The sequence below is a fragment of the Cervus elaphus genome, chromosome 1 (genome assembly GCF_910594005.1).
Source record: "Cervus elaphus chromosome 1, mCerEla1.1, whole genome shotgun sequence".
Classification (NCBI taxonomy): Eukaryota; Metazoa; Chordata; class Mammalia; order Artiodactyla; family Cervidae; genus Cervus; species Cervus elaphus.
In genome coordinates, this window is record NC_057815.1 from 91,339,190 (window position 1) to 91,399,424 (window position 60,235).

At 38.7% G+C, this 60,235-nt stretch overlaps 5 protein-coding genes and 1 pseudogene across 5 annotated transcripts; all 6 read right to left on the bottom strand.

Moving 5' to 3' along the window:
• Positions 1–3,549: 3,549 nt before the first annotated feature.
• LOC122673076 (olfactory receptor 8U9-like) lies at positions 3,550–4,488 on the bottom strand. Its single transcript, XM_043870691.1, has one exon. It carries the CDS (start codon positions 4,486–4,488, stop codon positions 3,550–3,552), a length of 939 nt encoding a protein of 312 aa, XP_043726626.1.
• A 15,781-nt stretch (positions 4,489–20,269) lies between these two features.
• Positions 20,270–21,657, bottom strand: LOC122673196 (olfactory receptor 5W2-like). Its single transcript, XM_043870756.1, has one exon. The coding sequence runs from the start codon at positions 21,655–21,657 to the stop codon at positions 20,719–20,721; it is 939 nt and encodes a 312-aa protein (XP_043726691.1). The 3' UTR covers positions 20,270–20,718.
• Positions 21,658–25,120: 3,463 nt separating this feature from the next.
• LOC122673248 (olfactory receptor-like protein OLF2) lies at positions 25,121–25,957 on the bottom strand. The gene has a single exon (XM_043870887.1). The coding sequence runs from the start codon at positions 25,955–25,957 to the stop codon at positions 25,121–25,123; it is 837 nt and encodes a 278-aa protein (XP_043726822.1).
• A 5,401-nt stretch (positions 25,958–31,358) lies between these two features.
• Positions 31,359–35,055, bottom strand: LOC122673314 (olfactory receptor 5W2-like). Its single transcript, XM_043871008.1, has 2 exons — positions 35,043–35,055; positions 31,359–32,296 (listed from the first exon to the last, which is right to left on the bottom strand). Exons 1-2 carry the CDS (start codon positions 35,053–35,055, stop codon positions 31,359–31,361), a joined length of 951 nt encoding a protein of 316 aa, XP_043726943.1.
• Positions 35,056–42,935: 7,880 nt separating this feature from the next.
• On the bottom strand, positions 42,936–43,871 carry LOC122673487 (olfactory receptor 5W2-like). Its single transcript, XM_043871361.1, has one exon. The coding sequence runs from the start codon at positions 43,863–43,865 to the stop codon at positions 42,936–42,938; it is 930 nt and encodes a 309-aa protein (XP_043727296.1). The 5' UTR covers positions 43,866–43,871.
• A 6,175-nt stretch (positions 43,872–50,046) lies between these two features.
• LOC122673358 lies at positions 50,047–51,124 on the bottom strand (annotated as a pseudogene).
• Positions 51,125–60,235: the final 9,111 nt, after the last annotated feature.

Consider the following 60,235-nt stretch of genomic DNA (forward strand, 5'->3'; position numbering starts at 1 on the left):
CGGCGGCAGCGCCTGCTGGCTCTCAGTCTTGGGAGCCCTCATTCACATTTGGAGGCCGGAAAACATGGATGGCTGTGACATCTCTTGTTTATTGGTATGACAGCAGACATTTCATTTCACTGCATGTAGGTGGAAAGTCAGTGATGAATGACATTGACTCCAATATGTGGTAAATGTGCATCATGTTCAAGTGGAATTTTGGCCATCCAAGGCCAGAATTGACCTGAGCATCTTAACTCAATAAAAACATTTACTCTTTGTATGCATGCCAGCTGGTGTTCTGGGTACAAAACAGAGAAAGGGAGGATAAATTGAATCCATATGAAGAATTTGGCAAACAGAGAATAGTGAATGAAAGACAATAGGGAAAAAAAATAATAAATTGAGTGGAGATTGAAAAGTTCATGGCATGATATCAAAGGATTGAAATGAGACGTAGAGTAATGCTGCCTCTGTGTGTGTGTGTGTGTGTGTTGTGTGTGCTTCCTTGGTGGTTCAGTGATGAAGAATCCACTTGCCAATACAGGAGCTGCAGGAGACAGGGGTTCAATCCTTGTGTTGGGAAGATCCTCTGGAGGAGGAAATGGCAACCCACTCCAGGAATCTTGCTTGGAGAATCCCATGGACAGAGGAGCCTGATGGGCTGCAGTCCATGGGGTCACGAAGAATCAGACACAACTGAGTGACTGAGTGCACACACACAGTAAAATGAAGCACAATAAAATCATAAGAGAATGAGAAATTCATACGAATTTCTACAATTTGAAAATAAGAGAGTGGCCATATTATTTATGCTAAGCCACTTAAAAGAAATACAGAAGAACCTTTCTGTGTTTGCTTCTCAGGCGAGTTCGAGGAGCAGTTGGTGTACGTCCACTACTCCCAGATGGGTAGAAGGGAGAGCCTCTTATGGTAGAAGGTACACTAGTTACAAATCCAGCCCTGGTTCCACCCATGGCAGTGGGAACTACACTACACAAAGAGCTCTGTCTGCACAGGTCAGTGGTGACATGGGCCCTGGCAAATGTGGGCTTTCCATGGGGAAGGAGGAGATGGCAGCCTAAGGGTGGTGAGAACCAAACGCTGTGTCTTAAACAGCAGAAATGGTGTTAGGAATGCAAGTGTGTGCTTAATTAATTGTTTTTCCTGCATTGGCAGGGAGATTCTTTACCTTCTTAGTCACTAGTGTGTATATATATATACACACACACACACATATATATATACACATATATATACCCGTATATATATATGGGCTTAGCAGGAAACATTGCTTTAATCCCTGGGTCAGAAAGATCCCCTGAAGAAGGAAATGGCAGCCCACTCCAGTATCCTTGCCTGGGAAATCCCATGGACAGAGACGCATGTCTATAGTCCATGGGGTCACAAGGTCACAAAAGGGTCACACATGACTTAGTGATTAAATAACAACAAACACAGATAAAAAAATGATATGAATCACTTTGTTGTAGACATGAAACTAATACAGCATTGTAAATCAACTATATTTTAATTTAAAAAATTTCCAAGAACCTGAAATTGTATTTTATTTTTCCAGCTGGATTAATTGCTAATTGGATACCAGGAGAACAGAATGTTACAATTTTGTTCAGAATATCATTCCAATTCATAGTGATATAGAGAGACTGCATAAGTTATTGCCCGTGGCATCTTAATATAACTACTACTTCATTCCCCACCGCCTGCATCACCCCACCCATCCCCATCACAAGGGACCTACGTTTTCTTAATAACTCTTCCTTGACAATTTAAATTATATCAACAGGGCATTCAGCTTCTTTCTTTCTTTCTTTTTTTAAATTTTGACTAGTGTAATGCTGTGAACCCACAGGGGAGATGAAGTTGTCCACTGAAAAAAATGCACAAACTAAACGTTGAGAGTCGTATTTTATTTGGCAGACATTCTGAGGACTTCAGGCCTGGAACACAGCATCTCGGATAGTGCTAAGAAACTGTTCTGAAGAGGCAAGTTCTGAAGAGGCAAGGGGGAGCCAGGATAGATAGAAGTTTTTGAGGTAAACATCAGATAATCAGAATACCAAAAGATTATTGTTAATAAAAGAAAACCAGATAAACAAAAGAATTTAGCACTTTTTTCTGTGTATGGGAAGATACAACAGTTTGGGCTCACTGGAATTATTCCTTTGATATGCACCTTAGCTATCCTGAGACTCCCCTGGGCTGCAAGGAGATCCAACCAGTCCATCCTAAAGGAAATCAGTCCTGGGTGTTCATTGGAAGGACTGATGCTGAAGCTGAAACTCCAATACTTTGGGCACCTGATGTGAAGAACTGACTCATTGGAAAAGACCCTGGTGCTGGGAAAGATTGAAGGTGGGAGGAGAAAGGGACGACAGAGGATGAGATGATTGGATGGCATCACTGACTCAATGGACATGAGTTTGAGTAGGTTCTGGGAGTTTGTGATGGACAGGGAGGCTGGTGTGCTGCAGTCATGGGGTTGAAAGGAGTCGGATATGACTGAGTGACTGAACTGAACTGAACTTAGCTATCTGGGGCCAGCCTATCTTGAGAAAGCCTATTCTGTGCTTTCTCATCCTGAGTCCCCTCAGGGCTCACTGACTAGGCAGCTTCATGATTGCAACCTCCTTGCTTTACTGATGTGGCAGGCAATAGTTTTCGTTAACAAAGTCCTCTCCAGTGACTTCTGGAAAATCAGGGGAGGTTTGATGATAATAACTGAAGCAGAATGAAGAGAAACTGAGCATATTTTTACATCAAATAATTCCTGTCTCAGAATCTCATTTTTGCCTAAGTCAAAAGAAAACAAATGCAGATGGATTTTACCTAAAGAGAACACACTAGGATGAAATTAAGGAAATGATTTTTTTTTTTATTTAATGAATTTACAAAGGTTCAATTTTCTATTAGTTTTTCAGGCTAATTCATTCATCTATTCAATAAGTGTTTGTGAATTGCATCCTGAGGCTAAGCATTTTAAATGAGTAGACAACAGTGAATTAGACAGGAAAGACCAAAATTTTATGGAATATTTAGTCTAGGGAGAGAGATTTCTCATTCCATCTTTCTTATAAATTATTTGCTTCTAAGTTTTATGATGGAGCTTTGTTAGGGTGATGCAAATACATGAAAAGGATATAAACAAACCAATTTGACCCACTAACACTCCATCTGGCTCAGCATGTTTATTAAGTCTGTTGATAAATAAATAGGAGCCTGTAGGAAGGTAAGTTGAATTAACATGGGTGGGGGTTGCTCTGTGCATGGCATCTTACTGAGGCTTCTTCAAGAAAACAAAAAAACTGTGTGGGGAAAAAAAAAAAAAAAACACCTCTCTACAAAACAGCAAACTGATCCTATTACTATACTACTCTTCCTTAGTTTGGAGAGTTTAGTGAAATGGCTGTTCCCTAAACTGATTTAGGTGAAAATACAAGTAGTGGAAAATATTCAGAAGCTGTGTTAGTAAGCCTACAAGAATCGATGTCAAGTTTCCTGAGCTTCATCTCTCAGAATCTTTACATACGTTAGGATGAAAGTACTGTATCACCCAGAACATAATTTAGTACTGATTGCTTTTTTTAGGGCACCTTTTACATCTTGATTCCTTAAGCTGTAGATCAGTGGGTTTAACATGGGGATGGCAACTGTGTAAAAGACAGAGGCCATTTTGTCTGTGTCCATGGAGTAACTGGAGCTGGGTCTGAAATACATGAACAGGAGCGTGCCATGAAATACAGCCACAGCGGTTAAGTGGGAGGCACAGGTAGAGAAGGCTTTGCGTCTCCCCTCAGCTGAGTTCATTCTAAGGATGGTTGTTAGGATGTAACTGTAGGAAAGGAGGACGGTGATAATGCTGGTCCCCACAACACAGCCAATAAAAGTGAACATCACAATCTCATTGATGGATGTATCCGAGGAGGAGAGGGCTAGTAAGGGTGGGTTGTCACAGAAAAAGTGATTGATGATATTGGAATTACAGAATGACAACCGAAATGTACAACAGGTGTGGATTGCTGAATCTACCAAGCCTACGATATAAGCAATAGCCACAAGCTGGGTACAGATTCCCCTGGACATGGCAATTGTATAAAGAAGTGGATTGCGAATGGCTACATAACGGTCATAAGCCATGACAGCCAACATGAGACATTCCACATCTGCAAAGGCTCCAAAAAAATACAACTGGGTGGCACATACATTGTATGGAATCCTTTTTTGCTCAGATAAGAAATCAGCCAGCATCTTGGGAGAGATAGTAGAAGAATAGCAGATGTCACAGAAGGACAGATTGCTCAGGAAATAATACATGGGTGTGTGCAGTCTGGGGTCCACCTTGATCAGCAGGATCATCCCGACATTGGCAACCACAGTCACACCGTAAACCAGCAGGAAGAGCAGGAAGAGCCCCTGCTGCACATCTTGTCTACCAGAAAGTCCTAAGAATATGAAGTCAGTAAACACAGTGCAGTTCTCAGCAGTCATCTCTCACACATGAAATCTCCTGGTTATGAAAAAGGAAATATAAGTGGAGGGTTAATATCATCTTACTGTCTTAATTGCTAAATTGCTATTTGTTTCTATATTTCAGTAATTAGAAGAGAGAAATAATGCTAAGATGCCTTGAAGTTAAACTGATCCTTTGGGAAATATTTCCAATTGAATATAACTGATAAAATGATAATAATAATGATACATTTGGAAACCATTGTAGTATTTGTAGCACAAATTCATCTATGCTAAATCAGGCTATTTCCATATCAATTTGTGTAGCATTTATGATGATTTTTGCTACTTTAATCAAATATTAAGAAATTTATGTCCTCAGATTGAAGGTAAGATTCTCACAATTAGACAACCCATGTCTTCTGACAAGATCTCTGTTTTGTTTCAATGATGTACGAATGTTGTCATATCCTGTAATAGAGAAATATAGTTAACGAATGATGTAGATAATGAATATATTGCTTTGTAATTTCTTCATCTTCCATGAGTGTGAAGCAGGAAGAGATATGGCAAGTTTCTGAGCACAACAAGAACTCATTTCACCATTAAACTCTCAGGTTGGTTCAACTTTAGTGTATGAGAGAGAGTCTGTGAAGACCCACTGGAGCAGAAAGGTGATAGCTTTTGGATAAGAGGGTGGGAGGGTGCTTATGCACGAACTGTTAGAGTGGAGAGGCAGTCATATTCCAGGGCAACATCCCCCCTTCTGAGAGCTGCTGTTACACAGGGGAGATGATGGAGAACATCTGGGACCCAGTCGTAGAGAAGCTGGTAGCACAGATGACAGAGAGGCGAGAAAGGTGGTGAGGTTTACCGTGTGGATCCTTCTGCCCTTGTCTACTCTTCACAGCATGATATGTTCAATGCAAGATCAGTTACGTAAGACACATGATACAAATACTCATATGTTCATAGTCCCAGAGACAATCATGCGTGAACTGTGTCCCCATCCCAGACTCTAAAAATTTTGATAGCTTCATTCTTTAATGTGATCCATATTTCTCTTGAATATCTCTGAGACCAGTCATCCTTGATTTAGGAGTCGCTTGTCTTGAAACCGATTGTGTGATATACAAGGTCATACCTGTCCCCTTACATTCTGTGAGAATTTAAGAAAAGCAGAATTGAGCGTAGGGCTTCCCAGGTGGCTCAGTGACAAAGAATCTGCCTGCCACTGCAGGAGATGCAGAAGACGTGAGTTTGATCCCCGGGTCAAGTAGATCCCCTGGAGGAGAAAATGGCAACCCGCTCCAGTATTCTTTCCTGGGAAATCCCATGGACAGAGGAGCCTGGCAGTCTATAGCCCATGGGGTCGCTAAAGAGTTGAACTATGTATATTTATCTGTGTATATATGAAGAACTGACACTTTCAAATTGTGGTGCTGGAGAAGACTCTTAAGAGTCCCTTGGGCTGCAATGAAATCAACCCAGTTAATCCTAAAGGAACTCAACCCTGGATATTCACTGGAAGTGCTGAAGTTGAAGCTCCAACACTTTGGCCACCTGATGTAAAGGGCCAGCTCATTGGAAAGAATACAACTCATTGGAAAAGACCCTGATGCTGGGAATTATTTAGGAAAAAAGAGAAAGGTACCACAGAGGATGAAATGGTTAGATAGCATCATCAACACAATTTGGTGCAAATGAATTTGAGCAAACTCAAGGAGAGAATGAAGGGCTGGGAAGCCTGGTGTGCTACAGTCTGTGGGGTTGCAGAGTCAGACATGACTGAGCAACTGAGCAACAATAACAAATATATTGGTTTAAAATTAACAGATTGAAAAAATTAAGTAAGATGAAATTTTGTGTTTATTTCATATATTCCTTTGTTTATATAACATGCTTTCTTTCAAAAAAGGATTAAAAACCTAAGGAAATTTCAAATATGTATCAGAGAAACAAGAAAGATATCAGTACCTGTCCCAGAACTCCTGACTTGCTTGTTGCATGCAGTTCCATCTGCAGGAAGATTCAGCCTATCTCCTGCCTGACCTAGATTATATAACCATCTCTGTGTCTGGTCCCTCGGTGGTGAATCCTTGGTCTCTCAGGAATAATTAACAGACATCATGACGTAGTATATCATCTGGTGCTTCATTCTAGTAAGTTGATTGAGAATGGAATACAGACTGTAGGTAAATGATACTAATCAACAAGCCTTCGTAATTTCCAGTTCATGAATCCCTATACCTGTACTTTCTTTTTATTAGATAAATGACAAAACAAATGAAAAAACATTCACCCTTACATAATAACACAGACACACAGACAGCCCATTAAATGCATTAACGGAGTAAAGATTTTGAAAAAACAGCAAAAATCTGAACATATCTACAGTACCTATAGATAACTAAACTTTATTTTCTATGTACTTGACTTTTAATATTTAAACAAAATTGATGTTGCAATTAATTATATAATAAATTATGCATATATATATAAAACCACTTAGTGTATACTCAATTATTAACCAAAAATCTGTGATGTGAGAAAATTAAATACATACACTTTAGCATCTTTTTGCATTTTCATATTGTGTCAGTTCAGTTCAGTTGCTCAGTCGTATCCGACTCTTTGTGTCCCCATGAACTGCAGCATGCCAGGCCTCCCTGTCCATTACCAACTCCCAGAGTCCACCCAAACCCATGTACATTGAGTCGGTGATGCCATCCAACCATCTCATCCTCTGTTGTCCCCTTCTCCTCCTGCCCTCAATCTTTCCCAGCATCAGGGTCTTTTCAAAAGAGCCAGTTCTTCACATCAGGTGGCCAAAGTATTGGAGTTTCAGCTTCAACATCAGTCCTTCCAATGAACACCCAGGACTGATCTCCTTTAGGATGGACTGGTTGGGTCTCCTTGCAGCCCATGAGACTCTCAAGAGTCTTCTCCAACACCACAGTTCAAAAGGATCAGTTCTTCGGCTCATACTGTGCTGATCACAACAAACTATGGAAAATTCTTAAAGAGGTGGGAATACCAGATCTCATTACCTGCCTCTTGAGAAACCTGCATGCAGGTCAAGAAGCAACAGGTAGAACCAGACATGGAAAAACAGACGAGTTCAAAATTGGGAAAGGGGTAACATCTAGGCTATATACTGTCACTCTGTTTATTTAACTAACAGAGATAGTACATCATGTGAAATGTTTGGCTCTATGAAGCACAAGCTGGAATCTAGATTGCCAGGAGAAATATCAATAACCTCAGAATGCAGATGACACCACCCTTATGTCAGAAAGTGAAGAGGAACTAAAGAGTCTCTTGATGAAGATGAAAGTGAAGTGTGAAAAAGCTGGCTTACAACTCAACATTCAAAGAAACTAAGATTATGGCATACAGTCCCATTATTTTATGGCAAATAGATGGAGAAACAATGGAAACAGAGATTTTATTTTCTAGGGCTTCAAAATCACTGCAGATTATGACTGCAGCTATGAAATTAAAAAACACTCTCCTTGGGAGAAAAGTTATGACAAACCTACATAGCATGTTAAAAAGCAGAGACATCAGTTTGCTGGTAAAGATCCATATAGTAACAGCTGTGGTTTTTCCAGTAGTTTTATGTGGATGTGGGAGTTGGACCATAAAGAAAGCTGAGCATCAAGGAACTGAAGCTTTCAGACTGTGCTGGAGAAAACTCTTGAGAGTTCCTTGGACAGCAAGGAGATCAACCAGTCAATCTTAATGGAAATCAATTGTGAATATTCATGGGAAAGACTGATGCTGAAGCTGAAACTCCAATACTTTGGCCACCTGATGTGAAGAGTCAACTCATTTGAAAAGATTCTGATGCTTGGGAAGATTGAAGGCAGATGGAGAAGGGGACGACAGAGGATGAGATGGTTGGATGTGATCACCGACTCAGTGGACATGAGTTTGAGCAATCTCCAGGAGATAGTGAGGAATGGGGAAGACTGTCATGCTGCAGTCCATGGGGTCACAAAGAGTTGGACATGACTTAGCAACTGAACAACAACAACATAATTTATCAAAGCCAGATAATTTATTTCTTAAATAAATTATATGTGGGAACTTCCCTGGTGGTCCAGTGGTTAAGACTCTGCACTTCTAACACAGAGGTTGAGGGTTCCAGTTGGTGCCCTGGATGTGGGTTAAGATCCCATATGCCACATGGCAGTATGTAGGATGCCTGCCGTGTGGCATGCCAAAAAGTAAATAAATAAAAGTAAAATCCTAAAAATAAATAAATAAATTCTATAAATGATGTTTAGGAGCAAAGAGTGTTAAAATGACCTAAACCTTGCAATTTTTGCTTTTTCACCATGCTCATTTTATATTATCTAATTTTCACTGCATGTTTTTATAGATTTGACATATTATCACATATGTCCTGGTCTAATAACCTCATAATATGGAACAGAAATTGAAGCCCAGAGGGAATAATATTCTGAAATTCTGTAGTCATTGTTTATTTGCTTCCATAGAAATAGCTCAAAAATAGATTCCTGAATACAGCACAATGAAACAAATTTGTCTTAAAATATAACTCTAAGTAGTCTCTCAGATGTTATGGCTTGTTTATGTTAAAGTGACACTTGAAAACTCAGAAAACAATGACATACAGCTCCTAGATTTCTGAGAGGACTGATGGATCATACAAGTCCCATTTCTAAACCAAGGAGGGATCCAACAGTGACCGATAGCAGAGCAGACAACTAGGAAGCTTTGTCACCCTGGGAGGGCATCTGTTTTAGTTACATCACATGGACACGAACATGATCAATGTTGGGGTGAAGAGAAAGTGATGGGGGGGACTACTTTGTCGTAGTTTTGGAAAGGAACAGGAAGTAAAGAAAGTGGTGTCTCTTGACATTGTACAACTTGACAGTTTCGAGGAGGTGATCTCTGCATTATCCATCTATTGTAATGTTTTATCACACGTGTGGGTCATCGCTGTATACTTTTGAGCACAGGTTGCTATTTGTTCCTTAGACACATGTAGTTGATAAATATTCTCCCCAAATGTACTATAATCATATATATTAGCTCTACACCTTCAGTCTTTTTTTTTTTTTTTGACACCTCCAGTCTTAATGCAGTTAGTTTAATAGCCACAGATGTGTAAATGCAAAATATGAGGAAACAAGAAAAGATGTGCAAGACATGTACCAGTTTATGCATTCCAGTCATTCAGTAAGTTTCATATTCTTAATCTTAACTTGTAATAAATACAAAACAAATGATTTTCAGTTATTTTTCTTTATGTCTTCATATTGTTAACTGTTATAGTATTCCCCCATGGTGTCTATAAGGCTAGAATATTCTTCAGACAAAATTCAACTAAATTAATAATTTTCAGAAAAGAGATTTCTGTTACAATTATTAATGCCTTTTCTTAATGTATTTTTTTTTTTATGTGATGACCTCAATATGAAAATACCAAATGTACTTTTGTGGCAGATATTGGCAAGAAAAATCTCAAAAACCCTATGTAATTGCTAAAAGTATTTCAGCATGTTTGTACAGGAAAATGATATATTTGTTGTCATTAAGAATTTATTTCCATTCTTTATTTCTCTGTTGTGTATTTGGAGGGAGTGAAGTTAACCATCATCACCATAATCTGATTTCTTTCCAGACATATTTTTCTCAGATGCTTCTCTTTCTCTAAGAATACCACATTTCCTCAGGGTACACTCTGTTTAGACAGAACCCCATCTTATCTTCATAAAGCTGACTGCCCATCCAGGCCATGATGACTAAATCTTCCTAAATCTCTAACATGGATAGCAGTATGCTACTGACAGTTGAATAACCTAAATTGCTTCCCCAAAGATTTGGGCGTTAATAGAGAATACCTTTTTGAATCATGAGGGCACAGAGGGAGAGACTGAAGGTAGAATGCAAAATGCAAGACTTTGGAGACAAACATTTGAGATAAAAAATCTGCATCCAAACTGTTGGGGTCCCTTAATGGACTGGAACCTGGTGGTAAGGAGTCAACAATAAGAAAGTAAAAGAGAGAAAGAGGCTGATAGTCCCTGGTTTACGCAGAGGACCAATAAAGCCTTTGACACAGGACTTGCATCACTCACGAAGGCACCAGGCGCTCTCTCGAGGGGGTCTTAGAAGCCCGGGCAGGAAAATGAGCACGACGGGTCTCCACGCTCCAGAGAATCAGCCAGAAAAAGAGAGAGAGAGAAAGAGAGAAAGAGAGAAAAGACACGGGGACTTAAGCTCTGATGGGGCAAAGGTGCTTTAATGATTTTCCTATGAGTATATATAGGCTGTGGTGCAAGAAACTTCTTTTGGGAGTGATAGAGATCAGAAAACCAAACGTACAGCAACCATTACCAAGGGAACAAGGGGTAATGTTAGTCACAAGGTCAGGACACAATCCATATCTCAAGAAAGGGGAGCAAGACTAAGCAGTTTTGTCCTAAAGAGAATGTTTACTGAAGGAGACCCAAGCCTGCCTCACACAATGACCTCAGTCCCTGGGAGCAGCGTGCTGTTCCACTTGAAGAGGGACGAAGGACTCATGAGAGACAGCATGTAGGAATCCTCCCGTCAAACACTCCCTGACACTAAACAAACTTCCTTGCTGCCAATAATGCCCCTAAACATAATACTGAATAGGTAACTTTCTACTTAAAAGGTAAAAATAAAATTTAGATTTAGTAAATATTCATATGGTTTTTGGTAAGTATGTCAATTCACACCTCCACTATGACTTTTCAGTGTGAATCATCTGGGTTTTCCACATCTTGTGCTAGCTGCTCTGTCATGTCCAACTCTTTTCGATTCTAAGGATTGTAGCCCACCAGGATCCTCCGTCCATGGAATTTTCCAGGTAAGGATACTGGAGTGGGGTGCCATTCCCTTCTCCAGGGCATCTTCCTTACCCAGGGAATGAACCTGGGTCTGTTGCAGACAGATTCTTCACCATCTGAGTCACCAGGGAAGCCTTTCCACATCTTAAACAACACTTATTGTTGTCTGCCTTTTCAATCCTGTCCATTGTGTAGAATATCTGATTCTCTGATGACTCAAAAAGCTGGAAATCAACTTATATGAATATCCCTTTTAACAAAATGTCTCTTAAAGTAAAAATTCAGCATAAGTCAGTTAACTGGGCTTGATTGATGGGATTGGGCCTCCTGTAACCCACTGGACTGGAGATGCAATTTTTTACTTCCACTGGCAAATATATATATATATAATATATATTTATAAATAAATATATATATTTCCCCATCCCTCTGTTATACTTTTTTAATCATTGCAAATAGAAATCATTGATAGAGGCATATCAACATAGATACAGCTTGTGGTAGCTGGAATGTTCAATAATGGTTATTGCATTCATAATTCTCTTTTGACCAGTAAAAAATGAGGCCCATGGAGGAAGTGATTTGTAGAAGGTCACAGTTACTGTAAGTTGAGTGTTCATAGAGACACAATGTTGTTGAAACTGCTTCTCCAGTTCCTAGTTTATTTCTAGAGAGGTTTTCAAGCTAAGTTAAATTTGCCGCTTCTGAAGAAAGAGCCACATACTTATCAAATCAATGAGAGCTATTACCGTTTTGATTCAACAAACTCTGCTAACTACCTTTTCGCCAGTATGAGCTCATGGTTTCTATCATTCTGTATATGACCTAACTACCATCACTGGTTATGCTTATTTGTGGGGATACAGATTGTAGAGTAGAAACAAGGAACTGTAAGAAAAGAATTGACCTAAGTTACAATCTTAGCTGAGTGCTGAAGAATTGATGCTTTTGAACTGTGGGGTTGGAGAAGACTCTTGAGAGTTCCTTGGACAGCAAGGAGATCCAACCAGCCCATCCTGAAAGAAATCTGTCCTGAATATTCATTGGAAGGACTGATGCTGAAGCTGAAACTCCAATACTTTGGCCACCTGATGCGAAGAGCTGACTCTTTTGAAGAGACCCTGATGCTGGGAAAGATTGATGGCAGGAAGAGAAGGGGACAACAGAGGATGAGATGGTTGGATGGCATCACTGACTCAATGGACATGAGTTTGGGTAAACTCCAAGAGCTGGTGATGGACAGGGAGGCCTGGCATACTGCAGTCCATGGGGTCGCAAAGAGTCAGACACGACTGAGCGACTGAACTGAACTGAACTGAACTGAAGTTACAATCTCATTACACATGGTTACTGAAGGAGGCCATGCAATGAGAGTCAGAGATGGTAAATGAAGCCTAAAATTGTTGGGATGATACGTGGATGAGACACTGACAAATGACTCAGAGAGGAAATAAGACTGGAAAACATAAATAAAGTATTAAACTCAAAGTTGAGGTTGAGTAGTAAGGGAGAGGGTGAACTAGCGAGAGAGAGGAATGCCTTCAGTAGTGAAAATGTATGCTGCATTATAAATTGCATCAAAATTTCATTTACTGCAGTGGAAACTATCTGTAACAATAGTTTTTTCAGAGGAAGGGATAAGTTAGAAGGTTAGAATCAACATAAACACATTACTATGTATAAAATAGGTAATCAACAAGGTCATACTCAATAGTATAGGGAACTCAGTACTCTGTAATAACTTATATGGGATAGTAATCTGAAAAAGAATAGATACATGGATTTGTATTACAAATCACTTTGCTGTACAACTGAAACTAAGACAAATTATTGATCAACTCTAACCCAATATAAAATATAAATTAAAAAGTAGAATTTTTCCAATACAGATCAATGTGAAGGTAGGGTATGGGAAATGCTGGCTTTCGGTGGGGAAGAATGGAATGGTAGCCTGAAGGTGATGAGAGTCAAATGTTTTGTCCTAAATATGGAACAGGAAATGTCCTGAGTGCATGAGTTCATCACAAAAGATAGATATTGTTTCCTTTGCAGCTAAATGTGCCATTTCAACCATGGCCCTGGGGACAGGACCACAGAATTACATAAGAAAAGTACTCTGGGATTAATTAGACAAATCACTTCTTGGCAAGGTGCAACCAGGGAATTGCATCATTAGGGTGGTTTCAGGCATTTGGACTGATTTGGGAATGGTGTGTCCAACACAGACCACTGTGAAGTAACCTCTGCCCAGCTCAGACAATGAATGAATGCAGGGTCTGGAAAAACCAGTCCTAAGGGCAAAGAACTGCAAACATGATATGATGATGGGATGTGTAGTGAAATCTGAAACACTGGATGACCTGCCTCTGACGTGAATAAAGGTGGATCCTGAAGATGCCACTCGTGACCTGGTGCTGTGAATGATACCATCTCTTTTCAGGGCTCATCCCTGAGGGACTTAATAAGCTTTACATGATTTTGCAACCTTGTGTAAAGCAGATAGCGAGTGGCAGCCTGCTACACAGCACGGGAATCTCAACGTGGTACCTGCGGTGACCTAGAGGGATGCGTTGCGGGAGCGGAGGGTGAGCGGGAGGGGGCATATGCACACGCATGGGTGATTTGTTTCACTGCACAGGAGAACTAGCGCAACATTGTAAAGCAATTGAACCCCACTTAAAAAAAATCCAGATTGAATACTCACCTCTCTCACATCTTGATCATTATGTTAAAATAAAAATAAACAGAAGCAAATGCAAAAATTCCTGTTTTCCTTATCATCTGTAAAGGCATTAATTCAGTGTCACTAGATGAAAAGTTAAAGGAAAAAGTAAAGTCTATTTTCCTTAAACGTATAGTGGGTAGATGGTAAAGAATCCACTTGCAGTGAAGGAGACTATGGTTCAATCCCTGGTCAGAAATATCCCTTGAAGAAGGAAATCCAGTGTTTTTGCCTGGAGAATTACATAGACAGAAGAACCTGGTGGGCAACAGTCCACGGGCTCACCAAGAGTGAGACACTACTGAGTGACTAAGCATTTCAGCACCTTATATGTAATTGATGGCCAGAGAATCCAATTTTGCATAACACAAATAAGTTTATTTTTAATATGTATGAATATCTTTACTAGGTCTCTAAGAAAGTACATTGAATGTGGAAAGGGTTTGGACAATAATTAAGAGGTACTGATTTATAAAATATCCTGAGAAAAAAATCAATTATTTGAGGTTATAAAAAAAAATAGGTGGGTCATGGACACAGCGAGGGAATTTAAAAAAAAAAAAAAAAAACTGCTTCTGCTTCACTGGCTGTGCTAAAGTCTTTGACTGTGTGGATCATGAAAAACTGTGGAAAAAACTGAAAGTGATAGTATTTTGCCGAAAGTTTTCACTTCCATCTCAGGTTCAAAGGATTTGTTAACAAAGTAAGCCACTCAATATATACAAATAAATAATGCAGATATTTATTAGAGAATTATCTAGCTTACTCTCAAGACACTAACATTAAAAGAAAAGAGAAATAGAAAGAGCAGAGAATACATCACCAAACTGGGTTTTGACCAACATCCAGACTTAAACAGAGCCAGGAAGTCCCATGTCACAGCACGTCTGGAGTCCCAAATGGGAAAAGGTCCCAGGCAGCACATCCGCCCTGCTCTGTGGGTGAGACATCAAAGACTGACCTTCTGGTTCCGATTTATAATCCCCGGAGACTCAAACGGATATATTCATCAAATTGGGACCAAATTGCAAGCCTGGTTTCAAGATAATGCTGTTGGTTTTGCCATGGAAAACTTGGAATGTGGTGAAGCCTGGGGCTTGGTTGGTCAGATCCCCTCCAGGGGCTCAACTGTCTCAGGATCCCTCCCACATCTTATCTCTGTGCTGCAAGTCCTGCACTCAGCAGTCACTCCCCGTCACTCCCCGTCAGGGCCGTGTCCAGGTGGGTCAGAGCAAAGTCAGAGGTCTGCTCTGCTTTGTCTCTGAAGCCTAGACAAGACTATTTTATTTATTTTCTTTAACAGATGGGCGGACCAGATTACTTCACCTGTCTCCTGAGAAAACTGCATGGGAGTCAAGAAGCAACAGTTAGAATCAGACATAGAACCAAAGACTGGTTCAAAATTGGGAAAGGGGTATGACAAGACTGTATATTGTTATCTTGCTTATTTAACTTATATGCAGAATACATCATAAGAAATGCTGGGCTGGATGAATCACAAGCTGGAATCAAAATTTCCAGGAGAAATATCAACAACCTTAGAAGTGCAGATGATACCACTCTGATGGCAGAAAGTTAAGAGTAACTAAAGAGCTTCTTGATGAAGGTGAAAGAGGAGAGTGAAAGCTGGCTTCTAGCTCAACAATCAAAACACTAAGATAATGGCATCTGGTCCCAACATATCATGGCAAATTTGGTGTTCACTCACTAAGTCATGTCTAACTCTTTGCAGCCCCATAGACCGCAGCACACCAGGCTTCCCTGTCCTTCGTCATCTCCCAGAGTTTTATCAAACTCATGTCTATTAAGTCAATCAGGAAGCAACAGTTACAACTGGACATGGAACAACAGACTAGTTCCAGATAGGAAAAGGAGTATGTCAAGGCTGTATATTGTCACCTTGCTTATTTAACTTACATGCAGAGTACATCATGAGAAGCTTGCTGGGCTGGAGGAAGCACAAGCTGGAATCAAAACTGCTGGGAGAAATATCAATAACCTCAGATATGCAGATGACACCACCTTTAGGACAGAAAGTGAAGAAGAACTAAAGAGCCTCTTGATGAAAGTGAAAGAGGAGAGTGAAAAAGTTGGCTTAAAGCTCAACATTCAGAAAACTAAGATCATGGCATTCAGTCCCATCACTTCATGGAAAATAGATGGGGAAACAGTGGAAACAGTGGCTGACTTTATTTTTCTGCACTCCAAAATCACTGCGGATGGTAATTGTAGCTATGAAATTAAAAGACGCTTACTCCTTGGAAGGAAAGTTATGACCAACCTAGATAGCATATTAAAAGGCGGAGACATTACTTTACCAGCAAAGGTCCGTCTAGTCAAGGCTATGGTTTTTCATGTACGGATATCATAATTGGACTATAAAGAAAGCTGAGCACCAAAGAATTGATGGTTTTGAACTGTGGTGTTGGAGAAGACTCTTGAGAGTCCCTTGGACTGCAAGGAGATCCAACCAGTCCATCCTAAAGGAGATCAGTCCTGAGTGTTCATTGGAAGGAATGATGTTGAAGTTGAAACTCTAATACTTTGGCCACCTGATGTGAGGAGCTGACTCATTGGAAAGGACCCTGATGCTGGGAAAGATTGAGGGCAGGAGGAGAAGGGGACAACAGAGGATGAGATGGTTGGATGGCATCAGCGACTCAATGGACGTGGGTTGGGGTGGACTCTGGGAGTTGGTGATGGACAGGAACCTGGCGTGCTGTGGTTCATGGGGTCGCAAAGAGTCGGACACGACTGAGTGACTGAACTGAATTTAACTGAATGCCATCAGACCATCTCAATCTCTGCTGTACCCTTTTCCTCCTGCCTTAAGTTGTTCCCAAATTCAAGGTCTTTTCCAACAATTTGACTCTTTGGATCAGTTAACCCACGTATTGGAGCTTCAGCTTCAGTATCAGTCTTTCCAATGAATATTCAGGACTGATTTCTTTTAGGATTCACTGGTTTGATCTCCTTGCTGTCCAAGGGACTCTCAAGAGTCTTCTCCAGCACCACCATCGATTCTTTGGACTCAGTCTTCTTTATGTACAATTCTTACATCTGTACATGATGACTGGAAAAACCATATTTTGACTATACAAACCTTTGTTGGCAAAGTGATGTCTCTGCTTTTTAATACTCTAAGCTTGTTGTAGCTTTTCTTCTTTTAATTTCATGGTTGCAGTCACCATCCTCAGTGGTTTTGGGACCCAATAAAATAAAGTCTATCAGTTTCCATTTTTCCCCCATCTATTTGCCATGAAGTGATGGGACCAGATGCCATGATCTTAGTTTTCTGAATGTTGAGTTTTCAACAGTTTTTTTTTCACTTTCTTCTACACCTTCATCAAGAAGCTCTTTAGTTCCTCTTCACTTTCTGCCATTAGAGTGATATCATCTGCATATTCGAGGTTGTTGATATTTCTGCCAACAATCTTGATTTCAGCTTATGATTCATCCAGCCCGGCATTTCACATGAGGTACTCTGCATGTAAGTTAAATAAGTGGCATGACAATATATAGCCTTGACGTACTCCTTTCCCAATTTTCAACCAATCAGTTGTTCTATGTCTGGTTCTAACTATTGCTGTTTGACCTGCATATAGGTTTCTCAGGAAGCAGGTAAGGTGGTCTGCTATTTCCATTTCTTTAAGAATTTTCCACAGTTTTTTGTGATCCACACAGTCAAAGGCTTTAGTGTAGTCATTTAAGCAGATGTTTTTCTGAAATTATCTTGCTTTTCCTGTGATGCAACAGAAGTTGGCAATTTAATTTCTGGTTCCTCTGCATTTTCTAAATCCAGCTTTTACATCTGGACACTCTATTCATGTACTGTTGAAACCTAGGAGAAGTATTTTTAGCATCACCTTGCTAGTATGTGAAATAAATGCAGTTGTGTGGCAGTTTGACCATTCCTTGCCATTGCCCTTCTTTTGGATTGGAATGTAAACTGACCTTCTTGGCAAATAGAAGCAGATAAAGTGGAAATAATTACAGATTTTATTTTCCTGGGCTCCAAAATCACTGGGGACAGTGACTGCTGCCATGAAATTAAGAGATGCTTGTTCTTTGGAAAGAAAGGGATGACAAACCTGGACAGATTATTAAAAAGCAGAGACATCACTTTGCTGACAAAGACCTGTGTAGTCAAAGCTATGGTTTTTCCAGTTGTCATGTATGGATGTGAGAGTTGGACCATAAAGAAGGCTTAAGTGGTGAAGAACTGATGCTTTTGAACTGTCGTGTTGGAGAAGACTCTTGTGACTCCCTTGGACTGCAAGGAGATCAAACCAGTCAATACTAAAGGAAATCAACTCTGAATATTCATTGGAAGGACTGATGCTGAAGCTGAGGCTCCAAAACTTTGCCCACTTGATACAAAGAACTGACTCATTGGAAAAGACCCCGGTGCTGGGAAAGACTGTAAGCAGGAGGAGAAGGGGACACAGAGGATGAGATGGTTAGACAGAGCCATTCCCAAAATGGACATGAATTTAGGCAAACTCTGAGAGATAGTGGAGGACAGATGAGCTTGGCATGCTATAGTTCTTGGGGTCCCAGAGAGTCAGACACGAAAGCCACTGAGCAACATGGACAACAAGTAAAACATGCTTCTCCCTCTTTAGACTTTGTGTAATAAGTCACTGCTGACAAATAACTTGCTGACATTTTCATTTTAATATGTTGTTTCAAGCTTATGATATATGAGGTACATAACATACAACACATCATGTACACCGAAGGGATATATAATGTTAGGGAAGAGGATCTAAGGGGCCAACCTTGTAGATTCCATTACTGTGTTTTCAGACTTTGAAAAGTGTGTTTACAGGATTCTTTCTTGACAGCAACATAAACAATCCTGATGGCTTGACATAGTGCTATGTTTTTTTTTGTTTTTTAATAAATGGATAAATAAGCAGTTAACTTAAATAAATTACTGGAATAAATACTAGAATTACCTAACATTCAGCTCTTTATGATGACTACTACTAAAATTCTGTTTAGAATAAAGTTCCAGTACATGTCGCAGATACACAGAGAGCCAATATCAATCACCGCAAATTTAATACAATTCTAAACATTACCTTGTGTTTGTTTCTTATTTTCCTGTATACCAATACTTAAGATGATAACTTTCTCTTTCATTTAAAAGATAGCAATTGGGCTGGTTTTTTTTTTTTTTAATATTAACTGAGATAATAGCTAATAATGCAAAGGACACGGGTTTAATCCCTCAGTCAGGAAGATCCTCTGGAGAAGAAAATGGCAACCCACTTCAATATTCTTGCCTGGGAAATCCCATGGACAGAGGAGCCTGGCAGGCTACAATAGGGTCAGACACGACTTTGTGACTAAAAATAGTGACAGCAAAAGGCTAATGCTAGGAGCACCTCAAGAAGTGGAGTTGTCTTTTCCAATGACCTTTAAAGAAGATCCAGGTTCTTCATCCCCCAGCTTCCAATCATGAGTTTCTGTACCTCTGTGAAGAGCACCATGTCTGGTCTCTGCAATATTGGCAAGATAGAACCTCCGCAGGACGATCACCAGCCTCTGCAGTGCAGTAGCAATCTAGTGCATATGATTCTAAATCTACTTAGTGGTATTATTGGGCAGAATTATAAGGAACAGACTATTCAAGAAGATCTGCCAATCCCTGTGATCCCTGTCTCTTACTCATTCAACTGAGGCTGGAGACATGAAACAGAGATATATTTATTTTACAGTGAATATGCGTGTGTGCTAAGCAGCTTCAGTTGTGCCTGACTCAACAACCCCATGGACTAAAGCCCACCAGGCTTGACTGTCCATCGGATTCTCCAGGCAAGAATACTGAAGTGGGTTGCCATACCCTCCTCCAGGGGATCTTCCCAACCCAAGGATCAAGCCCGCGTCTCTATTCCTCCTGCACTGGCAGGCAGGTTCTTTACCACCTGCGAGGCACAGTAAATATACTAGAATAAAGTGAAATAAAGGGAGGGGTTCTTGCTAGTGTATTTGGTAAATTTACAAGGACTCCTCTGCTTGATATTGCAAGGGGCCCTCGCTCATTTAATCAATAAGTGTTTTTGAATGGCATTCTGAAGCCCAGCAACATAAATATCAAAGTAGATAATGGGTGAACGAGAAAGGAAAGGAACTTGCGTTTATCGAGGTTTGAGATACAACACATGATTTTACATTTATTCTTACTTTTTATGAATTTATTTATATATGAAAGTATTTATTCACTACCTTTACAATTTTACATACTATGATGACAGAGTTATAGGGTGATACAAGTACATAAAACATGAACAAAAAAACTATTTGACCTACTAATATTCCCTTATTGCTTAGCAACTTTATTAAACCTGTTGTTTAAAAAATGTACTGGAATCATAGGATGGTAAGTTGAATTGACACAGGTGGAGGGATTGCTCGGTGAATGCTATCTCACAGGAGGCTTACCCAAGGAAAGAGGTATAAAAAGACCCTCTCTGAAAAACAGCAAAGTGACCATATTGCTCCCCTTTCTTAGTCTGAAGACAAATTAAGATAACTGATGACTACTTTCAACACTCAGTTTAGGCACAGAGGTAAGTAATTGGGAATATCCAGAAGACTGTAATGATGAGACCACAAGCATCTATCAGTACCTGAGCTTCCGCTCTCAGAATCTTTACATGTGTAGTTTCGGTTGAAAACACTGTATCACTCAGAACACAATTTAGTACTGATTACTTTTTCTATGGCAACTTTCACATCCTTATTTCTTAAACTGTAAATCAGTGGGTTTAGCATGGGGATGACAACTGTGTAGAAGACAGAGGCTATTTTGTCTGTGTCCATGGAGTAACTCGAGCTGGGTCTGAAATACATGAACAGGAGCGTGCCGTGAAATATAGCCACAGCAGTTAAATGGGAGGCACAGGTAGAGAAAGCTTTGCGTCGCCCCTCGGCTGAGTTCATCCTAAGGATGGTTGCTAAGATGTAGGTGTAGGAGAGGAGGACAGTGATAATGCTGGTCCCCACAACACAGCTACTGGATATGAACAGCATTATCTCATTGATGGATGTATCTGAGGACGAGAGGGCTAGCAAGGCTGGGAAGTCACAGAAAAAGTGATTGATGACATTAGAACTGCAAAATGATAATCGAAATGTACAACAGGTGTGGATTGCTGAATCTACCAAACCTTCCACATAGACAACAGATATTAGCTGGTTACAGAGTTTTCTGGACATGGAAACTGTATACAGAAGTGGATTACAAATGGCTACATAACGGTCATAAGCCATGACAGCCAACATGAGACATTCCACATCTGCAAAAGTCCCCCAGAAATACATCTGCATGGCACACAAGTCAAGTGGAATCCTTTTATGCTCAGAGAGGAGATCAGCCAGCATCTTGGGAGAGACAGCAGAGGAGTAGCAGACATCACAGAAGGACAGATTGCTCAGGAAATGATACATGGGTGTGTGCAGTCTGGGGTCCACCTTGATCAGCAGGATCATCCCGACATTGGCAATCACAGTCACACCATAAACCAGCAGGAAGAGCAGGAAGAGGCCCTGCTGCACGTGCTTGTCATCTGAAAGTCCTCGGAATGTGAAGTCAGGAGCCACACTGCAGTTCTCAGCAGTCATCACTCAGGTATGTTGGGAAATTCCTGGCTGTGAAAGAGGAAATGGAAATGGAGGGTCAATATATCAATTTACTATCTTTATAGATAAACTCCTGGTCCTTTTGTAGATTTCAGTAATCAAGAAAAGAGACAGGCCTTCCTAGGACTGCATGAGGCCAACAGACTCTTGAGAAATATTCTCCAATTTTATATAAATGAAAAAATAATGTTGACAACAATACATTTACAAAGCACTGTACAGTTTTACAGTGCCCTTGCAACCGAAATAAATCAGACTGTTTCCAGTCCAACTTGTGTAGTATTTATGGCCATGTTTGTGGCTTTCCTGATGGCTGAGATGTAAAGAATTTGCCTGCAATGCAGGCGACCTGGGTTTGATCCCTGGGTCGGGAAGATATCCTGGAGAGGGGAATGGCTATCCAGTATTCTTGCCTGGAGAATTTCATGAACAGAGGATCCTGGTGGGCTCTACAGTCCATGGGGTCACAGAGTCAGGCACGACAGGGTGACTAACACTTTGCTGCTTCTGTCTAATACTAACAAAATGATGTGCTCTGAGCGAAGCAAGGGTCTAACAATTAGGTGGTTCACATAACTTGTCTTCTGACAAGATTGCTGGGTGTTTTGGTTTGTTTTGTTTTTCAATGATGTAGAAATGTTGCTCAGAGAAGGCGCTGGCACCCCACTCCAGTCCTCTCGCCTGGAAAATCCCGTGGACAGAGGAGCCTGGTAGTCTGCAGTCCATGGGGTCGCTAGGAGTCCGACGCGACTTCACTTTCACTTTTCACTTTCATGCATTGGAGAAGGAAATGGCGACCCACTCCAGTGTTCTTGCCTGGAGAATCCCAGGGACGGGGGAGCCTGGTGGGCTGCCGTCTCTGGGGTCGCACAGAGTCGGACACGACTGAAGTGACTTAGCAGCAGCAGAAATGTTATATCCTGTGTTACAGAAGAGTAGTAAGTAAGAAGCACAGGTGAAAAAAAAAAAAAAAAAACAAAAAAAAAAACCAAACAAAAAAAAGAAGCACAGGTGATGAATATATTGCTTTATTATTCCCCCTTTGGAGAGGGCAGGACTATAGCCAATTTCTGAATATAAGAAGTCTTCACTTCCCCATTAACCTCTCAAGTCCCTCCAACCTCAGCATAGGAGGGATAGGTGGTTCATGATTCAGGACCTGCTGGGACAAAGAGGTTGGTGATTTTTGGAAAAGAGGGTGCAAGTGTCTCTATGAACTAAATGCTGAAATGCTGACCATTCTTCTGTTTGGAAGTTGCAGTTATACCAGGGAGATAATGAAGAGCATTTGAGGTCCAGTGGCAGAGATGCTGGTAGCAAGGGTCATAGAGGCGAGAAAGAAGGCTTGGTTTGCTGCATGAGTCCTTTCTGCCCTAACCTACCCTCTTCCACACTTTGTATTCTGCCATAACGGTTTTGTAAGACACATAACATAAATACTGTCATGGTCAGACTTCTGTAACCTCAGAGACGTTCACATCTGAGCTGTGGCCCCACTCCAATTCCCTAAAAATTTTAATATTGTTTAATTATTTTATTTGAGCCACGTTTCTCTTCAGTATCACTGAGTTCTGCCTTTCTTTGGTTTAAGAATTATTTGTCTTTGGAAGGACAATGGAATCTTATGTCCCACTGTTATATTTTACCCAAACCATTTATGTGATATATAATGTCATCAGTTAGTCAGTTCAGTCACTCAGGTGGGTCTGACTCTTTGTGACCCCACGGACTGCAGCACTCCAGGCCTCCCTGTCCATCACCACTCCCAGAGCTTGCTCAAACTCATGTCCACTGAGTCAGAGATGTCATCCAACCATCTCATCCTCTGTCATTCCCTTCTCCTCCACTTGTCCTCATATTTTCTAGGAGAATTTAAAAAACAGGAGTTGAATGTAGATGAGGGATAGAGAAGAGCATTGGAACAGTGGTCTAGTAACCACTATGCAGGTTTTAACTCATATATCTGCTTAGAAAGACATAATTAAGCAAAAATACTTTCCTTTAAAGCTTAAAGCATTTATAGAAATATAATAGGCATGTTATATATAATGCATAATATAACAGGTAAATTTTTAAAATAGTAAAAAACATCTGACCATTTCCATAATGCATGTTTGCTCCTTTTTTATTCCCTGTTTACATGTACTTAAAATAAACAAGTTGTACAACTAACTAAAATAAAAGTGTGTGTACAATTTCATATGTTCCTTTGTTTATATAAAATACCTTCTTTCAAAAAAGCATTAAAAAATAAGGAAATCTCAAATATAAATCAAAGAAACAGCAGAGATACCAGTACCTCTCCCAGAACTCCTGACTTGTTCGTTGCGTGCAGTTCTGTCTGCAGGAGGGTTCCGCATTGCCTCCTGCCTGACCCAGATTATATAATCATCTCTGAGTCTTGTCCCTGGGTGGTGAACCCTTAGTCTCTCAGGAATAAGTAACAGATATGATGTAATTTGTCATCTGATATTTCATACAAGTGAGCTGATTGCACATGGAACATAGACCTTTAGAGTAGTATGTATTTGGTCCCCCTCTACCTTAATGCCCCATATTGTACTTATTCAGAAACAGTGAACGCCTCTGATCTGCAAGCACTCCTAATTTCCAGTTCACCAATCCTTACATAGCCACTTTGTTTTCATTCAATACATTAGAAAACAAATGCACACCCATTCATCCTCACACACTTACACAGAAACACAACCACCAACACTCTCCATTAAACACATTCATGAAACAAAGATTTTGTAAAAACATCAAAAAATCTCAACATATGTACATTCCGTAAGGATAACTAGATGCTTCCTACACTATTTCACTTTTAGTTTTTAAATAAAAATGATGTTAGGATTATGTGTGTGTACAGGGAAGCCTGACATGCTTAAATGCATGGGGTTGCAAAGAGTTGGACACAGTGACTGAATAACAGCAAGGCTTTTTATATTATGTCATAACTACAGTCTGTTAGAAATAGTTTTAATAATTATTTAATTGACATTGGTCACTTCCATTATATGGCAAGATTCATTAGTATAAAAGCAGATGGAGTCACCATGAAAGAAAGCCCACATACAGTGCAACAGCAACTTAGAAAACACTAATTTTCAGAAAATTAATAAAAAAAAATTAACACATATAAGTACTGAAGAAACACAAATTTGACAAATGAAGAGTCTGAGAATGTTCCACAAATAAGGAGTATTAAACAGAAGTTTAAGATATAAAATGAAACTTGTGGCATTTAGGAAATTATACATATTGCTAGGATTGGAAGATAGGATAAATACAAACGGAATCACACAACATTAGTCAAACCAATTTTGATTTTCATAAATTATTGTGTATACGGGCAAATTTTCAATGGAACCATTTTTTTATTTTTACATTTCATCAGAGCCTCTTTCACATCTTTGATATGTAGGCTATAAATCAGAGGATTTCACATGGGAATCACAAGGGTATAAAACAAGGAGGTCATTTTGTCTTTGTCTAGAGAGTAGGAAGTATTTGACCTGAAATACATGAAGAGCAGGGTTCCCTGGAAAATTGCCACAGCAGTTAGGTGGGAGGTGCAGGTGGAGAAAGCCTTGAACCTCCCTTCAGCAGAGTGGATCTTTATCACTGCTAGGATGATGTAACAGTAAGACACAAAGAGACCTGAAAGTGTAATCAGTTCAATGAATCCCAAAGTGAGAAATATGACTAACTCACTGACCGGTGTATCTGAGCAAGATAGCAAGAGGAGAGGAGGGACGTCACAGAAGAAATGGTTAATTTCATTTGACCCACAGAAGCATAAGTGGAAGGTTAATATTCTATTTATCAAAGCATCTATGATTTCCACCATGTAAACCCCAGCCATCAGCAGCGAGCACACCTTGCCAGACATCTTGACTGTATAAAGGAAGGGGTTGCTAATAGCCATGTACCGATCACAGGCCATGACTGCCAACAGTAGCCACTCAGAACCTGCCAAGGTACAGAAGATCAGGAATCGCAGAGTACAGCCATAGAAGGAGATTGATTTGTTCTTGATGAGGAAGCCTGCCAGCATCCTGGGTCCAATGGCTGTGGAATAGCAGAGGTCACTGAAGGAGAGGTGGCTGAGGAAAAAGTACATGGGTGTGTGCAGCTGGGGGTCTGTTCTAACTAAAACAATCACACTGAGATTTGCAACAAGAATAATGAGATAAACAACCAGAAACGTGGTAAATAGAGTCACTTTGATTACAGGGCTACTACTAATTCCCAAGAGAAGGAGTGCAATTTTCCCCATCCATTCTTCTTTATTCTTCTTGTAAAAATGCTCCAGAAATGACTGAGACAATGACAGATCCATGTTTTCACTCTTTTTGAGACAAAGTATTATCTGTAAACTAGATATAATTCATTTCAGTACATTTTATTATGAGAAAATAGCCCATACAAATTTCCTCACTATTTGATTTCAAAAGGTTAAGTGTGGGATAGGAGTTTTGAGAAAGTCTGACTCTAAATTTGGATGTCATCTATGAGGTATGTGACTAGTTGGAACCTTCACTGCTTTATCTCAGCAATCAGTTCTTTACTGAAAGCTCATTGCATGTCAAACATAATATGAAAGTAACACTTGAAGACAAGGTTGGAGTATTCAACCTTATATTTTAAAGATACCTATCCAACTAAGAATACAAGTCATTACACTTCTTGAGTACTTAAGAATCATAATGTGTTTATTTGTTCATTTGCTTGTTCAATCGCTAAGACGTGTCTGGCTCTTTCAACTCAATGTTGAAGGCTACCAGGCTCCTCTATCCACAGGATTCACCAGGCAAGGACACTGGAGCGGGTTGCCATTTCCTTCTCCAGGGCGTCTCCCCAAATCAGGGATCGAACCCCCATCTCCTGAACTGCAGAAGGCTTCCTTACCCCTGAGGCACCTGGGGAGCCCAGTTCACTTATAATTGTGTATTAAATAATGGCAGAATTAACTATCTCTGATTTTGAAAGAATGAACAATATGGTATTACTGTCTCTGCTCTACTTTTTAATGTAAATATTGAGCATTAGATATATTTTAGTGAAATTTTCTCCAGAAATATTTTGCTGCTTTGCCACATTATTATTACTTACGTGCAGGAGCAGTCTGGTCCCAAAGGACAGGTCTCTTGACCAGATAAAGAAAAATTCTAGAAACAAGCAGAAGCAAGACATTTTAGCTAATGCATTTTCATCCCTTTAGATTTTAACCTGGCTTGTTCATTCAAAACAGATGGGACAAAAGTAACAAACATATTTGATATGAAGTGAATTCGCTCAGTTGTGTCTGATGCTCTGTGACCCCATGGACTATAGCCTACCAGGCTTTTCAGCCTATGGAATTTTTCAGGCAAGAGTAGTGGAGTGGATTGCCATTTCCTTCTCCAAGGGATCTTCCTGACCCAGGGATCGAGCCCAGGTCTCCCGCAATGCAGGCAGATGCTTTACCATCTGAGCCACTTCTGAGATAAGCTTCTGAGCTAAGCTTCTGTTTGTGTGTATGTTTATATGTATGTGCATGTGTGTACTTGTGTGTCTCTGCTTTTTAATATGCTGTCTAGGTTGGTCATAAGTTTTCTTTCCAAGGAGTAAGCATCTTTCAAATGGCTGCAGTCACCATCTGCAGTGATTTTGGAGCCCCTACACCCCGAAAAGTCTGCTACTGTTTCCACTGTTTCCCCATCTATTTTCCATGAAGTGAAGGGACTGGATGGGCCATGATTTTACTTTTCTTGTTGAGCTTTAAGCCAACTTTTTCACTGTCCTCTTTCACTTTCATCAAGATGCTCTTTAGCTCTTCTCCCCTTTCTGCCATAAGGGTGGTATCATCTGCATACCTGAGGTTATTCATATTGATAAATACTGAAATGATAAATATTGGTAAATGGCCCATAACACATTTCTAAAGAGAGAGATATCCAGGGAGGTGAAAAGTTGCTGCTTCTGTCTTTAACACAGAACTTTGTGTTTATTGAATTGTTGAACATTCATATCACTATTTTTTTAATAAATATAGTTATACAGCCAATGACCCGTATGTATCTCTCTATTTTCGACACTGGACATATGCTCAAATCTACCATTTGATTGTTATGTCATATTTTTTTTTTTTTAATTTATTTGTGGCTGTGTTGGGTCTCAGCTGCAGCGCTCTGGCTTCTCTCTAGTCGTGGACGTGACACATTAGCTGCTCTGCAGCATGTGGGATCTTCGTTCCCAGACCAGGCATCGAACCCACATCCCCCGAATTGGAAGGTGGATTCTTAACCACTGGACCACCAGGGACATCCCTGTTATGCCATATTTGTACTTAAGTATTTCAGTGGCAGAGCTTCTCTGATGTCTCAGAAGATAAATAATCCACCTGCAGGGAAGGAGACATGGGTTTGATCCCTGGGTCTTCAAGATCTCCTGGAGGAGGAAATGGCATGTCACTCCAGTATTGTTGCCTAGAGAATTCCATGGATAGAGGGGCCTGGCAGGCTCCATGGGGCCACAAAGAGTCAAACACGACTGAGCAACTAGGTGCACACACACGTTTCAGGGGCAGGGATGACGGGATCAAGTTACAGGAACGTGATTGCAGTAGTAGTCCACTGTTGGGGTTCCCAGGGGCGCAGTGGTGAAGAATATGCCTGTCAGTGCAGGGGACACAAGAGACACAGGTTCAGCCCCTCGGTGGGGAAGATCCCCTGGAGGAGGAAATGGCAACCCACTCCAGTATTCTTACCAGGAGAGGTCCATGAGCAGACGAGCCTGGCAGGATATAGTTCATGGTGTCACAAGAGTTGGACACAACTGAGTGACTGAGTACACAAACACACATTAGCCTTCTACACACTGTCATTGATAACAATGCAGTTGTATGATGACATCTTTTAATCAGTCATTGGTGGCTATATGAGACGGAGGTGAGGTAAGAAGGGGAGTATAGTGATGAGGACTGAAGCAGACAGGGTAGAACACACCAAAGTCTTTAGTGCAGACTTCTTATTTTGCAAAATCTCAAGATAGAGGAGTTATTATACATTCTTGTCTTTTTTTTTTTTTTTTTAGTTATTGATTCCTAAAGTAATTTTCCCATAATTCAACACTCAGAAAACTAAGATCATGGCATCTGGTCCCATCACTTCATGGCAAATAGATGGGGAAATAGTGGAAACAGTGGCTGACTATATTTGTTTGGGCTCCAAAATCACTGCAGATGGTGATTGCAAACATGAAGTTGAAAGACGCTTACTCCTTGGAAGGAAACGTTAGGGCCAATCTAGACAGCATATTAAAAAGTAGAGACATTACTTTACCAACAAAAGTCCATCTAGTCAAGGCTATGGTTTTTCCAGTGGTCATGTATGGATGTGAGAGTTGGACTATAAAGAAAGCTGAGTGCCAAAGAGTTGATTCTTTTGAACTGTGGTGTTGGAGAAGACTCTTGAGAGTCCCTTGGACTGCAAGGAGATCCAACCAGTCCATCCTAAAGGAGATCAGTCCTGGGTGTTCATTGGAAGGACTGATTTTGAAGCTGAAACTCCAATACTTTGGCCACCTGATGTGAAGAGCTGACTCATTTGAAAAGACCCTGACGCTGGGAAACATTGAAGGCAGGAGGAGAAGGGGACGACAGAGGATGAGGTGGTTGGATGGCATCACTGACTTGATGGACACAGGTTTGGGTGGACTCTGGGAGTTGGTGATGGACAGGGAGGCCTGGCGTGCTGCGATTCATGGGGTTGCAGAGAGTTGGACATGACTGAGTGACTGAACCTAACTGAAATATTAAAAAAAGAAAAAACTAAGTCAGTGGCATCCAGTCCCATTACTGCAAGGTGAATAGAAGGGGAAAATGTGGAAGCAGTGACAGATTTCCTCTTCTTGGGCTCCAAATCACTGTGGATGGTGACTGCAGCCACGATTGCAGAAGACAACTGCATCTTGGCAGGAAAGCATTGACAAACCTAGACAGTGTATTGAAAAGCAGAGATATTACTCTGCCAACAAAGGTCCATATACTCAAGGATATGATCTACCCAGTGGTCACACATGGTTGTGGGAGCTGGACTGTAAAGAAGGCAGAGTGACAAAGAATTGAAGCCCTGGAACTGTGGTGCTGGAGAAGACTCCTGAAGGTCCCTTGGACAGCAAGGATACCAAGCCTGTCAATCTTAAGTGAGATCAACCCTGAATACTCACTATAGAAGGACTGATGCCGAAGCTGAAGCTCCAATATTTTGGTCATCTGATGCGGACAGATGACTCATTGGAAAAGTCCCTGATGTTGGGAAAAATTGAGAGCAGAAGGAAAAGAGGGCATCAGAGGATGAGATGACTGGATGGCATCACTGATGCCATGAATGTGAACTTGTGCAAACTCTGGGAGATGGTGAGGGACAGGGAGGCCTGGTGTGCTACAGACCATGGGGCTGCAAAGAGTCGGACACGACTGAGCAACTGAACAACAACAATAATGACAGCATGATGATGCACGATACTAATGTCCTGTCCTTTGGTCTTTATAATGATACTAATGTCCTGTCCATTGATCCTTATAGCCTTCTTTCCTTCCTTTTATCCAAGCTTTATTCAGTTAAAATTGACAAATAGTACATATAAGGTATTGAAAATGAAGCTCTGATTTATTATGAAATGGTCACCACGGTATGGTTAATAAATGATTCATTAATTTATACAGTTAACATTTTGAGTGTGTGTATAATGAGGACCATTAAGATCTACTCTCTTGGCAAATTTCAAGTTTATAACGTAGAATCAGTACCTAGAGTTGTCATATACATTGGATCTCCAGAACTTATTCACTGAATAACAGTAAGTTTGGTCATTATTACTGATTTTGCCCACTTTTGAGACCCTGGAAAAAGCGACCAATCTACTCTCTAATTCTATGAGTTTGAACTTTTAAGATTCAACATATATCTGAAACTCTACAATATTTACCTTTATCTGTCTGCCTATTTTAGTCAGCATAATGCATTTATGGTTCTTCCATATGTGGTAAACAAAGCTTCTTGAATTCTAAAAGACACAGTCTTGTCCCTCTCAAGACCCATCTAATTGTCAGATCCTCTGCCCACTATCATTTTATCTCTCCAGTAGAATAATTATTAGATCTAAGACTGAATATATCGATCAAAAGATACACTAGTTTTAGATTTCATCTTGGATTTAAAATCCTCATTTTTTCTTTCATAATGATTTTGAGATTTCTTGTAAGTTATATAGCTATTTAATCAATTAATGCTTTTTATTGGCATTAGCTTATATTCATTAGTATAGAAAGTACAGTGTATGCCATAGAACATAAAGAGACTCAAAAATTTCTCAGGAAATACAATAATTCTTAAGGAAGCTGAAATATTATTCAAACAAAAGAATAAGTCAGCAAAATTTGACAAAAGTAGAAAATTCTGGAAAGTTTTCATCAAAGGGAAAGTGCCATATGCAAATTCTTGATACATGAAGTATGCAATATTTCAGAACTAAAATATTTCTAAAACTTAGACTTAATAACAACAAATTCTCATCTGAACTATTTAAGACAACTTTGTTTCTCTTGCATCACACAGTATAAGTTTATAAAAACAAAAACCACAATATGTGTGTACTTGTGACCATAAGAGTGTGTGAAATATAAACCTTTAAAATCATATGTAAAGTTTTAGTTTTTCCAGGGCCTGTTTCACATCCTTGTTCCTTAGGCTGTAAATCAGAGGGTTTAACATGGGAATCACGAGGGTGTAAAACAACGAGGACATTTTGTCTTCATCTAGAGAGTAGGATGAACTCGGCCTGAAATACATGAAAAATACAGTTCCCTGGAAAATTGCCACAGCAGTTAGGTGGGAGGCGCAGGTGGAGAAAGCTTTGAACCTCCCTTCAGCAGAGTGGATCTTCAAGACTGATAGGATGATATAACAATAAGAGACAAGGACTCCTGAAATGGAGGTCAGTTCAACACAGCCAAAAAAAATGAATAATGCCAATTCATTGACCCGTGTATCAGAGCAGGAAAGGGAGAGAAGTGGAGGTAAGTCACAAAAAAAGTGGTTAATCACATTTGACCCACAGAAACACAAGCGGAATGCTAATGCCGTGTGTATCAAAGTATCTGTCATTCCCAGCAGGTAAACCCCCACCATGAGCAGGGAGCACAGCCTGCTGGACATGCTGACCGCATAGAGCAAGGGGCTGCTGACGGCCTTGTACCGGTCATAGGCCATCACTGCCAGCAGGAGACACTCACAGTCTATAAAGCTAGAGAAGACCAAAAATTGCAGCGCACAGCCATAGAAGGAGATTGATCTCTTTTTGGCTAAAAGGTCCAACAGCATCTTGGGGCCAATAGCTGTGGAATAGCAGAGGTCACAGAAGGAGAGGTGGCTGAGGAAAAAGTACATGGGTGTGTGAAGCTGGGGATCCATCCTAATTAAAATAATCATTCCAAGATTTGCCAAAAGGTTAATGAGATAGATAATAAAAAACATAATAAATAAGATCATCTTAACTTCAGGCTTATCCGTAATTCCCCACAATATGAACTCAGTTAAGGATGAGCAATTTCCTCTTTTCATTGTTCTGTCTTCTTGTCTAAACTTTTGAGGAAATGAACAAGAAAATGATACACGTAAGGGAACCACCTCGGGGCATTCACAAAATATCTGCAGGGAAGAAGACAATTATTTCTGCAATAGTCTTTTTAAAATATGTTCAGCCTGGTGTTTTTAACATCAGTGTTTTTTGCACACTATTTTGAAGATGTGATGAGATATCAATTCATCCAAATATCCTTCTTGATACAAGGAAGGTAGCGCTCAGAGAAACTGAAGAGCTCATGACAGCAACCAGTCAATCCTAAAGGAAGCCGGCCCTGCTTATTCATTGGAAGGACCGACTGATGCTGAAGCTGAAGCTCCAATACTTTGGCCACCTGTTGCAAAGAACCAACTCGTTAGAAAAGATCCTATTGCTGGGAAAGATGGAAGGCAAAAGAAGAGGCAGCAGAAGATGCGATGGTTAGATCGCATCACCAACTCAGCTGACATAGATTTGAACAAACTCTAAGAGACAGTGAAGGACAAGGAAGCCGAGTGCTGCAGTCCATGGGGGTCACAAAGAGTCAGATGTGACTTAGTGATGGCACAACAACAACATAGACAGTAACAGACCTCAGAAATTACGTCTGGATTTACACAGAAGTTTCTCAACTGCCTAGCTCGGATATTTTTATTATTATCAGAGTGATAGCAATACCTCTTTAAAGAATGCCCGTTGATCAAGTCATTTTCTGAGTGTGTGCCGGCATGCGTGCCCTGACGCTAAACTCTGTTTGACTCGTTGCGTCCTCATGGACTGCAGCCCTCCAGGCTCCCTGTCCACGGATTTTCCAGGCAAGATTCTCATCCCATGGGGAAGGAAGCCTGGTGAGCTGCAGTTCATGAGGTCGCAACGAGTGAGACAGGACTTAGCGACAGAGCAAACACTCAGAAAATGACTAAGTCAGTGGGCATTCTTTAAGGAGGGATTGCTATCTACCTGATAATAATAAAAATATCCAAGATAGATAGCTGAGAAACTTCTATTTCTAGATGTTGTTCCTAACTTAACTACTGCCATAAGCTCTTTAATTTCTCTGAGCACTGTACCTTTGTATTGAGAAGGATATTTAGATGAATTGACATCTCGTTACATTGCCAAGGCAGTGTGGAAAAAAACACTGATGCTAGAGACAGCAGGCTGAAAGCATATGGATAACCATTTACTATGCTGGACAAGTTCCTTGGATACAAACATTTATTTTCATCATCATATGGCACATAAAACATAATTTAAAATATTAATTATTAGTTTTACAATCTATTAGTACACCATACACTGATAACAATGAAAATAATTGTTATTGATCCTAGTCTTTAGTGAGACATGAAATAAGTAACATTGAAACCTTTCTCTAAAAATCCATCACTGCTTTGCCACATGACTTATTATCTATTTATAGAGTTTCTGCTGCCAAAGGAGGAGTCTCTTGAACAAAGAAAAATGCTAAACTGAAGTGTAAACCACAGAATCTAACACCTACTATTGCATCTCTTTGGATTTTAATGGACTTTTGTATTATAAGAGTGGAAATAGGTTTAGGGACAATAAATGCCTCTGTGACACATAGGTTTCTCTGTCTAGTATGTATGCATTATGCGTCTGTCATACATTCACATGCAGATTACATGTCTCCGATGTATATGAGAACAGTGCGTGTGTAAGGAATTCTTTCTTTTGACCTTAGTAGCTATGGGGCTTCACATGAAGATGAATGTGCACATTTTAATTTTTAAATTCACTCGTTCATTATATTTTAAATAAAAGAGAACAAATCCATCAAGCCCCCTTTAAATTCACCTATATGCTACTCTGATTATAAAAGGAGTAATATCTTTCCTATAAACCAGAATCAAAATAAATTAATTTAATAGTTATATTATGGATATTAACAAGCACAGAATCTGCCAGCTCTGAGAGGAAAATATTGTTCCTGATCATTAAATTACAGAATGTATTCAACTGAGTAAACAGGTATAAAATGTTTTATTTATAAATTGATTTTCCTCCAAATGGGAATGTTTTTGTCCTATGCTCTTTAAATCAGGACCTCAAAACTTACCTGAGATGAGCTGGTCTTAGGTAGCTGAGCAGTAAGCAGATAGCATTTTATTTTACCGGGTACTTTGGGACTTTAATCCCTGGGCCACTGCCTCTGGGTATTGGTGTTGTACAAACATGTCATTAATTATATTTCTGCTTCTGCATATTGGCTCATGATTTCAGGGACAAATTTAACACAGGATGACCTTGTATACATCAATATTGTTACTAAATTAATCTAGCAAAAGGGGGGCTTCCCTCATAGCTCAGTTTGGTAAAGAATCTGCCTGCAATACAGGAGACCTGGGTTTGATTCCTGGGTTGGGAAGATCTCTGGAGAAGGAAATGGCAACCCACTCCAGTACTCTTGTCTGGAAAATCCCGTGGACAGAGGAGGCTGGCAAGCTACAGTCCAAGGGGTCCCAGGGGTTGTAAACGACTTAGTGACTAAACCACCACCACCAAGGATGAAGCAATGTGAGCTAATATAAAGAGAAATGTTTCCATAATATATGAAGAAAATATTTAAAATATTTAGAAACCTTGTATATATGACAAAGAACTTGTATCCAAAATATATGAACTTTAATCAATAGTAAAAAAATAAAAAACAAACAAAAAAAGTGAGCAAAAAAAAAAAAAAAACTTGAACAAATACTCAACAAGATAACAAATAAGCAAGAGGTTAATGCTTAAGAATTTCATTCTTATGTGAATCAGTAGGTATTAAGGCAATGGCAATAAAGCCACAATAAGATAAGATGACCTAAATGTTAATGGACTGAAATTAAATACTGATCATAACTAATTTTCTGTTTCATCTGAATTCTCATTTGTGAAATACACAGGATTTCTTATCGGTTTGGGTGTTTTCTCAGTTCTTTTCAATTTTTTTGTTTGTTTTTCTACTTTTTTCCTTATAAATCTGAGAAATTATTTATGCTAAAAATCCATAAATGTAGTACATATATAATTTTGTAAAAGTGATTCTTAATGTCAATTTTTAAAAATGCCTTTGTATATGTCATTGTCATTCTTGCCTATGAGGAGCTCAACACTAAAATGTCACCTGTAACCTGTGGAGATATCATTGAGGCAAATCTCAAACCACAATATAATTGCTAATAATTTTCCACTAAAATTAAGAAGGGCTCCCAGGTGGCTCAGTGGTAAAGAATGCAACTACCAATGCAAGAGACTCAGGAGACATATGTTCGATCCCTGGGTCAGGAAGACCCCCAGAGGAAGAAATGGCACCTCACTCCAGTATTCTTGCCTGGAAAATTCCATGGACAGAGGAGCCTGGCAGGTTACAATCCAGGGGTTGCAAAGAGTGGGACATGACTGAGCATGCACACACACACATACACACACACAAAATCAAGAAACTGTTTCAAAAATGTTTTTCTATCATTATTTACTTCTCTGTTACACGTATGGTGTATGTGCAGTTGTTCTCAATCCCCTAATTCTACTCCTATCTAAATTAATTTTTCCCTCAGGTACATCCCTGTCTTCAGGGATGCAAAAATCCCTTGGGTTATATTTTGTTCAGCCAGAAGCAAGTGTTAATTTTTTAACAGGCCTGCTCCTCAAAAACATGTGGACTAACATTCTTTCTATCTTCCCCCATATAACAATTTAAACCCCAATTTGGGTAGCTACATTATTAATTGCAAGGTGGGTAACCTAAAATAGTTCCCAATGGGATTGGTGCTTCATTAAAAATGGAGATTTTAAGTAATCAAAAAGCTTCTTAAGGAGAAAATGTATGCTTCAGATACAAATGAGGGGAAAAATGGTCATTATTTAGGTTTTTCCTGGTGCCTCTGCTGACATGAAAACAATTTTATGTCAGCAAACACTACCCAAAGATGACCTTTTTCAGAATATAATGGTCAGTTCCTCCAACCTTGAGTAGAATGACAGAGAGCTCACTGCATGGTCCAGTTCAAAGTCCAGGAGTGCTCCCTGCTGCTGAGAGAGTGACCGGGAGGGTCAGGGGGTGGACGAATGCAGTGCTGTCCTACAAGCAAGGCAGCGCTTTCAGTGATAGGGAGATGGAGGATGTCCTGAGATGCTCTGGTGATTACGCTGCACCTCAGTTTCATTGTTGTAGCCGCGCGTTCCGGAAACAAACTCACTCAGAAGGACAATGCAGATCGTGGAGGGCAGTTTATTACACCGGCCGGCCCAAGGCAGAGTCTGCTCCTAGCCAAGGACCCTGACCAGCACTTGTGAAAATCTTTTGTACCCCATGTGTACGTGTCCAAACCCACCAGCCCAAATTCCTTGAGACTTACATAAACTAAGGAAGGGTAAATACAATCCCGATAACCCCATCATTCATGTGCCATGTGCTCAGACAGTTAAACAATTAGCCAATAATCAATAAGCCCAAGGTTACACTCTGATAGGTACAGAAAAATGTATGGCTTGTCTGGAGGAAGGGGTGATTAGTGTATGTGTTCTCTTAGGCACGGAGTAACCTGGATACGATCTTCAAGGTTCCCCTGTCCGGGGTGGGGGTGTCTTATCCTTCTGTTGTCATTTCCATAGACATTAAACTCAGAGTTCAGAGTCCATTGGAGAGGTGGCCGAGCATGATCAGCATGGACAGGCCTAAGATGGAGTCCAGGCCCTATGAATTCCTTCTTCATCATAAATCTATATGAACAATCATTTTATATAAGAAAATTTTAGACTTAAAAATAAATTTTTTTTACAATCTCATAGAGAAAAAAAATAAAGAGGATGATTTTAAAGTATAATATACATACAGAAAAATTTCTATCTAAAAATGTAGACTGCAAAAAAATCTTTCAAAAATAGAAAGATTCTTGCACCCAGAACCAAATAAAAAAAAAACAAAACAAAAAAATTACTAGAGTCTCAGAAACTGTCCCTACATCCATCAGAAATTGATTTTCCATATGATATGAGAGTTTGCTTATTTTTAAGTTACATAGTAGTGAGATCATACAGATTTTACACTTTTATGTCTGACATTTTTCACTCAAGATTGTGTTTGTGAAGTTTTCCCATGCTCTTGTATGAAGTTATTCTTTCTCATTGCTGTGTACTTTTCTAGCATACAAACTTATCATAAACTCATTTGTCTAATCTAAAGCAGGAGTCAGTAAACTTGACCTGTTAAGTTTTACTGGAGCTGTGACACACCATTTATTCATGTATTATGGATGGCTGCGTTCGTGATAGAGGACAAAACAGTTTAGATGTACCAAGATTTTATGGTCTGCAAACCCTAAAATATACACTATTAAATACTTTCAGAAAAGTATGTCAAGTCTTGATCTAATGTGTTAAAAGAAATGAGTTGCTTTTGGTATTACGCTACTGTAATTAATACAACATTTCTATACATGTTTTTTGGGTGCAAATTCACTCTGTACTCTTGGACATACTTCTAGGAATAATATTTTTGGTCCTAGGACATTTATGTGTCCAGCTATAGGAGATTCAGACACAGAATTTTACCAAGTGCAGTGTCAAATCTCAATCTACTGTCAAGGCATAAAAACCGGTTGTTTCACATCCTCAACAGTAGCAGATGCTTGTTTACTATTTGGTATGTAAACAAGTACTTTTGCCATTTGGTAAATGTCAACACAACTGTTAACATTTTATTTCACTTCCGTTTACTTCAGCACTAATAAAGTTGGATATCTATCCACTTCTATAAGTGAAAGTTTGCAGTCTCGAGCCATGAGCTACTCCAGGATTCGTGACCTCCAGAGGAGAGGGTTTTGATCTGGAGTCAGAGAGGAGGCTTGATCACTTGAAGTTTTTGTGTCATAAAGTTTTATTAATGTATAAAGGGATGGAGGAAGCTCTGACATAGACTCCATAAGGGGGCAGAAAGAGTGCCCCACTTGCTAGCTTTTAGCAAGGAGTTATATATCTGTTAAAGAATCACCTCAAAACTGAGAGAGTTGCATCAGCCCCCTCTCCCACAACATGCATTTTGAGACAGCACGGGATGCAAGGTGAGTCATCCCCAACTGTAAAACAATTGACATGAACCCTAAAGAAAGGCAGATTTCCAAACAAATACATAGCTTCATTAACATAGCTTGAAAGAACATTTCCATGACTAAGACAGACGGATATGTTGAGCCATTATCAGTTCAAGGTTTGAGAAAAGTTAAGCCCAGGCTGAACCAGGGGTCTTCCTGACAACACAGAATTTAAAACAAACCTTCTTTTAATTTTGTATAGAGAAGGAACAGACAAAACAAACAAACAAAAAGTGTCTGCCACTTGTAGTTTATTTCCTCTACTTGGGGATCCCTAGCCTTCCTGCCTGTTACCCTCTCATAAGGAGTCCATGAGATGTTGAATTTGGATAACAGCTCTTTTTAAAAGTTTTTGGCCTGCTAAAACTCACACTGTCTTCATGGCTTCATGTAACTGACAATTCAGGTCGTGTCCAACTCTTTGCAACCCCATGTACCATACAGTCCATGGAATTCTCCAGGCAGAATACTGGAGTGGGTAGCCATTCCCTTCTCCAGGGAATCTTCTCAACCCAGGGATCAAACCCACGTCTCCCTCATTGAAGGCAGGTTCTTTATCAACTGAGACACAAGGGAAGCCCTAAAATACTGGAGTGGGTAGCCTATCTCTTCTCCAGGTGATCTTCCTGACCCGGGAATTGAACTGGGGCCTCCTGAACTGCAAGCGGATTCTTTACCAACTGAGATACCCACCTATATGTTCAGATCAGTTCTTTGACTGAATGTAAAGTGACTCTTTTTTCTTTTTTTCATATTCTTTCCATTGATATAGATGGATTTATGCTACAGTAAAGCCATAGTTTATAGAGGCAGATCATATCACCTGAAAAGAGCCTTAGAGGTAATGTAGCTTAAATCCCTCTTCTACACAGGGTGATCTGAGGGATAGAAAGCAAGAATGAGGTATTCAGAGTGGTGTTCCTGCCTGGTTCATAGCATGGTTCTAACTAAAGAGAAAGACATCCAGGGTGGTTAAAGATTTCTGCCTCTAGCTTTAACCCAGATCCTCCTACTTACTGGTGTGTTGAACGTTACTGCTTTTCTACCTGTAACAAGTATACCTGTACAGCCAGTAACAAGTATGAGTGTGTCTGTCCTCTGCATTAGACATTTACCAAATCTAACATTTCTTTGCCATGTTTCAGTTCAGTCCAGTCTCTCAGTCGTGTCTGACTCTTTGTGACCCCATGGACTGCAGCACGCTAGACTTCCCTGTCCATCCTCAACTCCCAGAGTTTGCTCAAACTCATGCCATTGAGTTGGTGATTGCCATGTTTATGCTAAAGAATTTCAGTGGCAAGGATGAAGAAAGAGGTCAAGATATAGGAATTTGACTGTAATATTAAAATATTACATATGTCATTGATAAATTGCATTTGCATAATATTTTCCATGAGTCATTGGTGCATGTATAAGGATAATGTGATGTGAAGACATTAAAATGGTAAAGAATGAAGAATACTGAAATTTACAGGCTAGAATAAAGTTTTTGATAAATTGTTCCCATTTTTTCACAGATTACTGTCAAGAAAGAAGAAACATTTTGCCCAAATTCCTATTTGAGTTAGAAATTATCTAAAAAAAGAAAATTTCCATAATTTCTCATTAATTTCTTCAATTTGAGGAAAGCAAGCCTACAATTAACTGAATCAATCAGTTCTATTTTAGGAATTCCATTTAATGGGCTAAAAATTTTCTTTTATTCACATATTCCTCACTAGATACAATGAAATGGGCTAGTATTCATGTTGAATTAGTCTTTAGATGCTGACATAAAACTGATCATATATATGAAGATGGATTAATTAGATCCATGTTTATTAATCTCTGAATTAATGGTAGTCCACTGACACCCTATTTTAACTATATTTCTGACTATATTTGCTGCCATTTTGCTGCTCATAAGCAACAAGTCAAAAGAAGTCTGAGTGAATTGATAAAGTATGCCAGGAGCACACATATTTAAGTCTTTCATATTATGCAAGAATTATCCTAATTTTTTCACTATGATAATTTTTCTTAACATGGCATAGTGCTTTACAAATACCATCCTGAACAACAGAGGAATTATGTAGGCTTTATTTTTCCATTCTGAAATATTGTCACATAAGAACATTTTACAATGGCAGCAAGAAAATTGAAGACCATCAGAGGTTTTTAATTTTATAATTGCAAAGGATAATATGTCTCTTTCAGTACATTATGGTATTTTAAATACATGGTCACATCCTAGTTTTCTTAACAAACTAATTTAGTGCTTTAGCCTTCAGGAAACCAGATCAAAAGCAGATGAAATAGTCGACTAGCAAGAACTTAGAGCTTATTCTTTCTAGTGAAATTAATAGGCATGTCTTATTACTCATGGGAAATAGATGGGGAAACAGTGGAAATAGTGTCAGATTTTATTTTGGGGGGCTCCAAAATCACTGCAGATGGTGATTGCAACCATGAAATTAAAAGATGTTTACTCCTTGGAAGTAAAGATATGACCAACCTAGATAGCATATTAAAAAGCAGAGACATTTCTTTGCCAACAAAGGTCCATCTAGTCAAGGCTATGGTTTTGCCAGTGGTCATGTATGGATGTGAGAGTTGGACTGTGAAGAAAGCTGAGTGCCAAAAAATTGGTGCTTTTGAACTGTGGCATTGGAGAAGACTCTTGAGAGTCTCTTGGACTGCAAGGAGTTCCAACCAGTCCATCCTAAAGGAAATCAGTCCTGAATATTCATTGGAAGGACTGATATTGAAGCTGAAACTCCAATACTTTGGCCAACTCATGTGAAGAGTTGACTCATTGGAAAGGACCCTGATGCTGGGAGGGATTGGGGGCAGGAGGAGAAGTGGGTGACAGAGGATGAGATGGCTGGATTGCATCACCGACTCGATGGACATGAGTTTGAGTAAACTCAGGGAGCTGGTGATGGACAGGGAGGCCTGGTGTGCTGTGATTCATGGGGTTGCAAAGAGTTGGACACGACTGAGCGACTGAACTGAACTGAACTTATAGTATATTATCTTAATGTTCAAAGCCATTTTATGGACCGTCCAAACAAACATGTGTATATGTGTTCAATATGTTAACTATATTCTGATATACATTTGTAAGCTACTTATCAAACCCTCGTTTAATTTTGTACTACTGACTTATAATTAGCAGTGAAAAAGTGTTGTCTTCTATTTTTAGTTTATTATATATTTGTTTATTTGATCTTCCAGACAACATGTAGTGCTTTGTTTATATAATGCAATGCTCAAAAGCAAAGAATTCTGATAAACAGGGTTATATAAAGTAATCTTTTAAATAGGTGGTTTTTTGTGAACAACAAAGAGACAAAGAGGTGTATTTAACCAGAGCTAAGAGTAAGGAAAATGGGAAGGAAATTGGTGTGCAGAGAGTCACAGAAGACTCTACAGCTGATCATGAAGCACAAGTATGTACTTTACTGTGATTCTGTCCACTGTCCCTCAACTTCTTTTACTCTTTTTTTTAAACTGTATTGAGATAAAATTGACAACATGCTTATGCTATAGGGCATGAAGATTTAATATATGTGTACATTGTGAAATAATTACTACAATAAAGTTAGTTAACACATTCATCAATTTACATAGCTATCATTTTGAGTGTGCATACCATGAAAACCTTTAAGAACTACTCTCTCAGCAAATGTCAGTCTTACAATACACAATTTTAACTAGAGTCACAGTGCACATTAGACCCCCCAGAACTTATTCATTGAGTAACAGAAAGTTTGTAAACTTTAATCAACAGCACCCATTGCTCCCACTGTTCAGCCTGTAGCAATATCCAATCTATTCTCTAGTTCTATGTGACTGACCAGTTGGATTCTACATGTTTGTGAGACCTGTACAGTACTTGTCTTCCTCTGTATGAATTATTTCACTTAGCATATGCTCCTCATGGTTCTTCCATGTTGCAGCCAATATGACTTCTTCTAACAGGCATGGACTTGTACACTTCAAGATCTGAGTAACTGTCAGATCCTCTGCCTGCTATTTTTTCATTTCCCAAATTGAATCCTTTTCTGATTTGACTGAATATCCAAAGATGCCTTTTCTTTAGACTGGTTTTAGATATTTTTACTTTTGAATAATAGACCACTATGTGTTATCTCATGATGAATTTCAGGCTTATTATGAATTACTTGACTATTTAGTTAATACATTATTAATACTAGCTTATATTTAACTGTATTTAAACTACAAGATGTATTGTAGTACATAAAGAACTGAAAAGCTCAAAGATCAATTAACAAAATGCACTATATATCTTAGTGTAATTTAAATAGTGCTTGACTAAAAACTGAACAAAATTAATATATTGAAAAAGTCAGAAAAATTTTTCCCAGAAACTGATGCCATATACAAATTCAGGAAATATAAAGAAGCATGACAGGTGGGGGAAATAGCAATATACTTCAAATAGAAATTATGTTTCTCATGTAACCTACCATTTAATTTTAATAAATCAACAATCACCATATATGTATGGATGTGTATGTGTGCACATACACAAAATATAAATTTTTAAAACCACTTATTCTTCAATTTTTTCAGGGTTTGTTTCACATCCTTATTCCTTAGGCTGTAAATCAGAGGGTTTAACATGGGAATCACAAGGGTGTAAAACAAAGAGGTCATTTTGTCTTCATCTAGAGAGTAGGAAGAACTTGACCTGAAATACATGAAGAGCATTGTTCCCTGGAAAATTGCCACAGAGGTTAGGTGAGAGATGCAGGTAGAGAAAGCTTTGATTCCCCCTTTGGCAGAGTGGATCTTCAAGACTGATAGGATAATATAACAATAAGAGACAAGAACTCCTGAAATTGTACTCAGTTCAATGAAGCCAAAAGCAGTAAATATCAGTAACTCATTGACCTGTGTATCTGAGCAAGATAGCAATAGAAGAGGAGCAACATCACAAAAAAAGTGATTAATCTCATTTGACCCACAGAAACACAAGCGGAAGGCTAATGTCATGTGTATCAAAGTCTCTGCTACGCTCACCAGGTAAACCCCCGCCATGAGCAGGGAGCACAGCCTGCTGGACATGCTGACCGCATAGAGCAAGGGGCTGCTGACGGCCTTGTACCGGTCATAGGCCATCACTGCCAGCAGGAGACACTCACAGTCTATAAAGGTATAGAGCACCAGTAATTGCAGGGCACAGCCATAGAAGGGAATCGATCTGTTCTTAGCAAATATGTCCACGAGCATCTTGGGGCCGACGGCTGTGGAAATGCTGAGGTCACAGAAGGAGAGGTGGCTGAGGAAGAAGTACATGGGTGTGTGCAGCTGGGGATCCGTCCGAATCAGGGTTATCATTCCGAGATTTGCCAGAAGAGTAACGAGATAAACAAGGAGAAACACGGTAAATAGAATCACTTTGTTCTCAGTGTTATCCGTAATTCCCAAGAAAATGAATTCGGTTAAGGAGGAGCAATTCCCCGTGTCCATTCTTCTTTGTTCTTGTGTAAACTTTTGGAGAAAATGATCAAGAAAATGATACTTGTATGTGTAACACTTTTCGGCATCTACAAAATGTCACAAGATAGAATATCTTCTCTGTAAGTGTCTTTTTATACTTAGAAAATTATTCAGTCATGCACCCACTCTTTAAAGAGGCATGACTATTCTGCAATAATAAAAAAGTACCTGAGAAAGACCTTTGAGAAACTGGATGTAAATCTACATGTCATTTAGGAGGTTTTTTACTTTCTGTAAGCTCTTCTCTGAGTGTTAGTTTCTTCATCCCAGGGAATAGATTTAGAGAAATTTAACTCTTTACCTCCTGAGAAAAACCCAGAAGAGACACCAGTGTTAGAGAGACCAAACTGTAAGACATAGGACTGAGCATCTATGATGGCTGAAAATAGTCACTTAGGTACAAAAAACAATAACAATTTTTATGTTTCTCAAAAAAGAATGATTGGTTTCAGAGAATTTGACTTAGTTCGAGAAACAGTGAGTATATCAATGACTAGTAATAAAAAATAATTATATTCCTGGTTTTAGTTTATGTTGTGTTCAGTATTTGCTTAGACATGAATTAAGTATTATTGACCTGATTTTCTAGAAATGTATTCTTGCTTCCCTACAATGCTAATTACCTCTTTGTGGAGTGGCAGTTGTCAAAGGGTGACTCTCTTAACAAGTGGAAAAAAGAGCTAAAAGGAAGTGAAAACAACAGAATTTATTGTATGATTCACATCATTTTAGATTTTAAATGGCCTGTTAGTTACTAAAGTGGAAATAAGATGAGGGACAATAATGTTTCTAAAATGCATAGACTTTCCTCTTTGTTATATGTGTGTATGTGTATACATTTTACTGTTTATAAGAATAGAATAGAAGCAATGAACTTTTTTTCCCCTCAGACCTAAGTAAACATGGCATGTGGTTCACAAAGAGATGAATTTGTACATTTTTTATTTTTATTGCAGTACCTACTCTATTTTAATAAAGCAAAAGATGCTTTAAATTCATGTATACATTTTTCCAATGATAAAAAGAGTAAATATTTCCTGTGAAGAAACAGCAAAATAAAATAAATAAACAGTTGCATTATGGATATTAACCAGTTCAGATTCTTGTGATTCTGAGATTGAAATATGCCTAGTTATTGATTTCAGATTTTAATGAAGAGGCAGGCACAATATGGTTCATTTACAATTTTTTTTTCCCTCAAAATGTTAAGTATTTTCTTCTATATTCTTTGAGTTAGGAACTGGAAACCCACCTGAGATGACCAGGTCTTAGCTAGCTGAACAAAAAGCAGATGGCCTCTTATTTTACCAGGTACGTCGGGACTTAAATCCCTGTGCCACTGCCCCCTGCTTTGATCTGACGCAAACATTTCATTAATTATGTTTCTGCTTCTGTGTTTTCTCCTGAGAATTCAGAAGCCACTTAGCACAGGCTGAATTTTCATGCTTCACTAATGTCATCAAATTGATCTACGGTAAAAAGAAAACTGCAATTTTTTTTTTTTTTTTTTGTATGATGTGCTTCACAGTTACCCTGAAATGGTTTCATCCTTCTTTAGGTAAAGAGTAAACCTACTGAAACTCAAAAAGATCCTCCCTCCATTATTTCCGTTTTGTTAGATTTGTTCATAGTGTTTTAGAGTCTCTTCACATTTCATTTAAGGATATTACCACACTTGGTTCATGTTTTCTTTTTTACTGAAATGCAATGTGTACATCATAGAATTCACCCTTCTAATGTATACAGTTCTTTGTTTTTACTATATTTGTAAGGTTCTTAGGTTATCACCAGTCTTTACTGCCACAACATTTTCATCATTACAATAAGAAATCCATATTTATTAGCTGTCACTTTCCCTTCCTTCCTCCCTGAGCCCCGGCAACTACTAATTTACTTTCTGATTCTTTGCTTTCCAATTCTTGGCCTCCTTTTAAACAGAATTATGCAACATGCTTTTTTGTTTGTTTGTTTGCTTGCTTGTTTTTCTTTTCTTTTCTTTTTTTTTTGTTATTCTTTTCATCAGCCTTCTTGTCTTCATTGAAATATTTTCAAGGTTCATCTATATTGCATATTTATATTTCTTTGAATTTTTGCCATACTTCATCTGTTTTGACAAACAACATTAGCAGAAATATTGTAAGTCACTCTGGGTCTTGTCTTGAAGACGACAATATGTGAAAGCCATGAATTACTATTACAACTAGCCATCTGATTAAACAGTGTGGCACATTCTGAGATTACATGAACTGAAAGGGGAGAATTTGGGTTCATCTTTCTAGACATTCTCATCAAGTGTCAATAATTAAAGAACTTGAAACCTAGCCAATCTTTCCACTGAATATTTCATGCAACCTCAGTAAACACTAGAAAGAACAAAATAAGGAGTCAGTGGTCATTCTCTTAAGCAATTTAGTTTTGAAATACAGCTTAGGTAGGAAGAGATAACTAGAACAGTGTGCAAAAATAAATCAGAGAAACAAGCTTCTGAAGATATATAAATGCATGTATATTCAAGGGTTTCCCAGGTGGCTCAGTAGAAAAAAATCTGACAGAAGATGTGAGTTTGATCCCTGGGTCCAGAAGAGCCCCTGGAGTAGAAAATGGCAACCCACTCCAGTATTCTCACCTGGGAACTTTGGGCAGAGGAGCCTGGGAGGCTACCATCCATGGGGTCACAAAGAGTCAGACATGACTGAGCACACATGGTCAGTGGTCATTCTCAAGTTATCTAGTTTTGAAATGCAGTTTATGTAGAAAGAGATAAGTGGAGCAGTGTGCAAAAATAAATCAGAGAAGCAAGCTTTTGAATATATATATAAATACATGCATATTCAAAGACTAAGGAAAAATGTTTGAAAACTATATATATATCTGACAAAGAACATGTAGCCAAAGTATATGAAGAGTCCACACAGACAGTAAGAAAACAAACAATCTAATAAAAATTGAACAAAGAATTTCAACAAATTAAGTCTCATCAAGAAGATGTACACAAAGAAACCCACTTCAGACCTAGAGACACATACAGACTGAAAACTAGGGAATGTAAGAAGATATTACATGCAAATGAAAATCAAAAGAAAGCTGGAAAAGCAATACTTTTATCAGATAAGATAGACTTTAAAATAAAGAATGTTAAAAGAGACAAGGAAAGACACTATACAATGACCACGGGATCAATCCATGAAGAAGACATAACAATTGTAAATATATATGCACTCAACACAGGAACACTTCAATATATAAGGCAAATGCTAATATCTATAAAAGGGGAAATTAGCAGTAACACAATAATAGTGGGGAACTTTAGCACTCAAATTACACCAATGGACGGGTCACCCAGGCAGAAAATTAATAAGTAAACCTATTCTTAAATGACACAATAGACCAGATAGATTTGATATTTGAGGGACATTCCATCTGAAAGAAGCAGAATACACATTCATCTCAAGTAAACATGGAACATTTTCCACAATAGATCATATCATGGATCACAAACCAAGACTTGGTAAATTTTTAAAAATTGAAATAATAACAAGCATCTGTTTCCAATGACAATATGAGAAATCCATTACAAGATAAAGCTGTAAAAAACACAAACATATGGAGGCTAAACTATATGTGACTAAACAACCAATATCACTGAAGAAAACAAAGAGGAAATCAAAAATACCTAGAGACAAATGACAACAAAAACACGAGGACCAAAACCTAAGGTGCTCAGTAAAAGCAGCTCTAAGAAGGAAGCTTATGACAGCACAGTCTTACCCCAGGAAACAGGAAAAATCACAAATCAACAACCTTACATTACACGTAAAGCAACTAGAGAAAGAATAAACAAAACCCAAAGTTAATAGAAAGAACCAAAACATAAAGATCAGAGCATAAATAAATGAAAAATATAAAGAAAATAATAGCAAAGGTCAGTGAAACTAAAAGCCGGCTCTTTAAGAATATGAAGTTGATGAACGTTCAGTCAGACTCACCAAGAAAAGCAAAGAGAAGACTCAAGTCAATAAAATTAGAAATGGAAGATGAGAAGTAACAACTGACATTACAGATATCTTCCATCAGTCATCAGTGATGTGTAAGAGGGATGTGCTATGGAAAGAAGGAAAGTTAGTGATGAAATTAAAAGTGATGAAATTAAGACACTTGCTCCTTGGAAGAAAAGTTATGACCAACTAAGCAGCATATTAAAAAGCAGAGACACTACTTTGCTGACAAAGCTCTGTCTAGTCAAAGCTATGGTTTTTCCAGCGGTCATGTATGGATGTCAGAATTGGACCATAAAGAAAGCTGAGCACTGAAGAATTGATGCTTTTGAACGATGGTGTTGGAGAAGACTTGAGAGCCCCTTGGACTGCAAGGAGATCCAACCAGTCCATCCTGAAGGAGATCAGTCCTGAATATTCATTGGAAGGACTGATGTTGAAGCTGAAACTCCAATACTTTGGCCACCTGATGCTAAGAACTGACTCATTGGAGAAGACCCTGATGCTGGGAAAGATGGAAGACAGGAGGGGAAGGGGGTGACAGAAGATGAGATGGTTGGATGGCATCATAGACTCGATGGACATGAGTTTGGGTAAACTCTGGGAGTTGGTGATGGACAGGGAGGCCTGGCGTGCTGCAGGCTATGGGGTCTCAAAGAGTCAGACATGACTGAGCGACTGAACTGAACTGAAGTGAATCATAAGCTGTGGAAATAGTTTTCCCTACTCTGATTTTACCATTATTTCAAATAATGATGACATGGTCATATTCTTTGTAAGCCAAATTCCAAATAAAATCTGCAAAGTCTGCATGTTCAACAATGCTTTTTAATGTTAAAATCGTATAGAAGTAGCAACAAACTGGATGACAAAATAAAACATTTTTTAAAATAGTAGATATTTGTGCAAAACAATGCTCTTAATTATGAAATCCACACCTACAGAAGCATGCAATTCTTTTCTTTAAAATAAGACCTCTTTTAGTACTCTCCCTTTGACACCATTATTATATTAAATTCTTGCAAAGTACTAATGAGATGTGTCTGTAGTCACAGCTGATTATATTCACAGAAGTTCATATATCAGGTGAAGGTGTGTTGAATACATACATAGCAGAGGAAAGCACCCTTTAAACATCGAAGTGCTCAATCATAACACACATTAAAATATTAAAACTTGCACTTCTGAACAACATTTCCTACCACAAAAGAGCTTCTGCACCAGCTGAAAAGTCACTAAAGAGGTACAATCTACCACCACCAAACACTGTGAAACATGAATGTGTATTTTCTCCTTTAGAATTGTATTCAAGCCTGTGCGATAAAACACAGTTTTTTAAAAAAATTTCACACAGCAATACTTCTGGTGGGATGGTGTAGCTAGCCATGTGCTTTTAAGTAAGCTTCATACTCATTTTAATTTTGTTTTTTAAAAGAATGAAAGGAAAAAATAATAGCTAAATGACTTGCTTTACGTCTGGTAGAGAAGATTGAAAACCAGTGATCCAACTTCTGGGATAGCAGTGTTCCACAATTTTGTAAAACCTTCTTTAGTAAGTAATACACATATATGTAATCTAAAAAAAAATGATACTGATGAACCTTTGCAGGAAAGGAATGGAGACACAGATGTAGGGAATGGACTTACACAGTGGCGGTGGGAGAGAGTGAGATGAATGGAACAGTAGCATCAACATATTTACACGATCAGGAGTGAGATGGTGGGAAGTTGCTGTGTAGCGCAGGGAGCCCAGTCTCAGGTGATGACCTGGAGGGATGGTGTGGGGGAGGGATATAGGAATAATCATGGCTGATCTGTGTGGTGCTGGAGAAGACTCTTGAGAGTCCCTTGGACTGCAAGGAAATCCAACCAGTCCTTCCTAAAGGAAATCAGTCCTGAATATTCATTGGAAGGACTGATGATGAAGCTGAAACTCCAATACTTTGGCCACCTGATGCGAAGAACTGACTCATCAGAAAAGACCGTGATGCTAGGAAAGATTGAAGGCAGGAGAAGGGGATGACAGAGGATGAGATGGTTGGGTGGCCTCACCGACTCAATGGGCATGAGTTTGAGTAAACTCTGGGAGTTGGTGATGGACAGGGAGGCCTGGCGTGCCATAGGGTTGCAAAGAGTTGGACATGACTGCGCGACTGAACTGAACTGAATTGAAAAATACAGTATAAAAAGAAATGGTTAACTTCTAAACTGGGAAATGTAGAGATTTTTAAAAATTTTCTCTGATAACCCTGTGGCCAGTATTTAAAGCATTTTAAAATAAACTCATCACACTACTTTTTCAGTAATAATTTTCTCAGTGCGGCAATCACATCCTTGTTCCGAAGGCTGTATATCACGGGATTGAACACAGGAGTCACTGTGGTGTAGAAGAGAGAGAGCAGCCTGTCCGTTCCTGCAGAGTGTCTGGATTCGGGCCTTAAGTAGGCAATGGCAGCAGATCCAAAGAATAAAAGCACAACCAACAGGTGAGACGAACACGTGGAGAAGGCTTTGGCTAGCCCTCTGGCTGTTGGCAGCCTCAGAACGGTGCAGATGATTTTGATATAAGAGGCAAGGATCAACATAAAAGGTACGCCAACAAACAACAGAGCTACTGCATAGACTGCCAGCTCTTGCACAGAAGTGTCCCCGCAGGCCAGCTTCAGAACGGGGGGCCCGTCACAGAAGAAGTGGATGATCTGCTTCGAATGACAGAAACGCAGAGTGAAGATCCAACACGTTTGCCCCATCTGCACTGGGATTCCACTGACCCAGGAGCCCACAGCCAGCTGGAGGCACCTCTTTGGGGTCATGACCAGGGGGTAGTGCAGGGGGTCACAGATGCCACACAGCGGTCATAGGCCATCACCGCCAGGAGGAAGCACTCAGCAGCTGCAGTACGAGGAAGAAGCACATTTGGGCAGCACAGGCCAGCACAGAAACGCTCCTGTCCTGAGTCCAGAGGTTCACCAGGATCCTAGGGAGAGTGACGGACACGTAACAGATTTCCAAGGAGGAAAAATTTGCCAGGAAAAAATACATGGGTTTCTGCAGAGCTGGGTCAAGCCAAGTTATTATTATTAAGAGGCCATTTCCAATTAAAATAATGATGTAAGTGATGGTGAACACCCCAAATAATAACCCTTGTAGGTTTGGAAGGTCAGAAAACCCCAGTAGTGCAAATTGGATCACTGTGGACATGTTGTCGTTTGCTTCCATCTCTTCATATTTCATCTGTGGGAATGATTCAATCAGAGGCACTGTCATTTCATTTTTATTGACTCTTGTTTTTTGTGTATAAACTAGATTATATGTCTTCTTACTTTTCATTTCCCTATAAAAACCAAACTTATAATGCCAGGTACTCTAAAAGTACAGAGAAGTATACCTTTTTTTTTTTTTTTCATTTATTTTTATTAGTTGGAGGCTAATTACTTAACAATATTGTAGTGGTTTTTGCCATACATTGACATGAATCAGCCATGGATTTACATATGTTCCCCATCCCGATCTCCCCTCCCACCTCCCTACCTTTATTTATCATTAAACCTATCTGAAAGAAAAAACTTCAGTCTCTGTTTTCTCTACCATATATCATTTTATTGCTTTGATTCTGAAGATGTGTGATTGCAGTTTTGCTATTCATCTGAACATTTAAAAATTCAAATTGAAAATTATGTTCAGTTGTAACAATGATTTCATGTTTTCAACTGACATGCTATTTTCACCTCTCTATTCTGTTTTCCATTATTATCAATTCAAAATTAATATTATTCCTGTAAATATTTTGTAAGCCACTTAAAATTGTTTTGGGGATAAAGATAGTTAATTTTTAAAAGGATGATCTTCCAGTGGTATTTCTATATCTTGTTTGTCTTTGACATTATGCATATTTAGCTCATTTACTATAAAACCAAATTAATGAGCTGACCATTGAGTATTATGGGATACGATTTATCTTTTAAAAGAGTGTACTTCAACGTAACGTCTATGAAAGCAACAGTCATAGATTTTTTTTTAAATATCTAATTTCTCTTTTTATTCATGTATTTATTTTAGTTTGGCCACATGGCATGTAGGATCCTAGTTCCCAGACTAGGGATCAGATCTGGACCCTCACAGTGGAATCAGGGAGACTTAACCACTGGACCACCAGGGAAGTTCCAGTAGTCATAATTTTTACCCTAATTTTTAATTCAGATTTTCCAACTTGGAGAAAAGAATCATTAAGCTGATCTTTCTGTCCAGGAACACCCAAGAGATAAGAAGTAGGTACATCTGGCACTTATGTTCCTGCTAGGGGTTCTAACTAGAATGCTCACCTCTCACATAATTACTGCATGAAAGAAACATCAGCCACAATTCACCTCTGAGATCTTCCTAAATTACTCACATCCTTGATAATTGCTGTTGTTCTGCTGGCCCCGTGTAATTCATTAATTCTTGTGGTTTTTTTTTTTTTTTTTTGCATTTTTGTGTATGTTTGTTTATGTGAATGTGAATATGTTGAGTTGAGGTTGCCCATCTTTGTTAAATACTTGCCCTTTGCTATAGCTAGATCTTAAGCTTCTTATGATATTCTATACATCTTTCTATGGAGTATATAGTATATTTCTCACAAAAGTAATTTCTTAATTTATTGAATAAATTAAAATGAATCAACTTGATTGTTTCTTTACAATAGTCCCAAGATGTAAGTGAGGATTTGTACCCCAAATTCAGAACAAGCTCCTGTACCCTCCTGTTTTATTTACTTATTTAATTCAGTGTAGACTGTAGTACTTGTATACTGATTAAAATTGCTTGTTGAAAGAATCATCAATCTTTTTAGACCAGTACGGTTCAAGTGTACCTTCTGTAGAGTGTGTGTGTGTCTAGAAATTATACTCTTTTCACCCACTCTTGTAGAAGTTACAAATTGCATCATTGTTTTCAGTATATCATGCATAACTTTCATGGTATGTTTTAACTAATTTGAAAGTTCACAAAGACAAGGCCACTGCAAAGAAGAGACAAACCTATATCCGTATTCTAACAGTTTTAAGTGAGGACGAGGGTCAGCATTTCAGCTGCAGAAGTGTAGACACACATGTGGGGCAGAAGGAGCAGTCCATCCAAACCTTGAGCACCCCGAGGAATTCCTTTTCCCTGGGGACGGGGGAGCCGGGTGGGCTGCGGCTTTGGGGTCACACAGGGTCGGACACGACTGACGCGACTTAGCAGCTGCAGCAGCAGCAGCAGGAAAAGGAAAGCTAAATAGGAGTCTGTTTTATCATCTGCAATATTTCAGACCACTTATATATATTTATATTTTACATATAGTATATATTAAGGATCAAAAGTTATTTAAACTTAACTCATTATTATAGAATTTTCCCAATGAAAATGTGACTTTAAGAAATATAAAAACGCTTTAACTGAGTTTTTAAAATGATCAGAAATGGGGGTCTGATAGGTGACATTATTAAGATATGATTTTATGTGTATAAGACCATGAAACAGTGCCTATTTTTTTTCACTACCTTATCCTGACACCTTTATCCATGTTTATTCACCCGTTTAATTCAATGTAGAGTGTAATACCTGGATACTGATTAAAACTGCTTGTTGAATGAGCGCTCAGTCTTTTCAGTCCAGTATGCACCATGCCCTACATTGGTGAGTTAACCTCTGCCTTCAGAAACTACTGTCAGTGGTTTTTCTTTGTGTGCTTTTTAATTTTATTGTATCTTCTTTTGATAAAAGGTCTTTTCTCATTTTTTGAACTTCTATCTAAATTATTCCTTTCTGTTCAAGTAGGATAGTACATTTGAACATCCCTAGGTCAAGAAGATTTCCTGGAGAAGGGAATGGCTACCCACCCCAGTATTCTTGCCTGGAGAATTCCATAAACAGAGTAGCCTGGTGGGTTACGGTCCATGGGATCGCAAAGAATTGGACATAACTGAGTGACTAACACTTTCACTTTTTCACACAGGGTAGTACATTTGAAAATTATACTGAAACTCAAGTTCAAAAAACAGCCAAAAGAAGTAAAAAAACAGAACTTGCACTCAAAAATACAGTGTTCTTAATTTACTGAAATCTTTTTTATTCTTAACTTTGCTTTTCTTTGTCAAATGCAGCAAGATTTTATGAATCTTAAGTGGAATTATCAATGTAAAATCATATTTAAATTAAGAAATACTAAAGTTATTCAAATCCTACCCAAGTTATGCTTAGTATATTTAATTTTTTTTTTAAATTTTTTTTTTAATTTATTTTTTTTGGTCATACATTGATATGAATCAGCCATAGATTTACACGTATTCCCCATCCTGATCCCCCCTCCCACCTCCCTCTCCACCCGATTCCTCTGGGTCTTCCCAGTGCACCAGGCCCGAGCACTTGTCTCATGCATCCCACCTGGGCTGGTGATCTGTTTCACCATAAATAGTATACATGCTGTTCTTTTGAAATATCCCACCCTCACATTCTCCCACAGAGTTCAAAAGTCTGTTCTGTATTTCTGTGTCTCTTTTTCCATTTTGCATATAGGGTTATCGTTACCATCTTTCTAAATTCCATATATATGTGTTAGTATGCTGTAATGTTCTTTATCTTTCTGGCTTACTTCACTCTGTATAAGGGGTTCCAGTTTCATCCATCTCATTAGGACTGATTCAAATGAATTCTTTTTAACGGCTGAGTAATATTCCATGGTGTATATGTACCACAGCTTCCTTATCCATTCATCTGCTGATGGGCATCTAGGTTGCTTCCATGTCCTGGCTATTATAAACAGTGCTGCGATGAACATTGGGGTGCACATGTCTCTTTCAGATCTGGTTTCCTCAGTGTGTATGCCCAGAAGTGGGATTGCTGGGTCATATGGCAGTTCTATTTACAGTTTTTTAAGAAATCTCCACACTGTTTTCCATAGCGGCTGTACTAGTTTGCATTCCCACCAACAGTGTAAGAGGGTTCCCTTTTCTCCACAGCCTCTCCAGCATTTATTGCTTGTAGACTTTTGGATAGCAGCCATCCTGACTGGCGAGTAATGGTACCTCATTGTGGTTTTGATTTGCATTTCTCTAATAATGAGTGATGTTGAGCATCTTTTCATGTGTTTGTTAGCTATCTGTATGTCTTCTTTGGAGAAATGTCTGTTTAGTTCTTTGGCCCATGTTTTGATTGGGTCATTTATTTTTCTGGAATTGAGCTGCAGGAGTTGCTTGTATATTTTTGAGATTAATCCTTTGTCTGTTTCTTCATTTGCTATTATTTTCTCCCAATCTGAGGGCTGTCTTTTCACCTTACTTATAGTTTCCTTTGTAGTGCAAAAGCAGGAATCCAGATAGGAAAAGAAGAAGTGAAACTCTCACTGTTTGCAGATGACATGATCCTCTACATAGAAAACCCTAAAGACTCTACCAGAAAATTACTAGAGCTAATCAGTGAATATAGTAAAGTTGCAGGATATAAAATTAACGCACAGAAATCCCTTGCATTCCTATATACTAACAATGAAAAAACAGAAAGAGAAATTAAGGAAACAATACCATTCACCATTGCAACAAAAAGAATAAAATACTTAGGAGTATATCTACCTAAAGAAACAAAAGACCTATACATAGAAAACTATAAAACACTGATGAAAGAAATCAAAGAGGACACAAACAGATGGAGAAACATACCGTGTTCATGGATTGGAAGAATCAATATTGTCAAAATGGCTATTCTACCCAAAGCAATCTATAGATTCAATGCAATCCCTATCAAGTTACCAACGGTATTTTTCACAGAACTAGACCAAAGAATTTCACAATTTGTATGGAAATACAAAAAACCTCGAATAGCCAAAGTAATCTTGAGAAAGAAGAATGGAACTGGAGGAATCAACCTGCCTGACTTCAGGCTCTACTACAAAGCCACAGTCATCAAGACAGTATGGTACTGGCACAAAGACAGAAATATAGATCAATGGAACAGAATAGAAAGCCCAGAGATAAATCCACGAACCTATGGACACCTTATCTTTGACAAAGGAGGCAAGGATATACAATGGAAAAAAGACAACCTCTTTAACAAGTGGTGCTGGGAAAACTGGTCAACCACTTGTAAAAGAATGAAACTAGAACACTTTCTAACACCATACACAAAAATAAACTCAAAATGGATTAAAGATCTAAATGTAAGACCAGAAACTATAAAACTCCTAGAGGAGAACATAGGCAAAACACTCTCCGACATAAATCACAGCAAGATCCTCTATGACCCACCTCCCAGAATATTGGAAATAAAAGCAAAACTAAACAAATGGGACCTATGCTTAGTTTTATAAACTCAATCTCATCAAAATTTTTCTTCTCAAATTTTGCAATGTTGGTTTCCAACCTCCAGAAACCTTTAGATAGTACTACTGCTACACTCAGAAAGAAGAGCCACTAAATTATTCAGCTTACATAGTCACTTTTGTTTTTATCCAAATAACTCATGTTTGCTTTTCTGGTCTTTCCACTGTGTGAGGATTATAATAAGCAAGTACACCATCTATCATTAAAATGTATGTGGTGCTATTGAAAGCAGGTTTGTAAAATCAAATTGAAGATAGGAAGTAAAAGTCTAAAATTGGTGACTCCAGAAGTTTAATTCCTTGCGTGCTGCAATCCATGGGTTCACAAAGAGTCAGTCACAACTGAGCAACTGAACTGAACTGAATTCCTTATTTGAAGTTTCTAAAGATTAAAATGAAAACATACCAAAATCTCTTTCGTATTGTCAGATTCAGTTACCATCAGTTATTTTTAACGAACAGTATTTTATGTTAATAGGATGCAAAATCCTTTTAGTAAAGTTCATTTACTATCTTATTCCTTAGTTATATACAATTAATTTTAATGAGATAACCCCAGGTTTAATACATGCAAACTTCTTAACTACATACTTAACACATAGCAATCACTTAATAAAGGTTAGCATTTAAATGATTATGATAGTGATGCCGAGGTTGGTAAACTTTGGTATAGTAGCCCACTATATTATAAAGTACTTTTGTAATTTTTTATTTTATAATATAATAATGTGCATCAGAAAATTAAAAAGGCTATCTGAATCAGGGTTTTGAAATTAAACAAGAATAACAACAAAAGTTTCCTTGCTAAACTTTCTGAAATGAGTGTTTTTTGTCTGATGTTACATATAAATAGGTACATTTAAAACTAAATTCGACATTGGACAAAAATGAGTCATGCTTACCTGTTTAGATTGAAGTTAAATACAATGCTTACCTTTATTAATTGAGCTATTGAGTTAAAAGCTGATAGAAGCTGTGAACCTTTTGTGTGTCTTTTTCGGTAGTTAGGTAATTTTTGACACCAAGTATCTGATACCAGGCTTAATCACCCTCTAAAATATCTGCTATCTTCATAACAAATAGTGCTCTTTAAATAGGAATTATTCTTACTCTTGGGATCAGCTTCTTCCCCAGGTTACTTTCTAATTGAACTAAACCTTTCTGCATGCCACTCAAGAAGTTTGGTACAACAAGCAAAACCATACCTGTCTATACCACGCGTTCTCTAAATTCTCCGTCTCTCTTCCTGTATTTTGTAATTATTAAGAAATACAAGCATTGTAAAGCAATGATTTATGATGATTGATATATTACTTTTATAAAATGAAGATGGTCTAAAAAGATGTAATATACACTGCCTTACAGGGAATTTTGCTTTTCTCTCTCCACGTATTCTGTGGTGAGAAATCCAGGACCGTCGGGGCAGCTGTGTCGTCTTCAATACAGACCTTCCTCTCTAGGTCCACATGGGTCAGGTAGTCCTCAGTGCCTCCCAGACGACAGGTGGATACAAAGGAATGCTCACTCCTTTTTAGGTGTGCAAACTGGAACCAGAATCCTGAACTTCCAGGCATGATCCCTCACATCAGCGTTAGTCACAATTTCACACTGAACTGGGAGAGAGGATGCGAATACTTCTAGCTGCGCTGCCATCTGTCCAGCCCAGACTCTCATTTCTACCAGCTGCCCTCACTTGTCACAAACTAAAACTCCAAGAAGTTACTATATTGTCTCCCCAGCCAAGGATGCCCTCAAGTTAATTGTGGCAACTATCAGTACAGAGACTACCAGGTAAAAGAACAGTATTTTCTGTACCATGCCATACAAACAAACTCAGACACAAACTCACAAAATACAATGGAGAAAGATATTAGATTTAACTACAGGAAGTAGGAATAGATTTATACTCTTATGAAGATTAATAAGACACAGTTTAAAAATTTGATGCTCATGCATTGAAAGCTATTCAAGTGTTATATATGTACACACCAATTTTGAATTATATTATTTTGTAATTTGTTTTATTTTAATTCTAACAATTGAAATACATGCGTAGCATAATCTCAGTTTTGTTTTTATTTGCATTTTGATAATGGCTAATGGCAGTGACTATCCTTTATGTGATTATTTGACTTCTGCTATCCGCTTTAGCAAAATATCTATTTAAGAGTTTTGTACATTTAGTGGACATTTAGATTACTTCCATGTCCTGGCTATTGTAAATAATGCTGCAATGAGCATTGGGGTGCATGTGTCTTTTTGAATTATGGTTTTCTCAGGGTATATGCCTAGTAGTGGGATTCTTGAGTCAATGGCAGTTCTATATTAGTTTCTTAAGGAACCTCCATACTGGTCTCCACAGTGGCTGTATCAATTTAAGTTCCCACCAACAGTGCAAGAGGGTTCCTTTTTCTCTATACCCTCTCTAGCGTTTCTTGTTTGTAGATTTTTTGATGATAGCCAGAGAGCTAGTGGGAACCTGCTTTAAACTACAGGGACCTCAACTCATTGCTCTGCGGTGACCTAGATGATGGGATGTCAGGGGTCAGAGGGAGGGAACATATGTATACATATAGCTAATTCACTTTATTATACCATAGAAACTAGCACAATATTGAATACCAGTGACACACCAATGAAGAAAAAAAAAAAAAAAACTCATACGTCTGATGTTAGATTGCTTCTTTTCTTCCTGTTGGCTTTGAGAGTTATTTGCATAATCTTTCTGTATATTTCTTATTTGATATATGCAACTTTCAAATGTTTTCCCTTTTAGCTTGTATTTTCTATTTGGACTTCCCTAATTGTTCAGTTGGTAAAGAATCCACCTGCAATGCAGGAGACCTCAGTTCCCTTCCTGGGTCAGGAAGACTCCTGGAGAAGGGATAGGCTACCCACTTCAATATTCTTTGGCTACCTTTGTGGCTCAGCTGGTTAAGAATCTCCATGAAGTGTGGGAAACCTGGGTTCAATCCCTGGGTTGGGAAGATTCCCTGGAGAAGGGAAACACTACCTACTCCAGTATTCTGGCCTGGAGAATTCCATGGACTGTATAGTCCATGGGGTCACAAAGAGTAGGAGACAACGGAGGGACTTTGACCTTCACTTTATATTTTTGAAGGCAATTGGGACAACTTACTTTTCCTTTAGATAACTGTTATAAACATTTTGCTGACTTTATCTTGATAAAATTTTAGATGTAGGAGCTTATTAGGACTGTGTGAATATTCACAAAAAAAAATAAATTGAAAATAAGCACAGATCAGTACAGATACAAGTATTATTAATAATATCTCTTGAAATCATTTTTATCATTGGGCTACTATTTCAAGTAATGATGAAGGAGTCATAGTTGTTGTGAACCAAATTATAAGAAAATGTGTAAAGTCTGCAGGTTTAACAATGCTTTTACATGTTAGAATTATACAACAACAAAACAGATTATGAAATGAAATATTATTTAAAATGTAAGATATTTGTCGAACAACTGCTTTCAGATCATCAAATGTCTACCTGTGGAATATCATAATTATGAAAGCCACACTTACAGACACATACAACACTTTTCTTTGAAATATCAGTAGGTCATTCCAGGGCCTTTCTTACTACTCTTCCCGTTGACTTGTGAATATATTAAATTCTTGCAAGATGCTTATGAAATGTGTCTATATTCACATGTGTCTATATCCACAGAAGTTCAGACATCATATGAAGTTGGGTTAAATGCATTCACAGAAAAGAAAAGCACATTTCCCTTGGAACATCCAAAATGTCAATCATAACACACACATTAATGGTACTAAAACCTGATATTCAGTTCAGTTCAGTCACTCAGTTGTGTCTGACTCTTTGTGACCCTACGAACCGCAGCACGCCAGGGCTCCTTGTCCATCACCAACTCCTGGAGTCTACCCAAACTCGTGTCCATTGAGTGGGTGATGCCATCTCATCCTCTGTCGTCCCTTCTCCTGCCTTCAATCTTTCTAGCCTCCGGGTCTTTTCAAAAGAGT

Coding starts and splice junctions, on each gene's coding strand:
- LOC122673487 (XM_043871361.1), bottom strand. CDS start 43,865: ATGGACACGGGGAATTGCTCCTCCTTAACCGAATTCATTTTCTTGGGA.
- LOC122673248 (XM_043870887.1), bottom strand. CDS start 25,957: ATGGGGAAAATTGCACTCCTTCTCTTGGGAATTAGTAGTAGCCCTGTA.
- LOC122673196 (XM_043870756.1), bottom strand. CDS start 21,657: ATGACTGCTGAGAACTGCAGTGTGGCTCCTGACTTCACATTCCGAGGA.
- LOC122673076 (XM_043870691.1), bottom strand. CDS start 4,488: ATGACTGCTGAGAACTGCACTGTGTTTACTGACTTCATATTCTTAGGA.